The sequence below is a fragment of the Nannobrachium achirus genome (genome assembly GCF_963921795.1).
Source record: "Nannobrachium achirus genome assembly, chromosome: 8".
Taxonomy (NCBI): domain Eukaryota; kingdom Metazoa; phylum Chordata; class Actinopteri; order Myctophiformes; family Myctophidae; genus Nannobrachium; species Nannobrachium achirus.
This window is the reverse complement of record NC_137817.1, coordinates 51408085-51480173: the sequence shown is the minus strand read 5'-3', so window position 1 is coordinate 51480173 and position 72089 is coordinate 51408085. Positions and strand designations below refer to the sequence as shown.

The following is a 72089-nucleotide window of genomic DNA, read 5'->3' as shown; positions in this document are numbered from 1 at the left end:
TCTAATAAGTCCAAAGTTAAAAACATTTATTTACCATTGTTTACTCCAATGATGGCTGAGAACACCCAGGTCTGGGCTTTAAGTGAGCTGTGCTGTCACTTTTTTGTTGTATTTCTTCTATCAAAGGCGGGGCGGTATTTGTACCAATGTATAATATAGTCCTTTATCTTATGTTAATTGTAAATTTGGGTTTCTTCATTTAAAGCCATTTAGACCTGGACGCAAATCTCTGTCACTTTAGATTTGAACCAATTTAACCATTATGTTATGCTTTAACAAAATAAAAAAATAGCAGATATACAAGCTCACTGAGTGCCACGCTGTGAGCTTGTAGATCTGCTATTTTTGTAAAATCGTAAACATTAATGTGCAAGTCCCGATCCTATAAATGTCTCCTAAATCCTTCTTCTAAATCAGTGGTTCTCGAACTTTTTCATGTCAAGGACCCCCATAATGACATGTATATGGCCGCGGACCCCCATCTCAAAATATGTTGTTCCAGGGACCACCCAGAAGCAAATATTTGAGTTATAAATGTTTGCTTTTTAAGATATATTCAAAGACTTGCAAAAATAGTTTTTTTTAGAACTTTTTCTTTTTCTTGACTGATTATTTTGTTTTCTAGATATCTACTGCGAGCTTGTATATCTGCTATTTTTCAATAGTTAAAGCATTAAATAATTCTAGGCCTAAATGGATTGAAGAACATCACACCACCCTGCCAACTAGTGACCACGACCATATATGCAGTCATTTTACGACTTTGCCAAAAAAAGAAACCCAGCACCCCAGCCAGAGCATGCTAATTATGCAGTTTAAGGCAACTCCTACTAGGCTACTTTTACTTTGTGCATTGTGTTGCAGTTAACACCTACCGGTATATAAGCCATGCTGAGATGGTCCACATGCAACCCGGAACCCATTGCAGAGGAGTTTGGAGTTCCATTTGGTGGTGAGTGAGACTTCTATTAGCCATGCATAGCTATTCATTTTTAACATGACTAGTCTGAACATAGTGTTACATAGAAGACATGATCTGAGGTTGCACACACACAGAAGAATGAGAGGAACAGTATAATTTAGATTATATTGTACAGATTTAAATGATTGATTATGTATTATTTTATTTATAGTGATATGGTTTTGGGCCAAATTGGAATTTGCCTTTTGTTCATTTATTTCTATTTAGACATTTCAATTATGTTATGATTATTTACATCATAATTTGCATTGTTTGACTCGTAATCAAGTAATTATTTGATAGAGCACTTTTACGAGTTATTATTATTTTAACCCATTGAAACTCACTTGTTTGTGTTGGCCATTCGAAAATAGCAGACATACAAACTTACAGCTTATCACTTTGTGCAGCGTTGTGAGCTTGTACGTCTGCTATCTTTGAACATTTTTGAAAGATTTTTAAAGTGTGTGAACTACTCATTTGTAGGCCTCAGGTCTTAATGGGTTAAATAAGTAACATTAGAGAGAACAGTTTGGCTAGTCTACCACCACCTGAATGTAAACTTAATTCATGGGATTGAAGTGTAACAGCTCATCCACACTGCCAGTGATATCTAGCACTGCTTTAGTACTGGACAAAAAAAAAAGGACTGGAATTACAAAAAATAACCTGGTGAAATTAAGAATACACACTTAAAGATGTCTCACTTAAAAAGTGTTGTGTGGCAAGAATGAAGGATTCATATAATCCAATGTAATTCATACTTATAAATTGTATTCAATGATTCAACTCCTGTTAATGTCCTCAAATTGATGTGTTTTTTTTTCCTCCCCCACACAGGGGTTCACACACAAGGTTTCACTGCTGTCGGTAGTAAAAAGTGAGTGTTCATATAATTCGTCTAGTATTAAACATACATTAAGCTATAACCGTAAGAATAGTCCTACACTATGATCTGCTCAGATCTCAAGTCAGCAAAGGCATCAACACCATCAATTTGTCCATCTACAGAAAGCTATTTATATAATATATATTAAATACAAATGGATATTATTTCTAAAGCCATCTATTTGTCCGTCTACAGAAAGTCGCCACCATGAGTACGGACGAAGAGATGAAGCAGTACGGCAAGGCCGCCATCTACCTCCGTAAGCCGGAGAAGGAGAGGATGGAGTCTCAGAGCGCGCCCTTCGATGCCAAGTCGGCAGCCTACGTGGCCGACAAGAAAGAGCTGTACCTCAAGGCTAAGATCAAGTCTAAGGATGGTGCCAAAGTCACCGTGGAAATCCTGGACAACGATGGAAAGCCTACTGGGGAGGTAGGTAGAGGTGTTTCAAAATAGTTTTCAACCAGTGGTCCTTGAGGGGGTTCCAGGTGGTCCCCAACTAAATAGTGGAGGGTTGGTAACCATATGGAGCGTAACATGAAACTGAATGGATTCGGTTTCATTTTGCGCTCTCACGAATTGCATTCTTTTTTAAACATCTGCATTACTTAATTGGCAAGAAGTCTTAGCAATTATTGAATGTAGAATTGTTATTTTAATCAACGTTTGCCTGTTATCTCTCCAAATATCACATCAATACAGCATGGAATTCAAAATCTTATCCAACCTTAGCAGAGATTAAGATTCCTACTAATTGTCACATACAATGCTGTATGCGAGATTGGTTCTCTGCATTTGACCCCTCTCTTGGAGCGGTGAGCCGCAGCTGTGCTGCGCTTGGGAAAACAGTAGTTGTGATCTAACCCCCCAATCCAACCCTTGATGCTGAGTGCCATCAGGTGCCTCCCTGCTTCGGTCCCATTTTTAGTCTTTGGTATGACCCGACCAGGGATCGAACCCCGACCTCCTAGTCTCAGGGCAAACACTCCAAACACAAGGCCATTGAACTGGTTAAAGCAGAACTGAGAGACTAAAGGCTCGATTTTCGTCCATGCCTCACCCCTTATCCCTACACTTTTTTGCAATTTTTTTACTTTCTTAAAATCTTTTTAATATATCAAATAGCTGATCGACAACGAGTCGATGTAGATCGGCTATGTTTTTCAAAATAGTGAAAAAGAAGGCAAAGAAGATAGGGATAATTTGTGTAAGGCATGGACAAAAATATAGGTCTAGATGTCGCCATGGGGGTCCGTGGCTCAAAAGCAGAATAAATAATTGATATGAAAAGGGTTGAAAACCACTGAATAGTTGCACCGCTGTAATCATACTACATGCTTAAGTTGTATTTTTCTTTTTGTAATTTTCTTTTAGGAAAGAACTGTGCCTGAGAAAGATGTCACCCCTATGAACCCTCCCAAGTATGACAAGATTGAGGACATGGCCATGATGACCCACCTCACTGAAGCCACCGTCCTGTATAACCTCAAAGAGCGTTATGCAGCATGGATGATCTACGTAAGTTTCCCTACATGCTGAGAACAGTAGCAGTAACAGTAGTAACAGTAGTATTAACAGTGTTGCACCTGTCCATAGCAAAGAAAGAAAAAAAGTACAAGATATGTACATGTCGTCATCAAGTGAAAACTAGAACTAGAACTAGAACTAATTGAAACAAACTCATGGTTCTGAAGTTAACTTGCTCTTATTATCTTATATTGTCCCCAAATCGAAATTGTTTTAGCTGATTAATCTGATTTCATCGCAGTCGATGCCCATCCATCTACATGTGATGCGTTTTATTATTTTCACCACTAAGCACTTTCAACGTGGGCATCCATATTTTGGGAATGTTATTGTATAGGTGAACACTTTAAAACATTTTCTCTTTTCGTCCCCACACAAATAGTGAAAATAGTTGATCTACAAACTCTCAATGTGTCGCTCGCCGACGCGTTAAGAGCTTGTAGATCCACTAGTTTCACTATTTTAGAAATGGAGCTATGCTAACTTATTTTTTTCCCATCCCCCGTATCTTCCTGAAATAACGCCTCCGATTAGTTTATGCCACTTGAAACTCGTTACTGTGTGATCCCAGATAAATATGTGACCATTTAAGTTCAGTGTGTTGTATGATGTTAATTTCATCTTCTCCCCCTCCGACCTTTCAGACCTACTCTGGCCTGTTCTGTGCCACTGTGAACCCCTACAAGTGGCTCCCAGTGTACGACCAGGACGTTGTGAGTGCCTACAGGGGCAAGAAGCGTATTGAAGCCCCACCTCACATCTTCTCCGTCTCTGACAACGCCTATCAGTTCATGTTGATGGGTACGTACTATAGTCAGGAAAATGTAAAACGTATTTGTTTAACTATAATTGGTCTTAATATCAGTTCATTTTGATGGGTAAGTGTACTGCTCAGGATCTTTCATGTTGATGGGTACGTAGTCAGGACAATGTTTCCCAAACAGTGGGTCAGGTCCGGACCCATTTGTATGTCGCGGGTTGATTTCTATCGGTCGCAATGGGTAGCAAAATATTCCCTTTATTTTTTAATGTTTTCAACGTTTTGGGCCCTGGGCAAAAGTCTAATTTCTCTTTTGGGTCTCGAGCTAAAACGTTTGGGAACCACTGATGTAAAACATTACACAACTATAATGGTTTTGTGCTGTAATAATAATAATAGGCTAGTATATTATTATGTATCCATGACTAAAAGTTTGCTTTACATTTTACAGATAAAGAGAACCAGTCTGTCCTGATCACGTAAGTGTCCCATCTACTAGGCATAAAAAAAAATGTAATGATAACAATAGAGCTGGGAAGTCCTGACGTCATGCCGATATTACCTGGGTTCCCGTTGTTATTTTTTCTATTTATATCCCTATATGCGATTGCATCAAGAACTGTGTTCCAGAAATAAACAAATCATCCGGGCGTTTCTGTCAGGGGGGTGGCGCATCGTTTATGATCTTCATTTATATTTGCCAGACCCATGAAATGGGTAGGCCTACATAAGCAAATGTCGGTCTGTCCGGGTTTTCTATATAAAGGGTATATATGATGATGACATGATGATGACATGCCTACAAAAGGCATGATGTCATAAATGATGATGACAGACAGGGGGTCTGGCACAACCAGGTTGACCTGGTCTAGTTATATAGCCTGTTTCTGGAGAAAATGTTGTTAATAATGAGACGATCTAAGAATACCCTATATGGGGATATCAATACAAAATATATCAATGGGAACCCGGGTAGTAGCACTGTCTAGTGATGTCAGACTTCAGTGGTCTATGTGTATACAGATTGAGTAACTGAATTTCTCTGAACGCATGCTTTTCTAACCAGTGGAGAATCCGGTGCTGGAAAGACTGTGAACACCAAGCGTGTCATCCAGTACTTTGCAACAGCAGCGACAGCTACTGGAGAAAAATCGGCAGCCGATAGCAGTAAAATCAAGGTAAGCTACTGTATATGTCATGTTTTTTTTTACTTTAACAAATACATGATTTTGAACATAAAGCATTTATATGCAATACAGCAATTCAGTTTAAAAAAATTCTGACCATATTTTAAATGTGCTATGTCTAAAACATTCTAGGGGTCACTGGAGGATCAGATTATTGCAGCCAATCCCTTGCTGGAGGCCTATGGTAATGCCAAGACCATTAGGAATGACAACTCCTCTCGCTTTGTAAGTGTAAACTAATTACATTTTAAGAGAAAACCTGCAATAATTTCTCAATGTAGAGGGATGCAACAATTTGTGCTATTATATCAAACAGGGTAAATTCATCAGAATCCATTTCGGCTCAACGGGTAAACTGTCCAGTGCTGATATTGAGACATGTAAGTATGAAGTTCACACGTGATAAATGATATATGCCTTCAGTTTTACATTTTGAGTTGTGTAAATTATTGTTATTATTATTACTATGATGATGATTGATGATGAGTTATGTACAACCCATATAGATCTGCTGGAGAAGTCCAGAGTGACCTACCAGCTTAGTGCAGAGAGAGGTTACCACATCTTCTTCCAGATGATGACCGGCCACAAACCTGATATCATTGGTAAGTGGAACCTAAATTAACCAGGAAAGGTGCTCCTTAGAGCAGGGGTCTTCAACGTTTCAGTCCAAGGACACCTTAGCTGACAGCAGGGATCTACGAGCTCTCAATCTACAAGCTCTCAACGCCTCGCGCTGTGAGGCGTTGAGAGCTTGTAGATCTGCTATTTTTGTCTAAAGTTCTCAGAATATGGGTGACGTTTTAAATCAATCACTGACGATGCAGCGAGAACATAAATGAGTGAATAAAAACACAATGTCGCCCTGTTTTCATCCCTTTTCAGAGATGTGTCTTATCACCAACAACCCCTACGACTTCCCTCTGATCAGCATGGGTGTGATCACTGTGGCCAGCATTGACGACAAGGCAGAGCTGGACGCTACTGACGTCAGTGAAAACAACATTATCATTTCATCTTTCTAATGCACTCGATGCAGTCAGTGTTGTTAATTTAATGCAAGGGTCTTCAATGTTTTTCTTAATCTCAATCTTTCGAACTGCATCTCTGCTCATTGACATCAGGAAGCTATTGAGATCCTGGGCTTCAGCCCCGACGAGAGGCAGTCGATCTACAAGTTCACCGGTGCAGTGATGCATCATGGAGTCATGAGGTTCAAGCAGAAGCAGCGCGAGGAACAGGCCGAACCTGACGGCACTGAGGGTGAGCTGATTATTATTAGTAGTGTTATTATTTATCAATCATTATCACAGAGGGTGAGCTGCACCTTTATTTCTTGAACATGCAGAACCTTTATCTTCCTTACTGTAAGTCGCTCTCTGGATTAAGAGTGTCTTCTAAATGCCTAAATTGTAAATTGCAAATTGTATGAACATTTCAGAGGCTGACAAGATTGCCTACCTGATGGGTCTGAACTCAGCAGAGATGCTTAAAGCATACTGCTACCCCAGAGTGAAAGTGGGAAACGAGTATGTCACTAAGGGACAGACTGTGCCACAGGTGAGTAATTTACATGATTTACACGTTCTGATTTCATACACACTTTATATTCCCAACACTGCATACCACAGTAACTCTAATATCTTGAGTTGTGTCTTAAATCATCCCCTGTAATTAAAATTATCCTCCAACATTATTCAAAATTGCATTTATTTATTTATTTAATACTTGAAGAGCATACAAAACATATCACTCTGCAGAAACATGTGCAGTTCCTTGCACCTCGGACATTATTTTAACAGTATTGTTATACCAGTAAAAGAGAACTCCTCCCGCTCACTCAGCTCAGCTAAAACAGGGAAGTTGTCAGAATCTTCCCTAATGGACAGACTCCTCTCCCTTCCGGCTCCCAAACTGTGGAACGAACTCCCCATTGCAGTTAGAACTGAAAACTCACTCACAATCTTCAAATGTAACCTGAACTTCCTGAAGACTCGCCTCTTCAGAATCCACCTGAAGCGTGTAGCACTTGCCCTATAGCCTTTAAGACCTTGCAAGCTTATGCAAAGGCTAATTTAGATAGCTTTGTTATGTAGGCATATGCCAGGTTCATATGTCCTGGCATTCTGTAGTGTGTATAGTTTCACACATGTAGAGATTATCGATGTTTTGAGATTATATTGTTTAGACTGATGTTCTTGGTTGACCTATGATCCTAGATTACTATTGCTATGCATTTGATGTATAACTTGTGTTTTCCTTGCTTATGTTAATTGTTCTGGATGAAGAGTGTCCTAAATCGTTCCTGTTTCCTTAGGTCATGAACTCAGTCAGTGCCTTGGCCAAGTCCATCTATGAGAAGGAGTTCTTGTGGATGGTCATCAGGATCAACGAGCAGCTGGACACCAAGCAGCAGAGAAACTACTACATTGGAGTGCTGGACATCGCTGGTTTTGAAATCTTTGATGTAAGCATGGGCTTGTTTTAAATGGGAGACTAATTATTTTTGTCATAATTACAACAGACTGCAAGCTAATGATTTTTTCCCACTCACAGTTCAACACCCTGGAGCAGCTGTGCATCAACTTCACCAATGAGAAACTGCAACAGTTCTTCAACCACACCATGTTTGTTCTGGAGCAAGAGGAGTACATGAAGGAGGGAATTCCCTGGGATCTTGTTGACTTCGGCATGGACTTGGCTGTCTGCATTGAGCTCATTGAGAAGGTATACAATTATTATTATATTTGTATGTACAGTATTATCTTGGACTTGGCTGTCTGCATTGTGCTCATTATATGGTGGATATGATGTTAATACTATGTTCTTTGTGATTTATTTGTCTCTTTTGTCTCCTTTCCAAAGCCCCTAGGCATATTCTCCATCCTTGAGGAGCAGTGCATGTTCCCCAAGGCTTCTGACAAAACCTTCTCCGAGAAGTTGCTTGACCAGCATCTTGGGAAAAACAAGGCCTTTGAGAAGCCGAAACCCGCGAAGGGCAAGGGCGAGGCCCACTTCTCCCTGGTCCACTACGCTGGAACTGTGGACTACAGCATCACAGGTAGGGACGGGACAATAATCACCACCGTTTATCGTGATAAAAAAAAAAACACTCGCGATAATCGTATCGTGGAGATTTCATTTAACGTGAAATCGTCCTCTGTCATGCACTGGGATCAATTCACCTTTTATTTGACAAGCTGCATTATCCGGTAGCACTTAAACCCTCTATAATTGGTAAAACGGACCTGTAAATAACGTACTTGATACAGTATTTCTTTACACTCTCTAATCACAGGCTGGCTGGAGAAGAACAAGGATCCACTCAATGACTCTGTGTTGCAGCTGTACCAGAAGTCTTCAGTGAAGCTGCTGGCCGTGTTCTATCCCCCACCCGAGCCTGAAGGTATTGTTATATGGATGCCATGAACACTCAGAATCTGACAAGAGGGGGCACTTTCATTGTGTAAAAGGCACGTGCACACATAGATATAAAAGGGGGCTTAAGCCCCTATCCTTTTACCTGTCTGTAAAAAGGTGCCCTCTCCAGACCATGAATGCAGTTTTCACTATGGTGAAAGACATGCCCCCTCTCCCCCATTCCATGCCATACCTGAAGGCAGCATTCAAGAGAATTGCCTTGTCCAAACTCTCCTGAACTCGAATACAGCGTCTTATGTTGAAAGAATTGCCCTCTCGAAGAAACCCATGCCGTTACGCCACATCTCCTATATTCACTTGATTATGCTTAGTTTAGTGTGGTATCAAGCACTGAAAATAGCCGACCTCCAAGCTCACAATGTGTCACGCTGCAACGCGTTGTGAGCTTGGAGGTCTGCTATTTTAAATATTTTCGCCACAAGGCCCTTACAGAAATGTAATTAATTCTCTGCACGTCCCTGGTTGTGTACAACTAATGATAACTCATGATTCTAACACATATAAACAGATACGACAAAGAAAGGAGGCAAGAAGAAGGGTGGTTCCATGCAGACTGTGTCTAGTGCTTTCAGGGTAAGAATCTTTATTTATTCATTATTATCAACATTATGTTCCTGTAAGAATTAAGCAGTATTACTATTATCATTAACATTATCTTCATGTAAGAATGCAGCATTATTATTATCAAAGTTATATCCATGCAAATAATAAGCACGTCTTTTCATGTTGGAATAAAACAATTTCTGTGAGCTTATAGATCTTTGAATGGATGAATGGAAGTTTAAAGGGATAGTTCAACCCCAAAAGGACGTTTCTTTCCTATTGATTACTCACCCCATGAAGATTTGAATTGGAATTTGTGTGTGAATGGATGAATGTAATGCACAATCTCTGTAAAGCACCTTGGATAAAGGCACTATATAAATGCACCATTTACCATTAAGTGGAGGGAAAAGTACAATATTGTATGACTTTTTACTTTTTTACTAATCATGAGCCTACTTGTCTCTTTTATGTCCCAGGCGAACTTAGGGTTGCTGATGACCAACTTGCATCGCACGCATCCTCACTTTGTGCGTTGCTTGATTCCCAACGAGACCAAGACTCCAGGTACACACCTACACACACACACACACACACACACACACACACACACACACACACACACACACACACACACACACACACACACACACACACACTGTTACACACACACTGTTACACACACACAATAATCATTACTATCATGGCCGGACTGGGACATACTGTACACTCGGCCCTGGCATCTAGGCCCAGACCAGCCCACCACAACCGGCGCGAACCGAACACAGCAGATCTACAAGCTCACAACGCATCGAGGCAACGGCGCATTGTGGGCTTGTATGCCGTCGTTAAATGTTTGGGTGGGACTCCTGGGCCACAGTAGCCTGTGATTGGGCTACTAGGCCAGTATTCGGATAATAGACAAGCCAGTGGGCCAATCATGTGAGAGAGAGACTCCACGATTCCACATAAGTGCGTTGTCCGCAGCAGGGGAAATTACGTTCTCCTCTGCATGTAGACATATTCATAGGGCTGATATGTAAATACCGCCCACACCGCAACCTTTTGAGTAGGCGTGACAGCGTCCCCACATTGTGGGTCTTAATGCAATGTGGATGCGGTTAGTAAACACGTACCCCAACCCCGGACAGATTAATCTGTGAACCCGATCTATCGATTCCATACTCTGGAGGAAAATAACCGTGACAAAAGACTGTATTTGTTCTTATATAATGAAGCAACATCTTTACAGGCCTGATGGAGAACTTCCTGGTCATCCACCAGCTGAGGTGTAACGGTGTGCTGGAGGGCATCAGGATCTGCAGAAAGGGCTTCCCCAGCAGAATCCCATACGCTGACTTCAAGCAGAGGTATCAATTCCTTTTGTTCCCAGCAGCTTTTAATACCAAATGCAAAATGACTCACTTTTACAAACTGAACGTCAGCGCAAAATGACCGTGAACTTTTACAAAACAGGTACAAAGTACTGAATGCCAGCGCATGTCCAGAAGGTGCGTTCATGGACAACAAGAAAGCCTCAGAGAAGCTGCTTGGGTCCATTGACGTTCCCGTTGCTGAGTACAAGTTTGGACACACCAAGGTAAACACACTCCCAATCTGCTTTAACATTATCTAGAGAGGACTGAAAGTAGACGGTTGTTTAGTTACAGTGTTCTTAACATTGTGTTCAGGTGTTCTTCAGGTTGTTTAGTTACAGTGTTTGTAACATTGTTTTTAGGTGTTCTTCAAAGCTGGTCTGCTGGGTGTCCTTGAGGAGATGCGAGATGAGAAGCTGTCTGCTCTGGTCGGCATGACTCAGGCTCTCGCACGAGGTTACCTCATGAGGAAGCAGTTTGTCAAGATGATGGCCACCAGGTACTTTGAAAAGATCAATTCAATATCGAGCACAAATTGTAACTTTGTCATTGCTGTTCGTATTACGCCATGGAAACCCTCAGTCATGATCCACTGAATCTGTTTTCCACAGAGATGCCGTTTTCACCATCCAGTTCAACCTCCGCTCGTTTGTGGCTGTGAAACACTGGCCATGGATGAAGGTCTACTACAAGATCAAGCCTCTCCTGCAGAGCGCTGAGACTGAGAAGGAGCTGTCAGCGATGAAGGAGAATTATGAGAAGATGACGACTGACCTGGCCACTGCCCTGGCCTCCAAGAAGAGCCTAGAGGAGAAGCTGGTGGCTCTGACACAGGAGAAGAATGGCCTTGCACTGTCAGCTGCATCAGTAAGTAGATACACTTGTACATGAGATTTTCCTATGTTAAATATTTTATGTAGATTGTAGATGTAGACTTTGGCAGAGAATGCCTGGTGGTCAAATGATCAAACGCTGGCATGTTCCCTGACTTATCTTTTTTATTGACAACCAGGGAGATGAGGCCCTGAACGATGCCGAGGAGAGATGTGAGGGTCTTATTAAAAGTAAGATCCAGTTGGAGGCAAAGCTCAAAGAGACGTCGGAGAGACTGGAGGACGAGGAGGAAATGAACGCTGAGCTGACCGCCAAGAAGAGGAAACTGGAGGATGAATGCTCTGAGCTCAAGAAGGACATCGATGACCTGGAGCTCACCTTGGCCAAAGTGGAGAAAGAGAAGCATGCCACTGAAAACAAGGTACAACATTATACACTCTAGCTGCAAATTTATAGAACAATAATAATCCATTCACCATTATATACTCTGGCTCTCTTATTAAGTTGTAGAACAATAATGATCCATTCATTATTATACACTCCAGCCGCCTTATTGAGTCATTTACTGCCGCAACCCAAGATTCCTGAGATATTCCCGTTGATATTGTCATGGTGTCAAGTTAGTCCTTCATGTTATTTAGGTGCAGAACCTGACGAGGAAGATGTATTAATATTTATTATTATTGTTATTATTTAGGTTAAGAACCTGACAGAGGAGATGGCCTCCCAGGATGAAAGTCTTGCTAAGCTGACCAAGGAGAAGAAGGCGCTCCAAGAGGCCCATCAGCAGACCCTGGATGACCTGCAGTCAGAGGAAGACAAAGTCAACACTCTGACCAAGGCCAAGACCAAGCTGGAGCAGCAAGTTGACGATGTAGGTTCATCAAGTCAACTGGATGTTTTGAAACTTTATACGGTATAAGTTTATTGTTGTACTCAATAATAATAAGACAAATATATTGTTGTGCAGCTGGAGGGTTCTCTGGAACAAGAGAAGAAGCTCCGCATGGACCTGGAGAGAACCAAGAGAAAGTTTGAAGGTGATCTCAAACTGGCCCAGGAGAACCTCATGGATCTGGAGAATGACAAGCAGCAGTCTGAAGAGAAGATAAAGAAGTAAAGTGGACCAACAATATAAATAATTATTAATATTAACAACAATATGAAATGCCATGGAGAAAAAACTAGCATTAAAATATGATGTTGTTTAATCTACAGGAAGGACTTTGAAGTCGGACAGCTTCTGAGTAAGATTGAGGATGAACAGTCTATGGGCGCCCAGCTGCAGAAGAAGATCAAAGAACTCCAGGTACTTTTTTCATCTCATTTAAAATCATTGATGATAAGTAAGAGTACATTTCGATTTTAACACATCCATTCTTTCATAAAGGCTCGTATTGAAGAACTGGAGGAAGAGATCGAGGCTGAGCGGGCCGCTCGTGCCAAGGTGGAGAAGCAGAGAGCCGACCTCTCCAGGGAACTGGAGGAAATCAGCGAGAGGCTGGAGGAGGCCGGAGGAGCCACCGCCGCTCAGATCGAGATGAACAAGAAGCGCGAGGCCGAGTTCCAGAAGCTGCGTCGCGACCTGGAAGAGTCCACGCTGCAGCACGAGGCCACCGCCTCTGCTCTCCGCAAGAAACAGGCGGACAGCGTGGCGGAGCTGGGCGAACAGATCGACAACCTCCAGAGAGTCAAGCAGAAACTTGAGAAGGAGAAGAGTGAATTCAAGATGGAGATCGATGACCTTTCCAGCAACATGGAGGCCGTCGCTAAGGCAAAGGTAGAATAGAATGCTTGTGTGTAATTCTCGACAAAACAGAAGTAACCAATCGGAAAGAAACAAGGGAATACATTGTAGGTCACTTCAGTGATTGAATATGTCCAATGTTAATCAACAGGGAAATCTTGAGAAGATGTGCCGCACCCTCGAGGATCAACTCAGCGAAATCAAGGCCAAGAGTGATGAGAATGTTCGCCAGATAAATGATATCGGAGCTCAGAGAGCAAGACTGCTAACGGAAAATGGTAAATGTTCTTTGTAAAGTCTACTAGCCTACATGGTTTGTCACCCATACATGAACAAATTCCATAATTAGAGATAATACTTTGATGAGCAGTTATCCCAGGAATTTAAGGAATATGTATGGAAGAAAGATTATTCACGTTTGAAACTAATATTCAACTAGGTGAGTTTGGTCGTCAACTGGAGGAGAAGGAAGCACTCGTCTCTCAGCTCACCAGAGGCAAGCAGGCCTTCACCCAGCAGATTGAGGAGTTGAAGAGACTCATTGAAGAGGAGGTTAAGGTAAGGAACAGTCATTTATTTATTTTTTACCCATAGGGCTAATTCCATGTTTTTGTCATTTTATTCAGCAACTGACATTATTTTGTTTTTCTTTTGGACAGGCAAAGAATGCCCTTGCCCACGCTGTGCAATCAGCTCGCCACGACTGTGACCTTCTGAGGGAGCAGTTTGAGGAAGAACAGGAAGCCAAGGCAGAGCTGCAGCGTGGAATGTCCAAGGCCAACGCTGAGGTGTCTCAGTGGAGGGCCAAGTATGAGACTGATGCTGTCCAACGCACTGAGGAGCTGGAGGAGGCCAAGTAAGTGGTGTTTTTTTTTCTCACACCATCAGGTACTGGCACTCACTATACAACATAATTGCTCATTAAGTTTGATTCCATTCAAAACTGATCAACAGGAAGAAGTTGGCCCAGCGCCTTCAGGAGGCAGAGGAGCAAATCGAGGCTGTGAATTCCAAATGCGCCTCTCTGGAGAAGACAAAGCAGAGACTCCAGGGTGAAGTGGAAGACCTCATGATTGATGTAGAGAGGGCCAATGGTATGGCTGCCAACCTCGACAAGAAACAGAGGAACTTCGATAAGGTGCTTTGACATTCATTAGTTTAAAACACAAGTAATTATTGCCTCCTTAAAGTTGGGTAAATGACATGTCATAACAAATGCTGGGCAGGCCCTTAAAGTGGGGAAAATGACACATTTCATTACAAATGCTGCACAGGTCCTGGCAGAATGGAAGCAGAAACACGAGGAGGGCAACGCAGAGCTGGAGGCAGCTCAGAAAGAGGCTCGTACTCTCAGCACTGAGCTGTTTAAGATGAAAAACTCCTATGAGGAGTCTCTGGACCAACTGGAGACCATGAAGCGTGAGAACAAGAACCTGCAACGTAAGTTTTCTCTACATCATTCTTTTAATAAAAGTTAAAAACGTAATTCAAGTGCAAATACAAAATAGTTGCTGATTGGAAAGTTCCTCATTCATTATTTTCAAACAACTACAGAGGAGATCTCAGACCTGACTGAACAGATCGGTGAGACCGGAAAGAACATCCACGAGCTGGAGAAATCCAAGAAACAGGTGGAGACAGAGAAGACGGAGATCCAGACAGCCCTAGAGGAAGCTGAGGTACAACTTTTAGACAACGCAATTGTCTATATTTTAGAGTTCTTTCAAAACCTTTTCATATTCAACTCATGTAACAGTATAATGATGGATGTTACATTGAAAAGGTCCTACAACACTTCTGATCCTGTGTTACATTTCAGGGTACTCTGGAGCACGAGGAGTCCAAGATTCTCCGTGTGCAGCTGGAGCTCAACCAGATCAAGGGTGAGGTGGACAGGAAGCTGGCGGAGAAGGACGAGGAGATGGAGCAGATCAAGAGGAACAGCCAGAGGGTGACCGACTCCATGCAGAGCACTCTGGACTCTGAGGTCAGGAGCAGGAACGACGCCCTGAGGATCAAGAAGAAGATGGAGGGAGACCTGAACGAGATAGAGGTTCAGCTGAGCCACGCCAACCGCCAGGCTGCCGAGGCCCAGAAGCAGCTGAGGAACGTCCAGGGACAGCTCAAGGTGCAAACCGTAGTAGTTAGAGACATATTCAAACGACATATGAACACTCTGAACATCTGAACACATTCAGATGTTTCTGTTAACATGACCTGACCACCTCGAATGTGATTTGTTTTAGGATGCCCAACTGCACCTTGACGATGCTCTCAGAGGACAGGAAGACGTGAAGGAGCAAGGTGCCATGGTGGAGCGCAGGAACGGCCTCATGCTCGCTGAGATCGAGGAGCTGAGAGCGGCTCTGGAACAGACGGAGAGAGGCCGCAAAATGGCCGAACAAGAACTGGTGGATGCCAGTGAACGCGCTGGACTGTTGCACTCCCAGGTAAGTAAATTGGAAAAAACCTCTCAACATTATAACATACAAGTAATGCATACTTGCATTGCTGAACCGAATCTTCGTTACTTTAGAACTCGAGCCTTTTGAACACCAAGAAGAAGCTGGAAGCAGACCTGCTCCAGGTCCAAGGTGAAGTGGACGACAGCGTTCAAGAAGCCAGGAATGCTGAGGAGAAGGCCAAGAAAGCCATCACTGATGTGAGTTGGGATGACCGGAAAATATTTAAAAATACTTATAACCAGATCAGCTATTATTTATTATTTATTTGTAAAAACAAAAAACATCACACCCAATGTGAAGTGAGCGGTGGTCGTGCTTGCATAACGTCTTCAATTGGTAATGTTGTGATTTTTCTTTGCAAGTGTGTTGTTGTGTGAAGCAGGAGACCAATACATGTTTGTTTTTCCTTGCGGGACAACAAAGTATATTTTATCTTACACAACAATGACTCTCCGCCAGGCTGCTATGATGGCTGAGGAGCTGAAGAAAGAACAGGACACCAGTGCTCACCTGGAGAGGATGAAGAAGAACCTGGAGGTCTCCGTCAAAGACCTGCAGCACCGTCTGGACGAGGCTGAGAACCTGGCCATGAAGGGAGGCAAGAAGCAGCTCCAGAAACTGGAGTCTAGGGTAAGGTGTACTTCAACACTGGTTATAGACCCGTGGTTCTCAACCAGTGGTCCTTGAGGGGATTCTAGGTGGTCCCCAGCTAAATGATGGAGAGTTGTTAACCAAATGGACCCTTTATAGATCTTTAACTCTCAAGAGTGTAAAATGAAACCAAATGGTCCATTTGGTTTCATTTGATGGTCTCAAGAGTTAAATTATTGTTAAACGCCTGCATTACTTAATTTACACTACTAGAGAATGCAGAAGAATTGTTATTTTGATCAACGTTGTTATCTCTCCTATGGTACCAACATCAATAGGCTACAACATGGAATAGTGGACAAAATCTGAGAGGCTAAATCTCATCAAATGGTGGTCCGTGGCTCAAATGCCGAATAAATAATGGACCTTGATATGAAAAGTCATGGACCATGAAATAAAAAGAAATAACCTCATATAATGTATATTTCAACTGTGAAGGTGCGTGAGCTGGAGGCAGAGGTTGAGAATGCACAGAGGGGCGGAACGGACGCCATTAAAGGTGTGCGCAAGTACGAGAGGAGAGTGAAGGAGCTGACATACCAGGTACTTACACCATGTTCACTCTAATGACCATCATTATGCCTCTGACAAAATAAGTAGATTGCATGAACATACAACTAATGTTATGAATTCACTCTCACTACAGACTGAAGAGGACAAGAAGAATCTCGCCAGGCTTCAGGATCTGGTGGACAAACTGCAGATGAAGGTGAAGGGCTACAAGAGGCAGGCGGAGGAAGCGGTAAGACAAATATATATTTGTGTGTGTGTTGTTGTCATAGTTTAACTAGAGGAATAATAGGAATCAGTAAACCACGCCCACTGCTATGCCCTATATAGGCAAAACTGAATCCATTCCTTGTGGAATAAATGTGTACATGCCCCTACCCTCTCTATCATGTTACAGGAGGAATCAGCTAACACCCACCTGAGCAAGTGCAGAAAGATTCAGCATGAACTGGAGGAGGCGGAAGAGCGCGCCGACATCGCCGAGTCCCAGGTCAACAAGATGAGAACCAAGAGTCGTGACGCCAAGGTAATACATGTGCAATATGAACTAAAGGTTCATTATCTTCATTATCTCATTATCTCTTATGACGCAAATCTGTGTCACTTTAGATTTGAACCACTTTAACCATTATTTTATGCTTTAACTTTTAAAAAATAGCAGATCTACAAGCTCGCAGCACGGCACTCGGTGCCGCGCTGTGAGCTCGTATATCTGCAATTCTTTCAATAGTTAAAGCATTAAATAATTCTAGGCCTAAATGGGTTAATTAAAGATACATGTTCAATAATATCTTCTTTTTTGTCCTATGTTACAGGGAAAAGATGCTGAATAAGATCTCCGATTCAAGTCACTGTACAAAGTCATAAAATATGACCCATTGTATTCAATAAAGGTTGCAACTACAGTATTTTGCTGTTTCCTGTATTCATTACTCTGTCCTGTCAATTTTGAGGTTTGCATTCTGGGTCTCACATGTCTACTATACTATTTTATAAACCCGTTGCAAAGTAGTCCTATAGCATACTTAAAAAGAGGGTAGGGGCATGTACACATTTATTCCACAAGGAATGGATTCAGTTTTGCCTATATAGGGCATAGCAGTGGGCGTGGTTTACTGGTGCCACAACATTATCGACCATTAATATAGAGATTCATATATATTGAAATTCGGACCCATTCTATATCACAGGGGCTCATTTCCTATTGGGCCGCCTTGAGAAGGGGCGGTACTTTTTGGGAGGCTACAGTATATTCTATTGAGACTAGGTGGAACCATGAGGTAGTGGTGCTAAAATTGGAACGATACAGAGAGGATTGCATTTGACTCTACATGGTTCTCATCGTGGTTCTCTAATATTCTCTGTATCGTTCCAATTTTAGCCCAAAGACAGTGCCCCGTTGCCAACAAATAGTTAGGGGATATTAATAAAACCTTGGGAATAAATTCCTTACCAAACAATTTCTTCACCAATGTGTTCGTAAAGGTGTCTAGTAACGTATCTAACAAAGATTGAAATTCAATATACCGGTACCTAGGAGAATCTTTGACAGCTAAGGTAATTCTGTGTCTCATTCATTTACTATACACTATACTATAAGGGAAAGAATGACTCACAAAACATATGCTTTAAGTAACATGTGAGGGGTCTAACTAGGTGTTTTTAATTCTGAATCCATTGTAAACATTTGTTTTGCACAAAAAAACATTCATTGGGCTAAAAACAGCCCCAAAAAACGATGGTTTAGTGATGAGTCATCACTTTTCACATTTTTGGCCCAAGGAATTTATTCCCAGCTTTGACAAGTATTCTGATAATATTCCCTGACTAAAAGTGCCTTTTGGTATGGCATCTGAAACGGCTTGGAATTAGACAGAACATGACATTTCAATATGCAAGTGGTTGTTTAGTCTAAAACCTGTATAAAACCGTATTATGGGCCAATAAAATATATATTTTGAAAAGCATGGTGTGGCCCCTAATATATACCGGTATATAAAGTCTAGAATCAAGCCATCCAGGATCCTGGTAAATCATGCCCATAAAACCTTTGATTCTGTGAAAATAAATATAAAACCTCTAAACAAGGGGTGTTTATTAAATGTAGTATAGTAGTATATCATATAATTAAATATTCATGTGTCTTCATATGTTTATCTGCCTGTCTTGCCACTATGAGAAGATTTTCTAATATATTCAATGATTTGATGCTGACTTGAACCTAGTCCTTATGATCTCTACTGGCGAGTGGTCATGAGTTCCAACCCTAATCTAATTTTTTTTTTCTAACTGTCACAACGTTTTTGAAAGACATTCCTTGTGTATAAAAGCTTTGAACCAGCAGGGATTTGAACAAAATTATAATAGTCGGGGATCCACATGCCCAAAAGCTCAAGGAATAGGGTTGAACCTGTGATGTTCTGCCGCACTTTTTATTTCTGTTTTATCTATTAGTTTGGTCATTAAGGTCCACAGAATAAGAGGCCTGCTCTGCTGGAAACATCGCGAAAAAAAGTTATGGACATTTGTATATTCACTGTCCTATTGACTCCACTACACTCCCGAAAGACACTAGGAGGTGCTCTTATTGGGCCCCTCATTGATTACGGAGTCCTTGTCTGGTATCGCGACGCCCCAGCTGCCTTAAAGCTAAAGCTCCAAACAGCCCAAAACAAACTAATTAGGGTTGTGCTTGGTCTCCCTCCTCTGACCCACCTTACCGAGCATCACCACGAAAGCGTGGGGTGGCTCAAAGTAGCTGACAGAGTACAGCATCTTGCAATGGGCCTGGTGTACAAGATACACTACACCTCCAAGATTCCCATGTACCTGACAAACTACTTCTTAAAGGTCAAGGATGTTCACGATCATAACACCAGAGGCAGCTCCACTAATCATCATCAGCGTAGATTTAACACTAAACAAGGCGCTAACTCGTTCTCCTGCTATACCATCAACATGTGGAACGCCCTTCCACAAGCCCTAAAGGAGAGCAAAACCCTAGCCTCCTTCAAAATTGGTATGAAAAATCACCTTCAGACAGCAGCTACCCGTGACTTGTAAATAGACTAAGCCCCCATGCTCCCCCCCCCCCTTTTCTTTGTATTCTGCCTTTTGTATTTGATGTTATGCTTTTGAAACTGATATTATCCTAGATAAAGTACTATGTTCTATCCGTCTGTCTTTCAATGTTATATGAGATACTTAAAGTGTGGTTCCTGTGGAAATAAGCCTCGTCTTTCTAGGATCTCCTTTTAGTTGACCTTGTACCAGTGATTTGTACTGTCATGAAACTGTACTTTTTTCTATTGCAAACTTCTAATAAATTCTTCAATCAATCAATCAAAAAACACAGGAAAGGAAATATATTATAAAAAAGAAAAATTCTGCTTTAAGTAGTATGTGAGGGGTCAAAATGGAGAGTTTTCATGATTGTGAATCCATTGCAAGCATGATGAGTCATCACTTTTCACACTTTTGTTGGTTCGTTTTCTAGCCCAAGGAATGTTTTTTGTGCAAAACAAATGCTTGCAATGGATTCAGAATCATGAAAACCCTCCATTTTGACCCCTCACATGCTACTTAAAGCAGATTTTTTCTTGTTTATAATACATTTCCTTTCCTGTGTAGTGGAGTCAATGGGACAGTGAATATACAAATGTCCATAACTTTTTTTCGCGATGTTTCCAGCAGAGCAGGCCTCTTATTCTGTGGACCTTAATGACCAAACTAATAGATAAAACAGAAATAAAAAGTGCGGCAGAACATCACAGGTCCCCTCCCATTTTGAGGGACTGGATCACCGGCTATAAACAGACCGCCTGGAGTCAAACACTTTATGATTAGTCAATGTAAGAATTTGAACTCACCAAATCAAATGGCAGAGCTTCTATGAACTCACCATTGACATCAGAAAGCATTTCCATACATTCAAAGTTCTGACCTTGACGTGATTTGAACACACAACCTTCTGATCTGGAGTCAGACGCGCTACCATTGCGCCACAAGGCCCCATAATAAGGCAATCTCAATATGTTTATCTTCCCGTCTTGCTACTATGAGAAGATTTTCTAATATATTTAATGAATTGATGCTGACTTGAACCCATGTCCTTATGATTGCTACTGTCAAAAGGTCATGAGATCCAACCTTAGTCTAAATGTTTTTTTTTGTTTGCTTTTTTTACTCTCACAGCTGTGTTTGAAAGAAATTCCTTGTCCATAAAAGCTTTGAACCAGCAGGGATTTAAACAAAACTATCCCCAGATCGCCTGGAGTCAAACACTTTATGATTATTCCATATATGGATTGAACCCACCAAATCAGGTGGCATATCTCTATGAATTGGATCAGTGTTACTTTATAGATGAGGCCAAACTGGTCAAAAATCATCAATTTGGTGCACTTGGTGAAGAGTTTCTGATTTTTGGTATGGTGTTAGGTATGGGTCTAAGGTTTTCAAAAACCATCGCAAACAAGTTGGGCTCGCCCCCTAGTGGTCTGTTTGCAATGAATCAAATATTAGATACGTAAGTATATGGTTCAAACCCCAAATGATTGATAAAAGAGATTTCTCAATGGATTCTGTTACTATTGGGTATGATAAACAACATACTAAAAATTCAGGAAAAAATAACTACCGGAAAGGCTTCACTTTCAAGATGGCGTCCACGATGGCTGCCAGGAGCTGAAAATGCCTATAAACTGGGTTTTAATTTGTAAAAATTCATAATAAATCTGCACTTGGTGAAGAGTTTTTGATTTTTGGTATGGTGTTAGGTTTGGGTATAAGGTTTTCAAAAACCATCGCAAAAAGTTGGGCTCGCCCCCTAGTGGTCTGTTTGCAATGAATTCAATAGTAGATTTGTCAGTATATGATTGAAACCCCAAATAATTGATAAAAGAGATTTCTCAACGGATTCTGTTACTATTGGGTATGATAAACATAGGGTTGCCACCCGTTCCGTATAATACGGAATCGTTCCGTATTGGACAATTAAAAGATGCGTTCCGTATTGAACCAATACGGAACGCGGTTTGTTCCGTATTTAACCAAATGCCCCATAAAGGTCTGTCACACAAACCTCAACACAGAATTTAACAATAATGAATGAAATAAAACACAGGAAAAGACAGCAAAAGGAGGGAGAGGGTGAGGCGGCTCGCCTCGCAGTCGCTCTCTCCTCTCCTCTCCTCTCCTCTCGCTAGCCCGGCCGGCCCCTGTCTGCATTATGCACTGCATGTCGCTGTCAATCACCGTTGCCTAGTTACAGTCAGCGCACACCGCGCGCTTTAAAAATGTCGTCTGAAGACAATACTCCACCGCCTCAAAAAAGGACAGACGCCTACAAAGGTACAGACGCGAGTGGGAAGAAACAAACCCGTGGCTTGACAGCGTCAGTGAAGGTTGCTTGCCAAGCAACCTAGCCTACAGTAGCCTTGCGTAGCCAGGCTTACTCATCTCCGAAGAGAAAAGAGCCTGTTATGTTATGAGCCTGTAACTGCATGTTAAAAATAACATGCAGTTGCCAGGTCTGATAATATAAGCCATGTTGGGCTAGGTTGGAAGAAATTCCATGCAGTGTTGCCAAATCTGACTATTATAAGTATTTTGGGCTCTTATTTCTGTAAAGTTGCTCAGGTGAAGCCTATAGTGAAGCCTATTCAGCCTAAAGTAAAACATTTGTAATCTTCGTTGCTAATAAAGCACTTTAAACTTTAAGTATATGACTTAATGGTTTCTTGACTACCTTCTCTTTACTGACCACCAAGTGACCCAATACAAGAGCCAGGTTCAAATCATTCATTGCTTTATTTCATACAAAATTAACTTATTCATATTTTAGAAACAATTGGCCACTTCAAACTGCAAAACAATATAGGTTATACCATGTTGTGTGTTATAGTTATAACTATTCTATGCATTTCATGGGTTTGGGACTGCATTTTTTCGCCGGCCGGCGGCTGTGCCACGCGCACGGAACGCACGCACCGCGTGCCCGGAAGAGGTGTTCCTTATTTCAATTTCTGAAAGGTGGCAACCCTAGATAAACAACATACTAAAAGTTTAGGAAAAAATAACTACCGGAAAGGCACCATTTTCAAGATGGCGTCCACGATGGCTGCCAGGAGCTTAAAATGCCTATGAACTGGGTTTTAATGTGTAAAAATTCATACAAAATATGCACTTGGTGAAGAGTTTTAGAATTTTGGCATGGTGTTAGGTATGGGTATAAGGTTTTCAAAAACTATCACAAACAAGTTGGGCTCGCCCCCTAGTGGTCTGTTTGCAATGAATCAGATATTAGATAGGTCAGTATATTTTAGACCACTAGGGGGTGAGCCCAACTTGTTTGCAATAGTTTTTGAAAACCTTATACCCATACCTAACACCATGCCAAAATGTAAAGGCTAGTTACCAAGTGCATATTTTATATGAGTTTTTACTCATTAAATAGGCATTTTTAGCTCCTGGCAGCCATCGTGGACGCCAGCTTGAAAATGATACCTTTCCGGTAGTTATTTTCTCCTAAACTTTTAGTATGTTGTTTATCATACCCAATAGTAACAGAATCCATTGATAAATCTCTTTTATCAATTATTTGGGGTTTCAACCATATACTGACAGATCTACTATTGAATTCATTGCAAACAGACCACTAGGGGGCGAGCCCAACTTGTTTGCGATGGTTTTTGAAAACCTTTTACCCATACCTAACACCATACCAAAAATCGAAAACTCTTCATCAAGTGCAGATTTATTATGAATGTTTACACATTAAAACCCAGTTTATAGGCATTTTCAGCTCCCAACAGCCATCGTGGACGCCATCTTGAAAATGGTGCCTTTCCGGTAGTTATTTTTTCCACAATTTTTAGTATGTTGTTTATCATACCCAATAGTAACAGAATCCATTGATAAATCTCTTTCATCAATTATTTGGGGTTTGAACCATATGCTGACATATCTAATATTTGATTCATTGCAAACGGACCACTAGGGGGCGAGCCCAACTTGTTTGCGATGGTTTTTGAAAACCTTATACCCATACCTAACACCATACCAAAAATCAGAAACTCTTCACCAAGTGCACCAAATTGATGATTTTTGACCAGTTTGGCCTCAGCTATTACCTTCAACTACTGTAACGACTAACAGCTGAGAGGCTTGTCCATACCATTCAAAGCTTTGACCTTAACATGATTTGAACAGGCAACCTTCTGATCTGGAGTCAGACGCGCTACCATTGCACCACAAGTCCCCATAATAAGTCAACCTCAATATGTTTTTCTTGCTGTCTTGCCACTATGAGAACATTTTCTAATATAGTCAATGAATTGATGCTGACTTGAACCCATGTCCTTATCTCTAGTGGCGAGAGGTCATGAGTTCCCACCCTAATCTAAATGTTTTTTTTCTAACTCTCACAACTGTGTTGGAAAGACATTCCTTGTGTATAAAAGCTTTGAACCAGCAGGGATTTGAACAAAACTAACCCCAGATCACCTGGAGTCAAAGACTTTATGATTAGTCCATATATGGATTGAACACACCAAATCAGGTGGCAGACCCTATACAAATTGGATCAGGGATGCCTTCAACTCACCAGCTCACAGCTGAGAGGCATTTCCATACATTCAAAGCTCTGACCTTGACGTGATTTGAACACGCAACCTTCTGATCTGGAGTCAGATGCGCTACCGTTGCGCCACTAGGCCCCATAACAAGGCAATCTCAATATGTTTATCTCCCCGTCTTGCTACTATGAGAAGATTTTCTAATATATTTAATGAATTGTTGCTGAATTGAACCCATGTCCTTATGATCGCTACTGGCAAGAGGTAATGAGATCCAACCTCAGTCTAAATGGTTTTTTTTTCTTGTTTTTTTACTCTCACAGCTGTGTTTGAAAGAAATTCCTTGTGCATAAAAGCTTTGAACCAGCAGGGATTTGAAAAAAACTATCCCCAGATCGCCTGGAGTCAAACACTTTATGATTAGTCCATATATGGATTGAACCCACCAAATCAAGTGGCATATCTCTATGAATTGGATCAGTGATACTTTACCTTCAACTACTGTAACGACTAACAGCTGAGAGGCATTTCCTTACATTCAAAGCTCTGACCTTGACGTAATTTGAACACGCAACTTTCTGATCTGGAGTCAGACGCGCTACCATTGCGCCACAAGGCCCCATTGTAAGGCAATCTCAATATGTTTATCTTCCTGTCTTGCCACTATGAGAACATTTTCTAATATATTCAATGAATTGATGCTGACTTGAACCCATGTCCTTATGATCTCTAGTGAAGAGAGGTCAAGAGTTCCAACCCTAATCTAAACGTTTTTATTTAACTCTCACGACTGTGTTTGAAAGACATACCTTGTGTATAAAAGCTTTGAACCAGCAGGGATTTGAACAAATGTATCCACAGATTGCCTGGAGTCAAACACTTTTTGATTAGTCCATATAAGAATTTGAACACACCAAATCAGGTGGCAGACTCTCTATGAATTGGATCAGTGATGCCTTCAATTCACCTTTGACAGCTGAGAGTGGTTTCCATACATTCAAAGCTCTGACCTTGACGTGATTTGAACGCGCAACCTTCTGATCTGGAGTCAGACGCACTACCATTGCGCCACGAGACCCAGTGATAAGGCAATTTCAATATGTTTATCTCCCTGTTGTTATTATATTGTTTTTTTTTCTTTGATATACGACTGCATTGACTGAAGGATGCCAAACAAAAACAAATTTTACTCTTATGTACCTGTACAAAAGACGTAACAATAAAGTACAACCTTGAACCTTGAACCTCCCTGTCTTGCCACTATGAGAACATTTTCTAATATATTCAATGAATTTTCTAATATTTTACTGTACCTTCAAACTCACAACTAACAGCTGAGAGGCATTTCCATACATTCAAAGCTCTGACCCTGATGTGATTTGAACACGCAACCTTCTGATATGGAGTCAGACACGCTACCATTGCGCCACAAGGCCCCATAATAAGACAACCTCAATATGTTTATCTCCCTGTCTTGCCACTATGAGAACATTTTCTAATATATTCAATGAATTGAACCCATGTCCTTATGATCTCTAGGGGCGAGAGGTCATGACTTCCAACCCTAATCTAAATGTTTTTTTCTAACTCTCATGACTGTGTTTGTAAGACATTCCTTGTGTATAAAAGCTTTGAACCTGCAGGGATTTGAACAAATTTATCCACAGATCGCCTGGAGTCAAACACTTTATTATTACTCCATATAAAAATTTGAACACACCAATTCAGGTGGCAGACCCTCTATGAATTGGATCAGTGATGCCTTTAACTCACCATTTACAGCTGAGAGACATTTTCATACATTCAAAGCTCTGACCTTGACATGATTTGAACACGCAACCTTCTGATCTGGAATCAGACACGCTACAATTGTGCCACAAGGCCCCATAATACATTAATGCAAACTCAATACTGGACAAGGCTCACATGTCCCAGGAATGGGTGGAACAAGAACTTCCCAGCACCATTATTATTATTTGTTAAAGGACCTACACCATGAATTTTCACTTTTTCTATTTTAAAACCTTTTTTTGGGGTCCCACTGGCACCTTCTATCCTCACAAAGTCCTATTTCTGACCATTGTGTCTTTCTCTGTTTTTGGGAAGGCAGAGTTGAAAAGCTTTCCACGGGTTCTCAGAACAGTGCTGTTCTGAGAGTTGACGCATGTGACGTCACACGCGTCGCCCCCCCCCCCGCCCTTCAGGTAAAAACCAGAGCTACTGTTGTAAACCCAGCCCCTCATTTGTTTCTAATTTGCTTAGCCTCCACCTCCATCTGCAGCTGGCTTACTGTTCTGGGGCTGCTCACTCAGTGCTCTCACTCTGCCTCCCTGTAGACAGAGTCATTTCCTTCTTTTATTCTTTCAACATTTTTGCTATCAACATGTCCAAGGAGAAGTCTTAAAGTTGTACTATGTAACTTTTTTTATAAAACAAATCTTAAAATTCTCCTAACTATTAAATCACAAAAGTTTTAGAAGATCCGCGCCGTGAATTTCAGCCTGTAAAGCCTTCTCTGTATGTAAACTGAGATCCTTGCCGTGGACCGGATCTCGCGCCAAAATTGCGTCATCACACTACCGGCCAATCACAGCGAGGGTTATACAACTGCCGGCCAATCACAGCGCATCTTGAAGTGGGGTCGCTATGGCAGCCATATTTGTTGTCGCCCGTTTGTACCATCCCTTCTCTAGGTAATTTCGCCTACCCGGCAGGGTGAAGGAGTCCGTATCTCTGGAATTACTGAACGCACAGGAACAAGGGACCCCTTAAAAGATAGATCTCAGCGAGGTGGAGGCAGACGCGGGGGTCTGAAGGTACGAAAAACGTCCGAAAGACGCGGACGCGACCGCGGTTTGCTATAGGGCTAATGACCACTAGTTGGGCATCTTACACAGTATGGCTTTAATGTTCCTGGATTGCACTATATATGTGACGTTATAGACTGCGAGGACCCAAGCTTCGTCCCTTCTAACAAGGAAACAAAAGACTATTTTTAATGATCCGAGGCCTTCTGAAGCCTGGGCCTAAATTTTCAATCCAGTGACGGAGCGAGCCGCGGTGGCCGGGTGGGAGCTCGCCGCGGTGGCCGGGTGGGACACGCCGCGGAGCGAGCCGCGGTGGTCGGCCGCGGTGGCCGGGTGGAGCTGGCCAGGTGGGTGCTCGCCGCCGAGCTCGCCGCGGTGGCCGGGTGGGTGCGGAGGTCCGCAGCCAGACGGAGGTCCACCGTGAGCAGTGCGAGCGCCCCGGAGCCCGCGGTCAAAACGTTTCGGAACCCGGCTAGAGTGAGCTAAAACACCCCGGTCCTCCCTTCGCTATCCCCGGTTATAGAGAGCTTAAACACGCCGCCTCTTCTATCACTGTCCCCGGCTATAGAGGGAGCTGGCCGGCAACAGAGGGCACACACACCCCCGGTCTTCCCTTCGCTGTCCCCGGCTAGAGTGGGCTAAAACACCCCGCCTCTCCCCTCACTGTCCCCAAACAGCGATCGCCGATTCTGAACGTACTTTACTATTATATGAAATGGATGCTTCCCTCTGTTTCCCAAACACTGGGTCGGGACCCATTTGTGAGTCGCGGAGACAGTTTTATGGTTTATGGGCTGTTATATTTAATACATTTTTATACATTATACATAAATACAATGCGGGTGGGGTTGATTGTCTAATGTAGATTAACGTTCTCTAATGTCTGGTCTAGCAACGGTCGCCCTGTGTCATTTGACAGTAGGCTTATATCATACAACATAGGCCGACAGTAGGCTATAATCAACAGATTAACATTATGTGTTGTCAACGTTGGAGGAGTGGAGAGGAGGGGAGGGGGGAGGGGGGAGGGGTGGAAAAACCCCACTAGATGCACCCTGAGCAAACAAAGGCCGTTTTGGTATTGCAGCTGGAGACCCTAATTATAGCACAGCTAGTAGAAACAAAAGGAATGGTCAGGGTGTTTGTTGAGGGTTAAGACCTGTCTAAGACTCAATTTTGAGCATATATTTATTCAAAAAATAGAGTTTTAAAAGCATGGTGTAGTCCCTTTAACAATTCCCACATTGTTCATAGATGTAGCTACATGAGGTCATATTATGTTATTACTGGCCACCCGATGATGTTTTAATTTTTTGTGATATTTAATATTGGAACATTAAAGAAGAGTACCTCAATTTGCCATGTATTGTTGTACTTAAAATGTAAAATATACCCAACATTAGTGATGATGTGGTAATATTCATTGTTGGTGTTCTGGGGTTAAAACTACAATCTAAAGCAACTCACAATCTCATTCATGTTTCCATTGCTTGTCTGTCTTTTCCATCCGTAACCAAACGGACTCATTTAGTCATGCTCAACCTTCTCATGCTGGTTCCCTTTGCCTTGTGTCTTCCTTGCTTAACCGTGAGGAGTTTTACTTCTTCCTACACTTCACATCCACCAATTTGTTCATATTTTAGATTGTAATTATAGAGAAAAGAAAAGATGAGTGTTCAAATGTTTTCATTTACTGCTTTCTATCGTTTTAGCCATTTTAGTATTTTGATTTCAGTGGGTGGGGCATGCGTACAAGTGGCTAAATATGTCTTTTTAGAGACAATAAGGCGACTATTTCTTTGTTATTATTTACACCAGCTCCCATAAGCCACATCTGCCCATGAAAGATTGCGGTGCATCTTGGGAATGGGCTTATTGTGTCTAAAAATACATATTTAGCCACTTGCATGCATGCCCCCAACCTGGGGACAAGCATGCAAATCAAAATAGTTAAAATCACTAAAACGATAGAAAGAAGCAAATGAAAACATTTTAACACTCATCTTTTCTTTTCTCTAATGACTATCTAAATATCCCTTGTTTTAAAAAAACAAAGTTGTCCTTTAATAGACAATGTTGCCTTCAAGCATGTTCCGAACACCATATGTTTTGCGGCTCCAGACAGATTGTGTATATACTTTTAAGTCCAAAATGGTTGCAGAGCCCTGCCTGGTCATCTGGGTCTGGCCCAGTAATTGTTCCCAAAGTTGGATGGCAAAGCAGCATATTTCACTACTATCAGTGGTGAAAATGTTACCCACATTTCTTACTTAATTAAAAGAAGCAAAACTGTAATGTAGAAATACTGTCTCTCACAAAGCGTCGCGATGCGGCGCGTTGTGAGCTTGTAGATGGTCCATTTTCAAATAGCCTAGGTATAAATTAAGGCTAAAGTGGTTAATGTATACATGTTTTATAAGATTATAATTTATATCGGCAAAGTAACTAGTAACTAAAGTGTTTCAATAAATGTAGTGAAGTAACGTAGTACAATATTTGAATCCAAGATCTCGTGGAGTAGAAGTAAAAGTATTGGAAATTTGAAATACTCTAATAAAGTACAAATAACTAAAATGTCACTTGTAGTAAATGTACTTAGTTACTTTACACCACTGACTACTATGCACCACAAACCTGGAACAGTATCCTAGGTTACATTATAATAAACTTTATTTATATAGCACCTTTTTAAACAAGGTTACAAAGTGCTTAACAACATGAGGAAAACATCAGAGAGTAAAACATATATCTAAAATGAAGTACACAACAGTATCACAAAAAGGGTCTATTAAGGGGTTAAAAAGGCCAGAAAACCTGAGGTCAACAGGAAGGCTGTTCCATAATGTCGGGGCCCTGACGGAAAATGCCCTGTCCCTTTTGATCACCCTGTTTCAACCTCTAGTGCCAAGTCGGAGGACCTCAGGTGACGGACAGGCACATGGGGTTCCAACAACCCCCAAAGATATTGAGGTGCCAGGCCATTTAGAGCTTTAAAAGCTAATAATACAGTAAAAATCTATTCTAAAAGTAACAGGTAGCCAGTACAGTGCGGCCAGTACTGGGGTTATGTGTTCTGACCTCCTAGTCCCAGTAGCCTACATTATTAGACAATCCCCAACTTTAGCTGTTAATCCCAAATTAAAAACTTTACCATTGCTTACTCAAATGATGGCTGAGAACAGCCAGGTCGGGGCTTTAAAGGACAACTTTAGTTTTTTACAACAAGGGTTCATATTTTAGTAATTAAAGAATATAAAAGACTAGTTTTAAAATTATTTAATTTACTTCTTTATATTGTTTTAGGGATTTTTATTTCAGTGGTTGGGGGATGCGTACAAGTGGCTAAATATGTCATTTTGCACAGAATAAGCCCATTCCCAAGATACAACGCAACCTTTCATGGTTGGATGTGACTTATGGGGGCTAGAAGTGTTACTGTAAATAGCAATAAATAAACTGCTGGCTTATTGTGTCTAAAAAGACTTTCACGCATGCCCACATGCATATGCATGCCCCACATTTTAGAAAGGTATTAACGATAAAATAATAGAACGAAGAAAATGAAAACATTTTTAACACTCACTTTTTCTTTTCTCTAATTACAATCTAAAATATGAACCCTTGTTGTAAAAAAAAAACAAAGTTGTCCTTTAAGTGAGTTGTTCTGTCACTTTTTTGTATTTCTTGCATCAAAGCTAGTCGGGGGTATTTGTACTAATATGTATATAGTCCTTTATCTTATGTTAATTGTAAATTTGGGTTTCTTCATTTAAAAGCCATTTAGACTTGAACGCAAAACTGTGTCACTTTAGATTTGAACCACTTTAATTATGTTATAGTTATAGTTTAACTATATAAAAAATTGCAGATATACACGATCACAGCGCGGCAACGAGTGCCAAACTGTGAGCTTGTAGATCTGCTAAAACATTTTTAATCGTAAACATTAATGTGCAAGTCTTTGAATATTCTTGACCCGATTCTCTAAATGTCTTCTAAATCCTTCTTCTTAATCAGTGGTTCTCAAACTTTTTCATGTCAAGGACCCACAAAATGACATGTATTTGACCAAGCTTTTTACAAGCTTGCAGCGCGGCACTCAGTGCCACACTGTCAGCTTGTATATCTGCTATTTTTCAATAGTTAAAGATTAAATAATTCTCGGCCTAAATGGGTTGAACAACACCACACCACCCTGCCAACTAGTGACCACGACCATATATGCAGTCATTTTACGACTTTGCCAAAAGAAGAAACCCAGCACCCCATCCAGACCCTGCCAATTATACCAGTTTACGGCATTGATTTGAAAGGACACTCCTACTAGGCTACTTTTACTTTGTGCATAGTGTTGCAGTTAACACCTACCGGTATATAAGCCATGCTGAGATGGTCCACATGCAACCCGGAACCCATTGCAGAGGAGTTTGGAGTTCCATTTGGTGGTGAGTGAGAATTCTATTAGCCATATAGCTATTAATTTTTAACATGACTAGTCTGAATATAGTGTTACATAGAAGACATGATCTGAGGTTGCACACACACAGAAGAATGAAAGGAACAGTATAAATTAGATTATATTGTACAGATTTAAATGATTGATTGATTGATTGTGTTCTTTTATTTATAGTGATATGGTTTTGGGCCAAATTGGAATTTGCCTTTTGTTCATTTATTTCTATTTAGACATTTGAATTATGTTATGATTATTTACATCATAATTTGCATTGTTTGACTCGTAATCAAGTAATTATTTGATTTGCACCTTTCCGAGTTATTATTATTTTAACCCATTAAAACTCACTTGTTTGTGTTGGCCATTCAAAAATAGCAGACATACAAACTTACAGCTTATCACTTTGTGCAGCGTTGTGAGCTTGTACGTCTGCTATCTTTGAACATTTTTGAAACATTTTTAAAGTGTGTGAACTACTCATTTGTAGGCCTCAGGTCTTAATGGGTTAAATAAGTAACATTAGAGAGAACAGTTTGGCTAGTCTACCACCACCTGAATGTAAACTTAATTCATGGGATTGAAGTGTAACAGCTCATCCACACTGCCAGTGATATCTAGCACTGCTTTAGTACTGGACAAAAAAAAAGGACTGGAATTACAAAAAATAACCTGGTGAAATTAAGAATACACACTTAAAAATGTCTCACTTAAAAAGTGTTGCGTGGCAAGAATGAAGGATTCATATAATCCAATGTAATTCATACTTATAAATTGTATTCAATGATTCAACTCCTGTTAATGTCCTCAAATTGATGTGTTTTTTTTTCCTCCCCCACACAGGGGTTCACACACAAGGTTTCACTGCTGTCGGTAGTAAAAAGTGAGTGTTCATATAATTCGTCTAGTATTAAACATACATTAAGCTATAACCGTAAGAATAGTCCTACACTATGATCTGCTCAGATCTCAAGTCAGCAAAGGCATCAACACCATCAATTTGTCCATCTACAGAAAGCTATTTATATAATATATATTAAATACAAATGGATATTATTTCTAAAGCCATCTATTTGTCCGTCTACAGAAAGTCGCCACCATGAGTACGGACGAAGAGATGAAGCAGTACGGCAAGGCCGCCATCTACCTCCGTAAGCCGGAGAAGGAGAGGATGGAGTCTCAGAGCGCGCCCTTCGATGCCAAGTCGGCAGCCTACGTGGCCGACAAGAAAGAGCTGTACCTCAAGGCTAAGATCAAGTCTAAGGATGGTGCCAAAGTCACCGTGGAAATCCTGGACAACGATGGAAAGCCTACTGGGGAGGTAGGTAGAGGTGTTTCAAAATAGTTTTCAACCAGTGGTCCTTGAGGGGGTTCCAGGTGGTCCCCAACTAAATAGTGGAGGGTTGGTAACCATATGGAGCGTAACATGAAACTGAATGGATTCGGTTTCATTTTGCGCTCTCACGAGTTGCATTCTTTTTTAAACATCTGCATTACTTAATTGGCAAGAAGTCTTAGCAATTATTGAATGTAGAATTGTTATTTTAATCAACGTTTGCCTGTTATCTCTCCAAATATCACATCAATACAGCATGGAATTCAAAATCTTATCCAACCTTAGCAGAGATTAAGATTCCTACTAATTGTCACATACAATGCTGTATGCGAGATTGGTTCTCTGCATTTGACCCCTCTCTTGGAGCGGTGAGCCGCAGCTGTGCTGCGCTTGGGAAAACAGTAGTTGTGATCTAACCCCCCAATCCAACCCTTGATGCTGAGTGCCATCAGGTGCCTCCCTGCTTCGGTCCCATTTTTAGTCTTTGGTATGACCCGACCGGGGATCGAACCCCGACCTCCTAGTCTCAGGGCAAACACTCCAAACACAAGGCCATTGAACTGGTTAAAGCAGAACTGAGAGACTAAAGGCTCGATTTTCGTCCATGCCTCACCCCTTATCCCTACACTTTTTTGCAATTTTTTTACTTTCTTAAAATCTTTTTAATATATCAAATAGCTGATCGACAACGAGTCGATGTAGATCGGCTATGTTTTTCAAAATAGTGAAAAAGAAGGCAAAGAAGATAGGGATAATTTGTGTAAGGCATGGACAAAAATATAGGTCTAGATGTCGCCATGGGGGTCCGTGGCTCAAAAGCAGAATAAATAATTGATATGAAAAGGGTTGAAAACCACTGAATAGTTGCACCGCTGTAATCATACTACATGCTTAAGTTGTATTTTTCTTTTTGTAATTTTCTTTTAGGAAAGAACTGTGCCTGAGAAAGATGTCACCCCTATGAACCCTCCCAAGTATGACAAGATTGAGGACATGGCCATGATGACCCACCTCACTGAAGCCACCGTCCTGTATAACCTCAAAGAGCGTTATGCAGCATGGATGATCTACGTAAGTTTCCCTACATGCTGAGAACAGTAGCAGTAACAGTAGTAACAGTAGTATTAACAGTGTTGCACCTGTCCATAGCAAAGAAAGAAAAAAAGTACAAGATATGTACATGTCGTCATCAAGTGAAAACTAGAACTAGAACTAGAACTAATTGAAACAAACTCATGGTTCTGAAGTTAACTTGCTCTTATTAAGTGTGCCTGCCATGCAACGCAATGGCAAAACACTTATTGTAATCCGCCATACTTAAGTCATTAATTAAGTGTGCCTGCTATGCAATAGCAAAACACTTATTGTAATCCGCCATACTTAAGTCATTAATTAAGTCTTTCGCCACGAATTTCTGCACGTAATAACTGCCGCACAATTTACGCCACCGCCGCAATATATACATCAAAACGTGCGGCTCGGCCGGGAATAGGTTGCTATTACTTTTCTTTCCGATCCGCGTTACCATTGCGACGTAATTCGCAAAAAACGACGCCAAAAAACCCCATTGACTTAGAATGGGGGAAACTTCGGCACGTAATAACTGCCGCACGATTTACGCCACCCCCGCAATATATACATCAAAATGTGCGGCTCGGCCGGGAATGGTGTGCTATTACTTTTCTTTCCGATCCGCTTTACGATTGCGATGTAATCCGCAAAAAACAACGCCCAAAAACTCCATTGACTTTGAATGGGGGACTCCGAAAAAAACCCAGAAACTTTGGCGCCACATAACTCTGCCATACTTTTGCCTAGCAACGTCATTTAAAATGTAAAATGCTCACACAACTTTGGTCTTTTTCCGACCAATAGGGATGAGCTGTAATTGATTAAGCCCCGCCCCCTCTTTAACAGGAAGTGCCCTTCACCAAACAGGAAGTGCCTCTATAACTCATGAACCGTTTGTCGTACAGACTCGCGGCTGGTGTCATACCTTTTCTTTTTTTCTCAATTTTTTTTTCTCAAATTTTTTTTTTCTCAAATTTTTTTTTTCTCAATTTTTTTTCTCAAAATTTTTTTTCTCAAAAATTTTTTTTTCTCAATTTTTTTTTTCTCAATTTTTTTTTTCTCCAAATTTTTTTTTCTCAAAAAATTTTTTTCTCAAAAAATTTTTTTTCTCACATTTTTTTTTCTCAAAACATTTTTTTTCTCAAATTTTTTTTCTCAAAATTTTTTTTTCTCAAAATTTTTTTTCTCAAAATTTTTTTTTCTCAAATTTTTTTTTCTCAATTTTTTTTTTCTCAAATTTTTTTTTTCCCAGAAACTTTGGCGCCACATAACTCTGCCATACTTTTGCCTAGCAACGTCATTTAAAATGTAAAATGCTCACACAACTTTGGTCTTTTTCCGACCAATAGGGATAAGCTGTAATTGATTAAGCCCCGCCCCCTCTTTAACAGGAAGTGCCCTTCACCAAACAGGAAGTGCCTCTATAACTCATGAACCGTTTGTCGTACAGACTCGCGGCTGGTGTCATACCTTTTCTTTTTTTCTCAATTTTTTTTTCTCAAATTTTTTTTTTTCTCAAATTTTTTTTTCTCAAATTTTTTTTTTCTCAAATTTTTTTTTTCTCAAAATTTTTTTTCTCAAATTTTTTTTTCTCAAAAATTTTTTTTTCTCAAATTTTTTTTTCTCAATTTTTTTTTTCTCCAAATTTTTTTTTTCTCAAAAAATTTTTTTCTCAAAAAATTTTTTTCCTCACATTTTTTTTTCTCAAAATTTTTTTTTCTCAATTTTTTTTTTCTCAAATTTTTTTTCTCAAAATTTTTTTTTCTCAAATTTTTTTTTCTCATTTTTTTTTCTCAAAATTTTTTTTTCTCACATTTTTTTTTTCAAAATTTCTTTTTCTCAAAAAAGTTTTTTTCTCAAATTTTTTTTTTCTCACAAAACAATTTTTTCTCAAAAAACTGTCGTTAAAGTGCGACCCGTCATAACGGCCAAAAATGCTCCAAAACGCCACTAATTAGTCGAAATGGCTGACTTCCTGTTTGGTTTCTGATTGGCTGCTGGCCTTGTGACGTGGGTAGAGCTGCGAGGGCCCGGTCATCGCTGCTTGCAGCTTTAATTCATTAATCGTCCATGACCTTAATTGGGGCCTATTTCGCCAAACAGGAAGTGCCCCTCACCAAACAGGAAGTGACCCTTGATCTCGTGAACCGTTTGTCATACAGACACGCGGGTTGCGTCAAATGAAATAACGCTAATGCTAACACCAACCGCTACACAAGGTTGCACAGACTTAGCGAGCTGCAGGCACACTTAAAATTTCTTAGAAATTTTCTCTTCTAGTTAATTAATTAAGTCTTTCGCCACAAATTTCTGCACGTAATAACTGCCGCACAATTTACGCCACCGCCGCAATATATACATCAAAACGTGCGGCTCGGCCGGGAATAGGTTGCTATTACTTTTCTTTCCGATCCGCGTTACCATTGCGACGTAATTCGCAAAAAACGACGCCAAAAAACCCCATTGACTTAGAATGGGGGAAACTTCGGCACGTAATAACTGCCGCACGATTTACGCCACCCCCGCAATATATACATCAAAATGTGCGGCTCGGCCGGGAATGGTGTGCTATTACTTTTCTTTCCGATCCGCTTTACGATTGCGATGTAATCCGCAAAAAACAACGCCCAAAAACTCCATTGACTTTGAATGGGGGACTCCGAAAAAAACCCAGAAACTTTGGCGCCACATAACTCTGCCATACTTTTGCCTAGCAACGTCATTTAAAATGTAAAATGCTCACACAACTTTGGTCTTTTTCCGACCAATAGGGATGAGCTGTAATTGATTAAGCCCCGCCCCCTCTTTAACAGGAAGTGCCCTTCACCAAACAGGAAGTGCCTCTATAACTCATGAACCGTTTGTCGTACAGACTCGCGGCTGGTGTCATACCTTTTCTTTTTTTCTCAATTTTTTTTTCTCAAATTTTTTTTTTCTCAAATTTTTTTTTTCTCAAAATTTTTTTTCTCAAAATTTTTTTTCTCAAACATTTTTTTTTCTCAATTTTTTTTTTCTCAATTTTTTTTTTCTCCAAATTTTTTTTTCTCAAAAAATTTTTTTCTCAAAAAAATTTTTTTCTCACATTTTTTTTTCTCAAAACATTTTTTTTCTCAAATTTTTTTTCTCAAAATTTTTTTTTTCTCAACATTTTTTTTCTCAAATTTTTTTTTTCTCAAATTTTTTTTTTCTCAATTTTTTTTTTCTCAAATTTTTTTTTTCCCAGAAACTTTGGCGCCACATAACTCTGCCATACTTTTGCCTAGCAACGTCATTTAAAATGTAAAATGCTCACACAACTTTGGTCTTTTTCCGACCAATAGGGATAAGCTGTAATTGATTAAGCCCCGCCCCCTCTTTAACAGGAAGTGCCCTTCACCAAACAGGAAGTGCCTCTATAACTCATGAACCGTTTGTCGTACAGACTCGCGGCTGGTGTCATACCTTTTCTTTTTTTCTCAATTTTTTTTTCTCAATTTTTTTTTTTTCTCAAATTTTTTTTTTCTCAAATTTTTTTTTTCTCAAATTTTTTTTTTCTCAAAATTTTTTTTCTCAAATTTTTTTTTCTCAAATTTTTTTTTCTCAAATTTTTTTTTCTCAATTTTTTTTTTCTCCAAATTTTTTTTTCTCAAAAAATTTTTTTCTCAAAAAAATTTTTTCCTCACATTTTTTTTTCTCAAAAATTTTTTTTTCTCAATTTTTTTTCTCAAATTTTTTTTCTCAAAATTTTTTTTTCTCAAATTTTTTTTTTCTCACTTTTTTTTCTCAAAATTTTTTTTTCTCACATTTTTTTTTTCAAAATTTCTTTTTCTCAAAAAAGTTTTTTTCTCAAATTTTTTTTCTCAAATTTTTTTTTTCTCACAAAACAATTTTTTCTCAAAAAACTGTCGTTAAAGTGCGACCCGTCATAACGGCCAAAAATGCTCCAAAACGCCACTAATTAGTCGAAATGGCTGACTTCCTGTTTGGTTTCTGATTGGCTGCTGGCCTTGTGACGTGGGTAGAGCTGCGAGGGCCCGGTCATCGCTGCTTGCAGCTTTAATTCATTAATCGTCCATGACCTTAATTGGGGCCTATTTCGCCAAACAGGAAGTGCCCCTCACCAAACAGGAAGTGACCCTTGATCTCGTGAACCGTTTGTCATACAGACACGCGGGTTGCGTCAAATGAAATAACGCTAATGCTAACACCAACCGCTACACAAGGTTGCACAGACTTAGCGAGCTGCAGGCACACTTAAAATTTCTTAGAAATTTTCTCTTCTAGTTATCTTATATTGTCCCCAAATCGAAATTGTTTTAGCTGATTAATCTGATTTCATCGCAGTCGATGCCCATCCATCTACATGTGATGCGTTTTATTATTTTCACCACTAAGCACTTTCAACGTGGGCATCCATATTTTGGGAATGTTATTGTATAGGTGAACACTTGAAAATAGTTGATCTACAAACTCTCAATGTGTCGCTCGCCGACGCGTTAAGAGCTTGTAGATCCACTAGTTTCACTATTTTAGAAATGGAGCTATGCTAACTTATTTTTTTCCCATCCCCCGTATCTTTCTGAAATAACGCCTCCGATTAGTTTATGCCACTTGAAACTCGTTACTGTGTGATCCCAGATAAATATGTGACCATTTAAGTTCAGTGTGTTGTATGATGTTAATTTCATCTTCTCCCCCTCCGACCTTTCAGACCTACTCTGGCCTGTTCTGTGCCACTGTGAACCCCTACAAGTGGCTCCCAGTGTACGACCAGGACGTTGTGAGTGCCTACAGGGGCAAGAAGCGTATTGAAGCCCCACCTCACATCTTCTCCGTCTCTGACAACGCCTATCAGTTCATGTTGATGGGTACGTACTATAGTCAGGAAAATGTAAAACGTATTTGTTTAACTATAATTGGTCTTAATATCAGTTCATTTTGATGGGTAAGTGTACTGCTCAGGATCTTTCATGTTGATGGGTACGTAGTCAGGACAATGTTTCCCAAACAGTGGGTCAGGTCCGGACCCATTTGTATGTCGCGGGTTGATTTCTATCGGTCGCAATGGGTAGCAAAATATTCCCTTTATTTTTTAATGTTTTCAACGTTTTATTTTACATTTTTTCCCTGCACAAAAATCTGCAGTTTTCATGAAATATAAACAAATATTTTTTCCCCCTCCTAAATAATAGCATAAATAAATCTAAGAAATTCCCTGAATGCAAAAACAAACGTTTAAGAAGTAGTGACAATAGCTACAAGCTCTCAACGCGTTGAGTCGTGATGCGTTGAGAGCTTCAAGCTTGTAGATCTGCTGTTTTCACTTGTTTGGGCCCTGGGCAAAAGTCTAATTTCTCTTTTGGGTCTCGAGCTAAAACGTTTGGGAACCACTGATGTAAAACATTACACAACTATAATGGTTTTGTGCTGTAATAATAATAATAGGCTAGAATATTATTATGTATCCATGACTAAAAGTTTGCTTTACATTTTACAGATAAAGAGAACCAGTCTGTCCTGATCACGTAAGTGTCCCGTCTACTAGGCATAAAACAATAAATAAAAATGTTATGATAACAATAGAGCTTGTAAGTCCTGACGTCATGCCGATATTACTTGGGTTCCCGTTGTTATTTTCTCTATTTATATCCCTATATGCGAATCTTAGATTGCATCGAGAACTGTGTTCCAGAAATAAACATATCATCCGGGCGTTTCTGTCAGGGGGTTGGCGCATCGTTTATGATCTTCATTTATATTTATATAGCCTGTTTCTGGAGAAAATGTTGTTAATAATGAGACGATCTAAGAATACCCTATATGGGGATATCAATACAAAATATATCAATGGGAACCCGGGTAGTAGCACTGTCTAGTGATGTCAGACTTCAGTGGTCTATGTGTATACAGATTGAGTAACTGAATTTCTCTGAACGCATACTTTTCTAACCAGTGGAGAATCCGGTGCTGGAAAGACTGTGAACACCAAGCGTGTCATCCAGTACTTTGCAACAGCAGCGACAGCTAGTGGAGAAAAATCGGCAGCCGATAGCAGTAAAATCAAGGTAAGCTACTGTATATGTCATGTTTTTTTTTACTTTAACAAATACATGATTTTGAACATAAAGCATTTATATGCAATACAGCAATTCAGTTTAAAAAAATTCTGACCATATTTTAAATGTGCTATGTCTAAAACATTCTAGGGGTCACTGGAGGATCAGATTATTGCAGCCAATCCCTTGCTGGAGGCCTATGGTAATGCCAAGACCATTAGGAATGACAACTCCTCTCGCTTTGTAAGTGTAAACTAATTACATTTTAAGAGAAAACCTGCAATAATTTCTCAATGTAGAGGGATGCAACAATTTGTGCTATTATATCAAACAGGGTAAATTCATCAGAATCCATTTCGGCTCAACGGGTAAACTGTCCAGTGCTGATATTGAGACATGTAAGTATGAAGTTCACACGTGATAAATGATATCAGTTTTACATTTTGAGTTGTGTAAATTATTGTTATTATTATTACTATGATGATGATTGATGATGAGTTATGTACAACCCATATAGATCTGCTGGAGAAGTCCAGAGTGACCTACCAGCTTAGTGCAGAGAGAGGTTACCACATCTTCTTCCAGATGATGACCGGCCACAAACCTGATATCATTGGTAAGTGGAACCTAAATTAACCAGGAAAGGTGCTCCTTAGAGCAGGGGTCTTCAACGTTTCAGTCCAAGGACACCTTAGCTGACAGCAGGGATGTACGAGCTCTCAATCTACAAGCTCTCAACGCCTCGCGCTGTGAGGCGTTGAGAGCTTGTAGATCTGCTATTTTTGTCTAAAGTTCTCAGAATATGGGTGACGTTTTAAATCAATCACTGACGATGCAGCGAGAACATAAATGAGTGAATAAAAACACAATGTCGCCCTGTTTTCATCCCTTTTCAGAGATGTGTCTTATCACCAACAACCCCTACGACTTCCCTCTGATCAGCATGGGTGTGATCACTGTGGCCAGCATTGACGACAAGGCAGAGCTGGACGCTACTGACGTCAGTGAAAACAACATTATCATTTCATCTTTCTAATGCACTCGATGCAGTCAGTGTTGTTAATTTAATGCAAGGGTCTTCAATGTTTTTCTTAATCTCAATCTTTCGAACTGCATCTCTGCTCATTGACATCAGGAAGCTATTGAGATCCTGGGCTTCAGCCCCGACGAGAGGCAGTCGATCTACAAGTTCACCGGTGCAGTGATGCATCATGGAGTCATGAGGTTCAAGCAGAAGCAGCGCGAGGAACAGGCCGAACCTGACGGCACTGAGGGTGAGCTGATTATTATTAGTAGTGTTATTATTTATCAATCATTATCACAGAGGGTGAGCTGCACCTTTATTTCTTGAACATGCAGAACCTTTATCTTCCTTACTGTAAGTCGCTCTCTGGATTAAGCGTCTTATAAATGCCTAAATTGTAAATTGCAAATTGTATGAACATTTCAGAGGCTGACAAGATTGCCTACCTGATGGGTCTGAACTCAGCAGAGATGCTTAAAGCATACTGCTACCCCAGAGTGAAAGTGGGAAACGAGTATGTCACTAAGGGACAGACTGTGCCACAGGTGAGTAATTTACATGATTTACACGTTCTGATTTCATACACACTTTATATTCCCAACACTGCATACCACAGTAACTCTAATATCTTGAGTTGTGTCTTAAATCATCCCCTGTAATTAAAATTATCCTCCAACATTATTCAAAATTGCATTTATTTATTTATTTAATACTTGAAGAGCATACAAAACATATCACTCTGCAGAAACATGTGCAGTTCCTTGCACCTCAGACATTATTTTAACAGTATTGTTATACCAGTAAAAGAGAACTCCTCCCGCTCACTCAGCTCAGCTAAAACAGGGAAGTTGTCAGAATCTTCCCTAATGGACAGACTCCTCTCCCTTCCGGCTCCCAAACTGTGGAACGAACTCCCCATTGCAGTTAGAACTGAAAACTCACTCACAATCTTCAAATGTAACCTGAACTTCCTGAAGACTCGCCTCTTCAGAATCCACCTGAAGCGTGTAGCACTTGCCCTATAGCCTTTAAGACCTTGCAAGCTTATGCAAAGGCTAATTTAGATAGCTTTGTTATGTAGGCATATGCCAGGTTCATATGTCCTGGCATTCTGTAGTGTGTATAGTTTCACACATGTAGAGATTATCGATGTTTTGAGATTATATTGTTTAGACTGATGTTCTTGGTTGACCTATGATCCTAGATTACTATTGCTATGCATTTGATGTATAACTTGTGTTTTCCTTGCTTATGTTAATTGTTCTGGATGAAGAGTGTCCTAAATCGTTCCTGTTTCCTTAGGTCATGAACTCAGTCAGTGCCTTGGCCAAGTCCATCTATGAGAAGGAGTTCTTGTGGATGGTCATCAGGATCAACGAGCAGCTGGACACCAAGCAGCAGAGAAACTACTACATTGGAGTGCTGGACATCGCTGGTTTTGAAATCTTTGATGTAAGCATGGGCTTGTTTTAAATGGGAGACTAATTATTTTTGTCATAATTACAACAGACTGCAAGCTAATGATTTTTTCCCACTCACAGTTCAACACCCTGGAGCAGCTGTGCATCAACTTCACCAATGAGAAACTGCAACAGTTCTTCAACCACACCATGTTTGTTCTGGAGCAAGAGGAGTACATGAAGGAGGGAATTCCCTGGGATCTTGTTGACTTCGGCATGGACTTGGCTGTCTGCATTGAGCTCATTGAGAAGGTATACAATTATTATTATATTTGTATGTACAGTATTATCTTGGACTTGGCTGTCTGCATTGTGCTCATTATATGGTGGATATGATGTTAATACTATGTTCTTTGTGATTTATTTGTCTCTTTTGTCTCCTTTCCAAAGCCCCTAGGCATATTCTCCATCCTTGAGGAGCAGTGCATGTTCCCCAAGGCTTCTGACAAAACCTTCTCCGAGAAGTTGCTTGACCAGCATCTTGGGAAAAACAAGGCCTTTGAGAAGCCGAAACCCGCGAAGGGCAAGGGCGAGGCCCACTTCTCCCTGGTCCACTACGCTGGAACTGTGGACTACAGCATCACAGGTAGGGACGGGACAATAATCACCACCGTTTATCGTGATAAAAAAAAAAACACTCGCGATAATCGTATCGTGGAGATTTCATTTAACGTGAAATCGTCCTCTGTCATGCACTGGGATCAATTCACCTTTTATTTGACAAGCTGCATTATCCGGTAGCACTTAAACCCTCTATAATTGGTAAAACGGACCTGTAAATAACGTACTTGATACAGTATTTCTTTACACTCTCTAATCACAGGCTGGCTGGAGAAGAACAAGGATCCACTCAATGACTCTGTGTTGCAGCTGTACCAGAAGTCTTCAGTGAAGCTGCTGGCCGTGTTCTATCCCCCACCCGAGCCTGAAGGTATTGTTATATGGATGCCATGAACACTCAGAATCTGACAAGAGGGGGCACTTTCATTGTGTAAAAGGCACGTGCACACATAGATATAAAAGGGGGCTTAAGCCCCTATCCTTTTACCTGTCTGTAAAAAGGTGCCCTCTCCAGACCATGAATGCAGTTTTCACTATGGTGAAAGACATGCCCCCTCTCCCCCATTCCATGCCATACCTGAAGGCAGCATTCAAGAGAATTGCCTTGTCCAAACTCTCCTGAACTCGAATACAGCGTCTTATGTTGAAAGAATTGCCCTCTCGAAGAAACCCATGCCGTTACGCCACATCTCCTATATTCACTTGATTATGCTTAGTTTAGTGTGGTATCAAGCACTGAAAATAGCCGACCTCCAAGCTCACAATGTGTCACGCTGCAACGCGTTGTGAGCTTGGAGGTCTGCTATTTTAAATATTTTCGCCACAAGGCCCTTACAGAAATGTAATTAATTCTCTGCACGTCCCTGGTTGTGTACAACTAATGATAACTCATGATTCTAACACATATAAACAGATACGACAAAGAAAGGAGGCAAGAAGAAGGGTGGTTCCATGCAGACTGTGTCTAGTGCTTTCAGGGTAAGAATCTTTATTTATTCATTATTATCAACATTATGTTCCTGTAAGAATTAAGCATTATTACTATTATCATTAACATTATCTTCATGTAAGAATGCAGCATTATTATTATCAAAGTTATATCCATGCAAATAATAAGCACGTCTTTTCATGTTGGAATAAAACAATTTCTGTGAGCTTATAGATCTTTGAATGGATGAATGGAAGTTCCCCTTGGATGCATGACCAACCAATACCTACACTCTTCCATGAGTGGGGTCAAAAATGACCCCAATTAAAATCAATGTGTTTTTGCAATAAACTACTTGCTCTCACACGTAACTCTGCCATACTTTTGCCTAGCAAAGTGATTTCAACTTTAAAACACTCACACGACTTGGGCCTTTTTTCTGCCAATAGGGACAAGCTGTCATTGTTGAAGCCCCGCCCCCTCTGTCTACTAAACGCATGCAGCAGCTGTCACACTTTGCTATCACACTTTTCTCTCACACGTAACTCTGGCATACTTTTGCGTAGCAACGTGATTTCAACTTTAAAACGCTCACCCGACTTTAAAACGCTTTCCGGCCAATAGGGACGAGCTGTAATTGTTGAAGCCCCGCCCCCCTGTCTTCCTATTGGCTGGGCTTTAAACAGCCATAACTCCAGTTCGCAGGATGGTACCGTCTTGAAACTTGGTGTCTGGACTTAGACCACCATAGGGATGAGCTGCAATTGTTGAAGCCCCGCCCCCTCTTCCCTCCTATTGGCTGGGCTTTAAACAGCCATAACTCCATTTTGCAGCATGGTACCGTCTCAAAACGTGGTGTCTGGATTTAGACAGCCAATAGACGGGTTTCTTGTTTACAAACATTGAGACTAAATGCACAGGTAACTGTATCATGTAATCAATTCCCTCCAATCCCCAAACCTGTTGTTTTGGGGAGCGTTGGTTTCATTGGCTAATTTTGGTGCCGACCTGCGCACGCATCTAGTTCTTATCAGTGTAACGTGGACCAGAAACCCGTCCATATGGACGAGCTGTAATTGTTGAAGCCCCGCCCCCTCTTACAAGTCTGTTGTTTCCACCCACCCTGACGGTCGCTTCTTGCCCATAGGGTGTCTTACTGGTAATAGTAGTGGTAATAAAGTAGTAAAAGTAGTAGTAATAGTAGTAGTAGCAGTAGTAATATTAGTAATACTAGTTGCAACCGTAGGTCGCAAGTTTAGTATGTGAACGGTCATGCTTGTATGTATGTATGTATGTATGTATCTCTGTCACGCCTGACACTGTGGTTCTATAGGTTTGTCGCTCAGACATCATGCTCTGATGTCACTGTGATGTCAGGGGAACCACTCTAACAGAATGTGTTTGCCACTCTGGCTTCACTGTGATGTCACACTAATCGTTTTTATGCCCATACATGGATATCCCTGTCTGTAGAACCAGCTACACAGATATGGGATGTCTTGGCCTTCTGTCTTGGCCATATATGGATTCTGTTAGTGTGGTATGTGGCCGATGTGGTCTCCATATATGGGTATTCCCATATTAAGTCCTGTTAGATATGGGCTTAATATTAATGACATCAGGGAACTCCATGTATGGGTATAAAAGGGATTCTGTTAGTGTGACATCATAGTGAAGCCAGAGCGTGAAGCCAGAGCGGTGTCAGGCGTGACAGAGATAGATACATACATACGGACAAGCTGTGACGTTCACATACTAAACTTGCGATCTACGGTCGCAACTATTATTACTACTATTACTACTACTATTACACTATATACTTGTATTACTACTACTACTATTACCAGTAAGACGCCCTAAGGGCGAGAAGCGACCGTCAGGGCGGGTGGAAACAACAGACTTGTGAGAGGGGGCGGGGCTTCAACAATTACAGCTCGTCCGTTTTGGCCGTCTAAGTCCAGACACCAAGTTCCGAGACTCTACAATGCTGCAAACTGGAGTTATGGATGTTTAAAGCCCAGTCAATAGGAGGGAAGAGGGGGCGTGGCTTCAACAATTGCAACTCATCCCTATGGCGGTCTAAGTCCAGACACCAAATTTCGAGACGGTACCATGCTGCGAACTGGAGTTATGGATGTTTAAAGCCTAGCCAATAGGAAGACAGGGGGGGCGGGGCTTCAACAATTACAGCTCGTCCCTATTGGCCGGAAAAAGTGCCAAGTCGTGTGAGCGTTTTAAATTTGAAATCACGTTGCTACGCAAAAGTATGCCAGAGTTACGTGTGAGAGCAAAGTGTGACAGCAAAGTGTGACAGCTGCTGCACGCGTTTAGTAGACAGAGGGGGCGGGGCTTCAACAATTACAGCTCGTCCCTATTGGCGGATAAAAGGCCCAAGCCGTGTGAGCATTTTAAAGTTGAAATCACGTTGCTAGGCAAAAGTATGGCAGAGTAATGTGTGAGAGCAAAGTAGTTTATTGCAAAAATGCATTGATTTTAATTGGGGTCATTTTTGACCCCACTCATGGAAGAGTGGGGTAGTGATACAAAGACTGCAATTTCTTAAAATTAATGAAAGGAATGATAAAAATGCAAATGGCCTCATGTTACAAACATGTTTTATGAGGAATACCTGGAATATGAAAATATTTAAACTTTTAATTTTAAAGATATTGAAGAATAACAACCCCTGGGGTCGTTTTTGACCCCACTCATGCATCCTAGGGTTAAAGGGATAGTTCAACCCCAAAAGGACGTTTCTTTCCTATTGATTACTCACCCCATGAAGATTTGAATTGGAATTTGTGTGTGAATGGATGAATGTAATGCACAATCTCTGTAAAGCACCTTGGATAAAGGCGCTATATAAATGCACCATTTACCATTAAGTGGAGGGAAAAGTACAATATTGCATGACTTTTTACTTTTTTACTAATCATGAGCCTACTTGTCTCTTTTATGTCCCAGGCGAACTTAGGGTTGCTGATGACCAACTTGCATCGCACGCATCCTCACTTTGTGCGTTGCTTGATTCCCAACGAGACCAAGACTCCAGGTACACACACACACACACACACACACACATATGTAAATACCGCCCACACCGCAACTTTTTGAGTTGGGTTGACAGCGTTCCCACATTGTGCGTCTTAATGCAATGTGGATGCGGTTAGTAAACACGTACCCCGGACAGATTAATCTGTGAACCCGATCTATCGATTCCATACTCTGGAGGAAAATAACCGTGACAAAAGAGTGTATTTGTTCTTATCTAATGAAGCAACATCTTTACAGGCCTGATGGAGAACTTCCTGGTCATCCATCAGCTGAGGTGTAACGGTGTGCTTGAGGGCATCAGGATCTGCAGAAAGGGCTTCCCCAGCAGAATCCCATACGCTGACTTCAAGCAGAGGTATCAATTCCTTTTGTTCCCAGCAGCTTTTAATACCAAATGCAAAATGACTCACTTTTACAAACTGAACGTCAGCGCAAAATGACCGTGAACTTTTACAAAACAGGTACAAAGTACTGAATGCCAGCGCATGTCCAGAAGGTGCGTTCATGGACAACAAGAAAGCCTCAGAGAAGCTGCTTGGGTCCATTGACGTTCCCGTTGCTGAGTACAAGTTTGGACACACCAAGGTAAACACACTCCCAATCTGCTTTAACATTATCTAGAGAGGACTGAAAGTAGACGGTTGTTTAGTTACAGTGTTCTTAACATTGTGTTCAGGTGTTCTTCAGGTTGTTTAGTTACAGTGTTTGTAACTTTGTTTTTAGGTGTTCTTCAAAGCTGGTCTGCTGGGTGTCCTTGAGGAGATGCGAGATGAGAAGCTGTCTGCTCTGGTCGGCATGACTCAGGCTCTCGCACGAGGTTACCTCATGAGGAAGCAGTTTGTCAAGATGATGGCCATCAGGTACTTTGAAAAGATCAATTCAATATCGAGCACAAATTGTAAGAACTTTGTCATTGCTGTTCGTATTACGCCATGGAAACCCTCGATCATGATCCACTGAATCTGTTTTCCACAGAGATGCCGTTTTCACCATCCAGTTCAACCTCCGCTCGTTTGTGGCTGTGAAACACTGGCCATGGATGAAGGTCTACTACAAGATCAAGCCTCTCCTGCAGAGCGCTGAGACTGAGAAGGAGCTGGCATCGATGAAGGAGAATTATGAGAAGATGACGACTGACCTGGCCGCTGCCCTGGCCTCCAAGAAGAGCCTAGAGGAGAAGCTGGTGGCTCTGACACAGGAGAAGAATGGCCTTGCACTGTCAGCTGCATCAGTAAGTAGATACACTTGTGCAGGAGATTTTCCTATCTTAAATATTTTATGTAGAATGTAGATGTAGACTTTGGCAGAGAATGCCTGGTGGTCAAATGGTTGCTGGCGTCATTGCACTATACTATACCCAGAACAAACACTGACATGTTCCCTGATCTTTTTCATTGACAACCAGGGAGATGAGGCTCTGAACGATGCCGAGGAGAGATGCGAGGGTCTTATTAAAAGTAAGATCCAGTTGGAGGCAAAGCTCAAAGAGACGTCGGAGAGACTGGAGGACGAGGAGGAAATGAACGCTGAGCTGACCGCCAAGAAGAGGAAACTGGAGGATGAATGCTCTGAGCTCAAGAAGGACATCGATGACCTGGAGCTCACCTTGGCCAAAGTGGAGAAAGAGAAGCACGCCACTGAAAACAAGGTACAACATTATACACTAAAATGTATAGAACAATAATGATCCATTCACCATTATATACTCTGGCTCTATTATTAAGTTGTAGAACAATAATGATCCATTCATTATTATACACTCCAACCGCCTTATTAAGTCATTTACTGCCGCAACCCAAGATTCCTGAGATATTCCCGTTGATATTGTCATGGTGTCAAGTTAGTCCTTCATGTTATTTAGGTACAGAACCTGACCGAGGAGATAGCCTCTGAGGAAGATGTATTAATATTTATTATTATTGTTATTTATTATTATTTAGGTTAAGAACCTGACAGAGGAGATGGCCTCCCAGGATGAAAGTCTTGCTAAGCTGACCAAGGAGAAGAAGGCGCTCCAAGAGGCCCATCAGCAGACCCTGGATGACCTGCAGTCAGAGGAAGACAAAGTCAACACTCTGACCAAGGCCAAGACCAAGCTGGAGCAGCAAGTTGACGATGTAGGTTCATCAAGTCAACTGGATGTTTTGAAACTTTATACGGTATAAGTTTATTGTTGTACTCAATAATAATAAGACAAATATATTGTTGTGCAGCTGGAGGGTTCTCTGGAACAAGAGAAGAAGCTCCGCATGGACCTGGAGAGAACCAAGAGAAAGTTTGAAGGTGATCTCAAACTGGCCCAGGAGAACCTCATGGATCTGGAGAATGACAAGCAGCAGTCTGAAGAGAAGATAAAGAAGTAAAGTGGACCAACAATATACATAATTATTAATAATAACAACAATATGAAATGCCATGGAGAAGAACTAGCATTAAAATATGATGTTGTTTAATCTACAGGAAGGACTTTGAAGTCGGCCAGCTTCTGAGTAAGATTGAGGATGAACAGTCTATGGGCGCCCAGCTGCAGAAGAAGATCAAAGAACTCCAGGTACTTTTTTTCATCTCATTTAAAATCCTTGATCATAAGTAAGAGTACATTTCGATTTTAACACGTCCTTTCATTCATAAAGGCTCGTATTGAAGAACTGGAGGAGGAGATCGAGGCTGAGCGGGCCGCTCGTGCCAAGGTGGAGAAGCAGAGAGCCGACCTCTCCAGGGAACTGGAGGAGATCAGCGAGAGGCTGGAGGAGGCCGGTGGAGCCACTGCCGCTCAGATCGAGATGAACAAGAAGCGCGAGGCTGAGTTCCAGAAGCTGCGTCGCGACCTGGAAGAGTCCACCCTGCAGCACGAGGCCACCGCCTCCGCTCTCCGCAAGAAGCAAGCGGACAGCGTGGCGGAGCTGGGCGAACAGATCGACAACCTCCAGAGAGTCAAGCAGAAACTTGAGAAGGAGAAGAGTGAATTCAAGATGGAGATCGATGACCTTTCCAGCAACATGGAGGCCGTCGCTAAGGCAAAGGTAGAATAGAATGCTTGTGTGTAATTCTCGCCAAAACACTCTTAACCAATCGGAAAGAAACAAGGGAATACATTGTAGGTCACTTCAGTGATTGAATATGTCCTTTGTTAATCAACAGGGAAATCTTGAGAAGATGTGCCGCACCCTCGAGGATCAACTCAGCGAAATCAAGGCCAAGAGTGATGAGAATGTTCGCCAGATAAATGATATTGGAGCTCAGAGAGCAAGACTTCTGACGGAAAATGGTAAATGTTTTTCGTAAAGTCTACAAGCCTACGTGGTTTGTCACTGGTACATGAACAAATTCCATAATTAGAGATAATACTTTGATCAGCGGTTGTCCCAGGAATTTAAGGAATATGTATAGAACATAGATTATTCACGTTTGAAACTAATATTCAACTAGGTGAGTTTGGTCGTCAACTGGAGGAGAAGGAAGCACTCGTTTCTCAGCTCACCAGAGGAAAGCAGGCCTTCACCCAGCAGATTGAGGAGTTGAAGAGACTCATTGAGGAGGAGGTTAAGGTAAGGAACAGTCATTTATTTATTTTGCCCATAGGGCTAATTCCATCTTTTTGTCATTTTATACAGCTGACATTATTTTGTTTTTCTTTTGGACAGGCAAAGAACGCCCTTGCCCACGCTGTGCAATCAGCTCGCCACGACTGTGACCTTCTGAGGGAGCAGTTTGAGGAAGAACAGGAAGCCAAGGCAGAGCTGCAGCGTGGAATGTCCAAGGCCAACGCTGAGGTGTCTCAATGGAGGGCCAAGTATGAGACTGATGCTGTCCAACGCACTGAGGAGCTGGAGGAGGCCAAGTAAGTGGTGTTTTATTTATCACACCATCAGGTACTGGCACTCACTATACAACATAATTGCTCATTAAGTTTGATTCCATTCAAAACTGATCAACAGGAAGAAGTTGGCCCAGCGCCTTCAGGAGGCAGAGGAGCAAATCGAGGCTGTGAATTCCAAGTGCGCCTCTCTGGAGAAGACCAAGCAGAGACTCCAGGGTGAAGTGGAAGACCTCATGATTGATGTAGAGAGGGCCAATGGTATGGCTGCCAACCTCGACAAGAAACAGAGGAACTTCGATAAGGTGCTTTGACATTCATTAGTTTAAAACCCAAGTAATTCTTGCCTCCTTAAAGTTGGGTAAATGACATGTCATAACAAATGCTGGGCAGGTCCTTAAAGTGGGGTAAATGACACATTTCATTATAAATGCTGCACAGGTCCTGGCAGAATGGAAGCAGAAACACGAGGAGGGCAACGCAGAGCTGGAGGCAGCTCAGAAAGAGGCTCGTACTCTCAGCACTGAGCTGTTTAAGATGAAGAACTCCTATGAGGAGTCTCTGGACCAACTGGAGACCATGAAGCGTGAGAACAAGAACCTGCAACGTAAGTTTTCTCTACATCATTCTTTTAATAAAAGTAAAAAACTTAATTCAAGCGCAAATACAAAATAGTTGCTGATTGGAATGTTCCTCATTCATTATTTTCAAACAACTACAGAGGAGATCTCAGACCTGACTGAACAGATAGGTGAGACCGGAAAGAACATCCATGAGCTGGAGAAATCCAAGAAACAGGTGGAGACAGAGAAGACGGAGATCCAGACAGCCCTAGAGGAAGCTGAGGTACAACTTTTAGGTCCTAGAAGAACAACGCAATTGTCTATATTTTAGATTTCTTTCAAAACCTTTCATATTCAACTCATGCAATATTATAATGATGGATGTTACATTGAAAAGGTCCTACAACACTTCTGATCCTGTGTTACATTGTAGGGTACTCTGGAGCACGAGGAGTCCAAGATTCTTCGTGTGCAGCTGGAGCTCAACCAGATCAAGGGCGAGGTGGACAGGAAGCTGGCGGAGAAGGACGAGGAGATGGAGCAGATCAAGAGGAACAGCCAGAGGGTGACCGACTCCATGCAGAGCACTCTGGACTCTGAGGTCAGGAGCAGGAACGATGCCTTGAGGGTCAAGAAGAAGATGGAGGGAGACCTGAACGAGATCGAGGTCCAGCTGAGCCACGCCAACCGCCAGGCTGCTGAGGCCCAGAAGCAGCTGAGGAACGTCCAGGGACAGCTCAAGGTGCAAACCGTAGTAGTTAGAGACATATTCAAACAATATATAAACACTCTGAACATCTGAACACATTCAGATGTTTCTGTTAACGTGACCTGACCACCTCGAATGTGATTTGTTTTAGGATGCCCAACTGCACCTTGACGATGCTCTCAGAGGACAGGAAGATGTGAAGGAGCAAGGCGCCATGGTGGAGCGCAGGAACGGCCTCATGCTCGCTGAGATCGAGGAGCTGAGAGCGGCTCTGGAACAGACGGAGAGAGGCCGCAAAATGGCCGAACAAGAACTGGTGGATGCCAGTGAACGCGCTGGACTGTTGCACTCCCAGGTAAGTAAATTGGAAAAAACCTCTCAACATTATAACATACAAGTAATGCATACTTGCATTGCTGAACCGAATCTTCGTTCTTTAGAACTCGAGCCTTTTGAACACCAAGAAGAAGCTGGAAGCAGACCTGCTCCAGGTCCAAGGTGAAGTGGACGACAGCGTTCAAGAAGCCAGGAATGCTGAGGAGAAGGCCAAGAAAGCCATCACTGATGTGAGTTGGGATGACCAGAAAATATTTTAAAATACTTATAACCAGATCAGCTATTATTTCTTTTTTATAGTAAAAAAAAAAATCACACCCAATGTGAAGTGAGCGGTGGTTGTGCTTGCATAACGTCTTCAATTGGTAATTGGTGATGTAATACAACTTACACACACACACACACACACACACACACACACACACACACACACACACACACACACACACATTGCTATGGCAAAACGCTGAGGAAAAAGACTAGGATATAGGTCTAGGATGTAATTGGTGATGTAATATGTCACCAATTATTAATATTGTTATGGCAAAACGCTGAGGAAAACACATTGCTATGGCAAAACGCTGAGGAAAAGTGGCTACAGATCTAGGATGTAATTGGTGATGTAATATGGCTACACACACACACACACACACACACACACACACACACACACACACACACACACACACACACACACACACACATATTGCTATGGCAAAACGCTGAGGAAAACACATTGCTATGGCAAAAGGCTGAGGAAAAGTGGCTACAGACACACACACAGCCAATCTATGGAGCGGTTTACCACCACTCAAAAGGCTAAGGAGTTTAGGGATAAGGGGTATGGCCGAAAATAGGGCCCTAAATCCTAAACTTGCATGTCTTATTCAAACAGCCAGGAAGATCATAAGGTAAAAAAGGAACACCACCATTTTCAGTCCTTATATGAAAAATATTTGCTCAAGGAGACATTCTGAATTCATCATTCAGAATTGATGGCCAATCAAGATATTTAATAGCAACAACAATTAACGGTACTACCGAATAAGATATATATATTTTTTTTCTGGTCATATGACACTTGTATCCGTTTATAACCTTCATAATTTTAATGAGCCATTGTCTCACAGTCAACATGTGAATTTGAGTATAATCTAGGTACCATGTTTACACGTTGTGATTTTTCTTTGCAAGTGTGTTGTTGTGTGAAGCAGGAGACCAATACATGTTTGTTTTTCCTTGCGGGACAACAAAGCATATTTTATCTTACACAACAATGACTCTCTGCCAGGCTGCTATGATGGCTGAGGAGCTGAAGAAAGAACAGGACACCAGTGCTCACCTGGAGAGGATGAAGAAGAACCTGGAGGTCTCCGTCAAAGACCTGCAGCACCGTCTGGACGAGGCTGAGAACCTGGCCATGAAGGGAGGCAAGAAGCAGCTCCAGAAACTGGAGTCTAGGGTAAGGTGTACTTCAACACTGGTTATAGACCCGTGGTTCTCAAACAGTGGTCCTTGAGGGGATTCTGGGTGGTCCCCAGCTAAATGATGGAGAGTTGTTAACCAAATGGACCCTTTATAGATCTTTAACTCTCGAGAGTGTAAAATGAAACCAAATGGTCCATTTGGTTTCATTTGATGGTCTCAAGAGTTAAATTATTGTTAAAAGCCTGCATTACTTAATTTACACTACTAGAGAATGCAGAAGAATTGTTATTTTGATCAAAGTTGTTATCTCTCCTATGGTACCAACATCAATAGGCTACAACATGGAATAGTGGACACAATCTGAGAGGCTAAATCTCATCAAATGGTGGTCCGTGGCTCAAATGCCGAATAAATAATGGACCTTGATATGAAAAGTCATGGACCATGAAATAAAAAGAAATAACCTCATATAATGTATATTTCAACTGTGAAGGTGCGTGAGCTGGAGGCAGAGGTTGAGAATGCACAGAGGGGCGGAACGGACGCCATTAAAGGTGTGCGCAAGTACGAGAGGAGAGTGAAGGAGCTGACATACCAGGTATGCTGTAACCTATGTTTACTTTAATGACCATCATCATGCCTCTGACAAAATAAGTAGATTGCATGAACATACAACTAATGTTATGAATTCACTCTCACTACAGACTGAAGAGGACAAGAAAAATCTCGCCAGGCTTCAGGATCTGGTGGACAAACTGCAGATGAAGGTGAAGGGCTACAAGAGGCAGGCGGAGGAAGCGGTAAGAAATATATATTTGTCTGTGTGTTGTTGTCATAGTTTAACTAGAGGAATAATAGAAATCAGTTATGTAATTCAGTATGACCAACAGCAGAGCATCAGTGTCCATCTTGCCACAAGCGGCACATGGAATCTCTAGCTTGCAGGCAGTGTGTCTCAGGCATCATTGTAAAACATTTCCAAAATACATTACATTTTGTTTCCTGTAAGCTGCAATTCTTGGACTTGGGGTACCAAAAAAGAACACAGCCATGACTGTATCATTCCAATGAGAAACTGTCAAGGCTAATTCATGTGGTCCCAAGGCACTCAAGGACATTCTGCATGGGCCACTGTATTAGCCACAACTACACATTACACTTTCCTGAAATAGTCTTCCTTGGATTATAATTGCAAGATGATCTTTTCAAATATTGATGTTTTGAACCATCTCTATCGTGTTACAGGAGGAATCAGCTAACACCCACCTGAGCAAGTGCAGAAAGATTCAGCATGAACTGGAGGAGGCGGAAGAGCGCGCCGACATCGCTGAGTCCCAGGTCAACAAGATGAGAACCAAGAGTCGCGACGCCAAGGTAATACATGTGCAATATGAACTGAAGGTTCATTATCTTCATTATCTCATTATCTCTTATGACGCAAATCTGTGTCACTTTAGATTTGAACCACTTTAACCATTATTTTATGCTTTAACTTTTAAGAAATAGCAGATCTACAAGCTCGCAGCACGGCACTCTGTGCCGCGCTGTGAGCTTGTATATCTGCATTAAATAATTCTAGGCCTAAATGGGTTAATTAAAGATTCATGTTTAATAATATCTTCTTTTTTGTCCTATGTTACAGGGAAAAGATGCTGAATAAGATCTCCGATTCAAGTCACTGTACAAAGTCATAAAATATGACCCGTTGTATTCAATAAAGGTTGCAACTACAGTATTTTGCTGTTTCCTGTATTCATTACTTTGTCTTGTAAATTTTGAGGTTTGCATTCTGGGTCTCACATGTCTACTTTTATAAACCCATTGCAAAGATAAGTAGTCCTATAGCATACTTAAAAAGAGGGTAGGAGCATGTACACATTTATTCCACAAAGAATGGATTCAGTTTTGCCTATAGGGCATAGCAGTGGGCGTGGTTTACTGGTGCCACAAAATTATCAACCATTAATATAGAGATTCATATACATTGAAATTCGGACCCATTCTATGTCACAGGGGGCTCATTTCCTATTGGGCCGCCATGAGAAGGGGCGGTACTTTTTGGGAGGCTATATTCTATTGAGACTAGGTGGAACCATGAGGTAAAGTGGTGCTAAAATTGGAACGATACAGAGAGGATTACAGTTGACTCTACATGGTTCTCATCGTGGTTCTCTAATATTCTCTGTATCGTTCCGATTTTAGCCCAAAGACAGTGCCCTGTTGCCAACAAATAGTTAGGGGATATTAATAAAACCTTGGAATATATTCCTTACCAAACAATTTCTTCACCAATGTGTTCGTAAAGGTGTCTAGTAACATATCTAACAAAGATTGAAATTCAACATACCTAGGAGAATCTTTGAATGCTAGGGTAATTCTGGGTCTCATTCATTTACTATACACTATACTATAAGGGAAAGAATGACTCCCAAAACATATGCTTTAAGTAGTATGTGAGGGGTCTAACTAGGTGTGTTTAATTATTCTGAATCCATTGCAAACATTTGTTTTGCACAAAAAACATTCATTGGGCTATTCATTCATTTTTGGCCCAAGGAATTTATTCCCAGATTTGACAGGTATTCTGATAATATTCCCTGACTAAAAGTGCCTTTTGGTATGGCATCTGAAACGGCTTGGAATTAGAGACAGAACATGACATTTCAATATCCAAGTGGTTGTTTAGACTAAAACCTGTATAAAACCGTATTATGGGCCAATATTTATTAAAATATAAATTTTGAAAAGCATGGTGTGGCCCCTAATATATACCGGTATATAAAGTCTAGAATCAAGCCATCCAGGATCCTGGTAAATCATGCCCATAAAACCTTGTGAAAATAAATATAAAACTTCTAAACAAGGGGTGTTTATTAAATGTAGTATAGTAGTCTATCATATAATGAAATATTCATGTGTCTTCATATGTTTATCTGCCTGTCTTGCCACTATGAGAAGATTTTCTAATATATTCAATGATTTGATGCTGACTTGAACCCAGTCCTTATGATCTCTACTGGCGAGTGGTCATGTAATGAGTGTAATGAGTTCCAACCCTAATCTAAAGGTCACGACTGTGTTAGAAAGACATTCCTTTTGTATAAAAGCTTTGAACCAGCAGGGATTTGAACAAATGTATCCACAGTTCGCCTGGAGTCAAACACTTTATGATTAGTCCATATAAGGATTTGAACACAGCATATCAGGTGGCAGATCCTCTATGAATTGGATCAGGGATGCCTTCAACTCAACATTGACAGCTGAGAGGCATTTCCATACATTCAAAGCTCTGACCTTGACGTGATTTGAACACGCAACCTTCTGATCTGGAGTCAGACGCGCTACCATTGGGCCACAAGGCCCCATAATGAGACAACCTCAATATGTTTATCTCCCTGTCTTGCCACTATGGGAACATTTTCTAATATATTCAATGAATTGATGCTGACTTGAACCCATGTCCTTATGATCTCTAGGGGCGAGAGGTCATGAGTTCCCACCCTAATCTAAATGTTTTTTTTTTCTAACTCTCATGACTGTGTTCGTAAGACATTCCTTCTGTATAACAGCTTTGAACCTCCACGGATTTGAACAAATTTATCCACAGATCGCCTGGAGTCAAACACTTTATTATTAGTCCATATAAGAATTTGAACTCACCAAATCAGGTGGCAGACCGTCTATGAATTGGATCAGTGATGCCTTTAACTCACCATTGACAGCAGAGAGGCATTTCCATACATTCAAAGCTCTGACCTTGACGTGATTTGAACACGCAACCTTCTGATCTGGAGTCAGACGCGCTACCATTGCGCCACAAGGCCCCATAATAAGACAATCTCAATATGTTTATCTCCCTGTCTTGCCACTATGAGAACATTTTCCAATGAATTGATGCTGACTTGAACCCATGTCCTTATGATCTCTAGTGGAGAGAGGTCATGAGTTCCCACCCTAATCTAAATGTTTTTTTCTAACTCTCACAACTGTTTGAAAGACATTCCTTGTGTATAAATGCTTTGAACCAGCAGGGATTTGAACAAATGTATCCACAGTTCGCCTGGAGTCAAACACTTTATGATTAGTCCATACAGTATAAGGATTTGAACACAGCAAATCAGGTGGCAGGCCCTCTATGAATTGGATCAGGAATGCCTTCAACTCACCATTGACAGCTGAGAGGCATTTCCATACATTCAAAGCTCTGACCTTGACGTGATTTGAACACACAACCTTCTGATCTGGAGTCAGACGCGCTACCATTGCGCCACAAGGCCCCATAATAAGTCAATCTCAATATGTTTATCTCCCTGTCTTGCCACTATGAGAACATTTCCCAATGAATTGATGCTGACTTGAACCCATGTCCTTATGATCTCTAGTGGAGAGAGGTCATGAGTTCCCACCCTAATCTAAATGTTTTTTTCTAACTCTGACAACTGTTTGAAAGACATTCCTTGTGTATAAATGCTTTGAACCAGCAGGGATTTGAACAAATGTGACTGAGTGTGACACAGGGGCAGTCATTTCGGAAGCCACTACTTTAGGCTGCTATTAAACGGAGACGCTGCCGATCTCATTTTGGATTCGTTATCAAAATGAGATCGCTTTTACACCTCGCATTGGCTCCTCATTGATTCGTATTGTCTGCGTTTACACGAAACGCACCATGTCATGCAAAATGCTGTAGTACATATGCCCGTACATATAGGCTACTGTGTATTTACCCTTCAACTATAAAATATAGCCTATGTTGTTTTTAATGAGATATGCATTGTAATTAGGCTATGCTCCCAAATCCATATTATTATCGTCTGTTGAACTCTGTTCGCATATTCAATGAGTCCCGCGGTGCAGCCAGTTGGCTGAAGTTAAATCGTAGAAGTTTTTTAAAAAGCCAATAAAAGCCACCTGGAAGATGAAGGTTGGAACTATATGGAGCAAATTTCTGGACATTATCTATGGGGATGGGCGATATAGAGTCGGAAAAAATGCATAACCCGAGCGAGGCAGCGAGTGGAGTAGACTACAGAGGCGCACATGGGTATGGTATAACGTAGAGAAAGATATCTGCAATAAAGCAGACAGCCCGCAACACTCCAAGTTAGAAGAAGGCTTTTAGGTGCACGGCTCAGAGAAGCATAATGAGAAAGAAGTGGTAGCCAGCACTCAAGGAATATCCTTTTTAGATGATTTTATTTACCTCAATGCATGGACAGTCTACGGACGCGTTTCGGCCCTTCGGCCTTCCTCAGCGTTGCAACATGGTATAACGTACCTTGATTACAGGAGAAAATAATAAAATGTACTTCTTAAAATGAATTCATCATGCTTGTTGCTAAAAAGTATTGGCAACATGACTGGTGTATTGCATGCATGCCTTCACACGTGCAAGACAACAGCCATGTTACCATACCTTAGCATTTGCAGAACTGACGCTGCTGGCAGGATCGCGCAGCCGGAGGAGGAGGATTTTCTTTTCTTTTTTTTTTGACATTATGAGCGAGTGTGCAGGCCTATTCGTGGACTCTTTTTATTCTGTCTGCCTGTCAGCATATTCATTACATTACTCGTGTGAGTAGCCTAATGGCAAAGCATCTGGATAAGTCACTGTCTGTCTGTCTGTCAGCAAGACTCAGCATATTACAATAACGCACTCATTACCTGAAGTCCGCTGCTTCTGTGATGTGATGCGGTGCAAGAATTAATCCAGTATTTGTTGGTGAGAAGTTGAAAAGGGGAACGCAAAATAGTCATTAATCATTAGTTTGCTTAGAATGGAATGGTTACCAATCCATAGCCTAATGGTTTAATTTAACTTTGCGGAGAGGAGAGCTGTTGCAACTCCGGCCAGCTAGGCTACCAGGTGCGACTCATGCGTAATTAATCCTAATTATTGATCTGACCTACTTCTGCTGGCAGTTGTAATTGATTATTAAGTGTGCCTGCCATGCAATGGCAAAACACTTATTGTAATCCGCCATACTTAAGTCATTAAGTGTGCCTGCCATGCAATGGCAAAACACTTATTGTAATCCGCCATACTTATATAATAATAATCACTTCACAAAATTTCGGCACGTAATAACTGCCGCACGATTTACGCCACCGCCGCAATATATACATCAAAACGTGCGGCTCGGCCGGGAATGGGGTGCTATTACTTTTCTAAGAGAAAAGTTGTATCGTTTAATTGATATTAATTTATTAGTGAATTAATTTTACCCATTGGACTTATATGGGAATCGCAAAAACTCACATTCAATATTTTTTTTCTCGCAAACCATAGGGGCTACAGTTTCAAAACTTGGAGAGGAGATTTATAATGATATCAAGGATTAAATAAAAAAAAAAATTCATCAGTTGGCCTCATGGTGGCGCTATAACAGTCCACTTTACCTTTCGGCCTGTAACTCTTGAACCGTGGGTCGGAAAATTAAAATTCCTTTTTCCCTGGATTCCTTGGGTCATGACGCATCTCCTCATATAGGCCACGCCCATTTGCGTCAGGATAGATTTTCCGCCATTTTGAATTTTCTTCAAAACACACTTTTTGCTCCTTTTCCTACATATTTTCTCCAAATGTCACAAAAATCTATACACACGATCTATGGACTCATGCGATAAACATATTTAAACGATATTTTGATAGTCCATACCGTTCTTCCGTAACAGGGTTCCAAAGTTAGCGGGAGGAGCCCGTTTTGTAAGAAGTAGCCATAAATCGCAAACGAAACATCCAGTCAACACCAAATTTTAACCACAAGTGGGGGGCGCTATACTGAACATATACCCAAAAGCATTTCCACTTCGACCCATAGGGGGCACCAAAAACGCGCAAAATGTAACCGTTTCATGCCAAAACGTGTTTTTCAGGGGGAACGACTCTCTCAAAACGAAATACTAACATCAACCGCTACACAAGGTTGCACAGACTTAGCGAGCTGCAGGCACACTTAAAATTTCTTAGAAATTTTCTTTTCTAGTTAATTAATTAGTTAGTTTCGCCACAAAGTTCGGCACGTAATAAGTGCCGCACGATTTACGCCACCGCCGCAATATATACATCAAAACGTGCGGCTCGGCCGGGAATGGGGTGCTATTACTTTTCTAAGAGAAAAGTTGTATCGTTTAATTGATATTAATTTATTAGTGAATTAATTTTACCCATTGACTTATAATGGGAATCGCAAAAACTCACATTCAATATTTTTTTTCTCGCAAACCATAGGGGCTACAGTTTCAAAACTTGGAGAGGAGATTTATAATGATATCAAGGATTAAATAAAAAATTATTTCGTCAGTTGGCCTCATGGTGGCGCTATAACAGTCCACTTTACCTTTCGGCCTGTAACTCTTGAACCGTGGGTCGGAAAATTAAAATTCCTTTTTCCCTGGATTCCTTGGGTCATGACGCATCTCCTCATATAGGCCACGCCCATTTGCGTCAGGATAGATTTTCCGCCATTTTGAATTTTCTTCAAAACACACTTTTTGCTCCTTTTCCTACATATTTTCTCCAAATGTCACAAAAATCAATACACACGATCTATGGACTCATGCGATAAACATATTTAAACGATATTTTGATAGTCCATACCGTTTTTCCGTAACAGGGTTCCAAAGTTAGCGGGAGGAGCCCGTTTTGTAAGAAGTAGCCATAAATCACAAACGAAACATCCAGTCAACACCAAATTTTAACCACAAGTGGGGGGCGCTATACTGAACATATACCCAAAAGCATTTCCACTTCGACCCATAGGGGGCACCACAAACGCGCAAAACGTAACCGTTTCATGCCAAAACGTGTTTTTCAGGGGGAACTACCCTCTCAAAACGAAACACTAACACCAACCGCTACACAAGGTTGCACAGACTTAGCGAGCTGCAGGCACACTTAAAATTTCTTAGAAATTTTCTTTTCTAGTTTTGTCTATAAACCAATAAATGTTTCATAGCCAATAGGCTATAGACATTTTTAAAAGGCTTTCATATACTCCTGACATTTTTCAAATGAGGTTTGGGCTAATAGATCGCTATGTGTTCAGTTTGGGCTATTTTCTGGGTTTTAATTAGGCCTACAACAACACAAATAATAATAATACATTTTCGGTTAGTCTGACAGACTGACACTGTTATGCAGCAGGGGAGGGGGAGCAGGGGAGGGGGTGTTATTACATCATCGCACTCTCCCTCGCTGCCGATTTCCTTTATTACACAGCTGCGTATTTGATGCGAAAACGCACTTTTCCACTTTCAGACCCGAATTCAAAAAAGTGTCGGATTAGGTCATAAAAACGCGTCTCCGTGTGTCAAAATGTCCGTTTTACTAGTAAAAACTACCTGGTAATTACAAATTCGTCTCCGTATAATAGGCCCCTAACCACAGCTGAAATTATTAAAGGACAGCTTTTAGGTTGTTTTCTTGCTAAATGAACAATTTAGGCATAACCGGAAGTTATTTTCATGAAGATAGAAAAAAAAATTATCAAAATTGACCCCGTTTTCACGATTTTATCGGATATTTTCGCATTTCCTCACTGGCTCACTGTCAGGACCTTATTCTGGCACGCCATTTCCTGTCTATGTGAAGATGACGTCATACTAGGTTCCTGTGCAGCAGGTGGCGCTGCTCTATGGCACCACTGCTCAGTCTGCTCAGGCTCAGCTCTGTTGCACAACACTGACTCTTCTTGTTCCGGGTTAGGGGTTACAGTCTGTTTACCATGCATGCTGGAGGGGCGGAAGCCTTGACGTGGGCAAAACAATTATTTCAGACGGCAAACGGCAATGATCAGTGTGAAAAGAATTGCTGATATGCACAAGAGGATGACATGTCTGGATCTAGTCGGTCGACGATCCTTCTGCAGCCGTTCACAAACGTGGATCTGTCTTGTAAGGTCAGTAGGCTTTGGCTTGTTTACGCTAGCATCTGTTAGCATAATTTAGCAGAGGACGTGAACACAACCACCCTAAGCGCTACAAACCTAGCCTAGCTGCAGCTAGACATCATCCACACATTATGTTAAAACAAGGAGGGGATATACTGCAGTTACTAGTTAGCTGCATTAGTAGCCTACATGTATATAGTCTGGCCCCAGGCTACTACAAACCATGGATTGACAATGACATCCAGACCGGCTACTGCACATACAATATGAAACAGAGCTGCTACTTATAAATGCATTTTACATCCGAGACTTTATTTGTATACTATCTCAATTGTATTGGGGGTAACAATGCTATTTGTTCCAAAAGCTTTATACCCTATATAAAATGGCAACATGCGACATACTGTAGCTCTTTTACACAATGCTGTACCCCCTCCAACTATTATGTCCCCCCTTTTCAACCGTTTTTATTTTTGACACTTGCTTTGGCAATGTAAATGTGTTTTCTCATGCCAGTAAAGCTCCTTTGAATTGAATGCTATAGTAATTTGGATGAAGACAAGGATACTTGTAGGCAGTGATAATTTAATACATTACTGATTTTGTGACAGCTTACTGGACTGATGAGGTAGGCTACTGCATTGTAGAATTACTTAGACGTCCAGAATTCAAGATCTACTTGAGTAAAAGTACGAAAGTGTTGGCATCAAAATGTACTTAGTCCAAAGGTAAAAGTTCAACATTTTTGAAAATGGCAGATCTACATGCTTATCGGTTATTTTGGGGACCATATATTTATTATATTAGATTTAGTACACCTACAAATCTATAATATTACAGTGGGAGATATAATGCTGGAACTATTGTGGTAGATTAATAATTACATTCTCTCATTGAGTAAACATATAGCGGGACAAACAAGTAGCCTACTACCCCAACCATAGTGGTGAAACTCCATTCATCGAATGTTTGACATGCTATTTTTTTACAACAGATACTGATAGTTTGAATATATTCCATATATTCACAGAAACATGCCTGCTGCTGAGTGGAGAATTGCAGACCTTCAGAATGCTGCCGGAGGATTGTCTTCATGCCATTTGCAAAAGATGATGAGGACAACAGAAGCACATATTGACCTCCTTCATTCCACGAGAACCCAATAAAATGTTTTACATTTGGCAGATTATACTTGTGTTGTTTAATCTTTAGATAAGAAACTTAGATAAGAAACTTTGTTAATGCATTTTGACAACCTGATCACAAATACTGTAGGTGAAGGGGATTCAATTTAGATAGATCAACACATGCATATCTATGTGCAAGCAATAGATGACAAATTAAAATGGTGTTGGGTTGCATGCTTAATCTCCAATTGTTTTGCCATTGTATTATCAATCCATATGGCCATATTCAGTGTTAAATATATAGATGTCATATAGTATTGTGTATCCTTATAGTAACAATGTTTTTCTTAGCATCTAAGCAAGGAAACATGAATAGAGTAAATTAAATTACATAATTTTATTTGCCACTTCATCAAAGGAGTTATCATTTGTAGGTTTTGACTGATTAAGAGTTTATTAGAAGGTTGCATGGAGAAGGTTCCTCCTGGAAGCAGAATCCATGGTGGTCCAGGAAACGGGATGCCGGTCTCAAAGTTCCAGAAGGGCTCTCTCCCCGTGCATTACTATGGTCCAAGGTTGACAGCACCTTGAAACAAACAATTGTATATTATGTAGATGTAGATGAATTAACACTCATGTCCTATTTATGAAAAAAGTTTGATATGCAGCACAATTCTATATGTGTATGTAGTGGGGGTCCCTTCTCTGTCATGGGGAACTGTTAGGCTAACAACAAACACTTATCTCCATGGTTTACACATTGATGCTGCTACTGAATGTCATATTATGAACTAATCATGAAGTTATTGATACAACATATTGTCAGTGGTGGAAAAAGTACACAAATGTTTTACTTAGTAAAAGTATCAATACTGCAATAATAGAAATAAGTAGAAAACAAGTAAGGGTGCTCTCACACCAAAATACCTAGAGTGGAATCCTCCAATACATTTCAAAGAGAATGGAGCGTTTTTTTTTTTTTTTTTGCAGAAATCCTCTACTGGCAAAAAACGCTCCATTCTCATTGAAATGCATTGGCGGATTCCACTCTAGGTATTTTGGTGTGAGGGCACCCTTATAGAAAGTACTCATTAATCATTATGCAGAATGTCCCAAGTTGTCAAATGTGAGCTTGTAGATCGGCTATTTTCAAATGGCTGAAGTGGGCAATGTATGTTTTGTAATGATTATCAATCTACAAATGCATTAGTAGGTAGAACATGTAGTGGAGTAAAAGTACCAATCTTTGAGATGTAGGTGTATAGTGGAGTAGAAGTAAAAGTATTGGAAATGAGAAGTGTACTTTACACCACTGCATTGTTTACATGAACAAACCAAACGTGATATATATTAGCCTAGCACAGCTAAACTATCTGGCTGAAATTGCCAACACAAAAGAGCAGTATTATTAGTATTAGGCTAAGCCAGGCTATTGACATGTAACCCATCACTTTAGTAGGCTACTGACAGTACTAGACTGTAAAAAAGTAGCTAGCATGTCATACCTAGGGTTGCCACCCGTACCGTATAATACGGAATCGTTCCGTATTGGACAATTAAAAGATGCGTTCCGTATTGGTTGTTCCGTATTTAACCAAATGCCCCATAAAGGCCTGTCACACAAACCTCAACACAGCATTTAACAATAATGAATGAAATAAAACACAGGAAAAGACAGCAAAAGGAGAGAGAGGCTCGCAGTCGCTGCGCTCTGCGCTCTGCCTCGTCCTCTCCTCTCCTCTCTGCCCGAGCTGCCCGGCCCCTGTCTGCATAATGCGCTGCATGTCGCTGTCAATCACCGTTACCTAGTTACAGTCAGTGATCACTGAACTTCCTCCTTCCACCAGGCAGATGCACACCGCACGCTTTAAAAGCAGAAAAGAATTAGTGCTCCATGGTTAATCGTTTTCAAACCGAAATCGCGATGTGAAATCCCGCGATTAGCGAATCGCAAAGGCCACGGTTTCTCTGCGAAGTAGTCTTCCCAAGCAACATGGAGACGTTTTAATTTTTAAAATCCCTTCATAATTGACTAAAGCAATGATCAAATCAAACTGTGATGACTTTCTTTGCTTCCACGCATCTCCACAGCACACTGCTGAAAGACAAAGTGAATGTGATTTTTTGGCACAGTGGTCACTGTGCAGGAGCATGGGAACAGCATGGGAACTAGGGATGCTGCAGGTGTTACAGCACCCCTATGGGGAAGTTCTCATTTTTTATTTAAATAAGAAAAGAACAAATCAAACATAGCAAAAATACAATATAGGTTATATCATGTTGTGTGTTATAGTTATAACTATTCTATGCATTTCATGGGTTTGGGACTGCATTTCTTCGCCGGCCGGCGGCTGTGCCACGCGCACGGAACGCACAGAACGCACGCACCGCGTGCCCGGAAGAGGTGTTCCTTATTTCAATTTCTGAAAGGTGGCAACCCTAGTCATACCTTAGCTTAGCATACGTCTCCCTTCCTGCGGTGTGGGTCTCTTGAGTGAGCTTGTGGCAGACCGGTTGATGGCCAGTCTCTGCTTCAAGTTGTCCTGCTCTACGGCCCCATCTTGTGGACGTGCAGTGCTGCTAGCCTTTTTTATTTGATTCTGAGTGTTTCAAGCAATGTACTCTGTGGATACTATAGCGTCCATTAAACAAAGAAACATTTCTCTGTGCTGGTCGAAACTCCTCTGTTGTCTATGAAAGGTGGGTCCTTCCCTGACGTCACGGAGCTGATAACGTTTGATAGCACTTTGATAAGCGTGCATACACGTACGTGTGCGTGAGACGTTTTAACCCTTTCTTAGCGGTATTTCCGACGTCATTTGGACAAAAAATAAATAATGAATTGAAATACCAACGGTGTGCACTGTATACTATTGAAGAGTAGTGTTTAAACTGCAAGTGTGCCTGCCATGCAACGCAATGGCAAAACACTTATTGTAATCCGCCATACTTAAGTATGTAAGTTTCGCCACAAATTTCGGCACGTAATAACTGCCGCACGATTTACGCCACTGCCGCAATATATACATCAAAACGTGCGGCTCGGCCGGGAATGGGGTGCTATTACTTTTCTTTCCGATCCGCGTTACCATTGCGACGTAATTCGCAAAAAACTAAACCCAAAAACCCCATTGACTTAGAATGGGGGAAATTTCGGCACGTAATAACTGCCGCACGATTTACGCCACCCCCGCAATATATACATCAAAATGTGCGGCTCGACCGGGAATGGTGTGCTATTACTTTTCTTTCCGATCCACGTTACCATGGCAACGTAATTCGTAAAAAACTACGCGAAAAAACCCTCATTGACTTTGAATGGGGGACTCGGAAAAAAAACCTGAAACTTTGGCGCCACATAACTCTGCCATACTTTTGCCTAGCAACGTGATTTAAACTTTAAAATGCACACACAACTTTGGTATTTTTCCGGCCAATAGGGATGAGCTGTAATTGATTAAGCCCCGCCCCCTCTGTATTCCTATTGGCTGGGCTTTAAACAGCCACTATTCCAATTCACAGCATGGTACCGTCTTGAAACTTGGTGTCTGGACTTAAACGGCTAATAGGGACTTATTACTTAAGCCCCGCCCCTCTTAAGCCCCGCCCCTATCTTCCTATTGGCTTAGCTTTAAACAGCTATATCTCCAGTTTGCAGCATGGTAACGTCTCGAAACTCGCTGTGTGTACTTACATGGCAAATAGGAAGTATCTGTAATTGCTTAAGTCCCACCCCCTCTGCCTTCCTATTGGCTGGGCTTTAAACAGCCAAGTCTCCACTTCCCAACATGGTACTGGTCTCAAACTCAGTGGGTGGTCCCACAGTCCCAACGGCTAACGTTTAAAATGATAAAGGGAAAAATTCAATGATAATGCTAAAAATGCTAAAGCTAATGCTAATAAAAATGTTTCTAATGATAAAAATGCTAATGTAAAAAATTCTAATAATGATGTTAATGTTAATGCAAAAATGCTAATGCTAACACCAACTGCTATACAAGGTTGCACACACTTAGCGAGCTGCAGGCACACTTAAAATTTCTTAGAAATTTTCTTTTCTAGTTATTATTTTTTTTTCCACTAAAATGTGATAAAGCCATAAAAGCATTTCATAAATATCAGGCTACATTTCACTTAAACGCCAGAGCTTAACTCTGCATGTAAATAAGACTTTTTTTAAATTAATGTGAGTGATCATACAGGTCATTGCAGGTTAGAAATGTATTTAGAACTTGAATATCTCAAAAGTAGTATTTCAGCATGGCATCATTCTATAGCTATGATCCCCAGCTTTCAAATGAAATGAAAAAATGAAAATGAAAAAAAAAAAAAATCAATGACTAGCCGTCAGCTGTGCTGGGACACAAATGTATCCACAGTTCGCCTGGAGTCAAACACTTTATTATTAGTCCATATAAGAATTTGAACTCAGCAAATCCGGTGGCAGACAGTCTATGAATTGGATCAGTGATGCCTTTAACTCACCATTGACAGCAGAGAGGCATTGCCATACATTCAAAGCTCTGACCTTGACGTGATTTGAACACGCAACCTTCTGATCTGGAGTCAGACGCGCTACCATTGCGCCACAAGGCCCCATAATAAGACAATCTCAATATGTTTATCTCCCTGTCTTGCCACTATGAGAACATTTTCCAATGAATTGATGCTGACTTGAACCCATGTCCTTATGATCTCTAGTGGCGAGAGGTCAGGAGTTCCCACCCTAATCTAAATGTTTTTTTCTAACTCTGACAACTGTTTGAAAGACATTCCTTGTGTATAAATTAGGGATGGTCCGATCAGGTTTTTTGGAACCGATCACCGAGCACCGATCACAAAAGTTTGATCACCCGATACCGATCAATCACCGATCCGATCAAGTTATTATTTATATATCATTTATATTTTCTAAATGTTAATGTTTTAACTTTAAATAATTAATTCACTCATGAATTAATGTATATATTTGCCTTATAGTTATTTACCAGCATTACTATGTATTTATTATCATAGCAGTAACTAATTATTCCTTCAGCACTGTGGAAATCAATACCCCAAAATGGCCTCAAGTGGGCATACTGAACGGCTGGTTGATCGGATGCACCGATCGGATCGGTGAATTTACCTTTTGATCTAAACCACCGATTATCGCCGATCACGCTTTGATCGGCCCGATCCGATCCATTGCCGATTGATCGGTAACATCTCTAGTAAAAATGCTTTGAACCAGCAGGGATTTGAACAAATGTATCCACAGTTCGCCTGGAGTCAAACACTTTATGATTAGTCCATATAAGGATTTGAACACAGCATATCAGGTGGCAGACCCTCTATGAATTGGATCAGGGATGCCTTCAACTCACCATTGACAGCTGAGAGGCATTTCCATACATTCAAAGCTCTGACCTTGACGTGATTTGAACACGCAACCTTCTGATCTGGAGTCAGACGCGGTACCATTGCGCCACAAGGCCCCATAATAAGACAATCTCAATATGTTTATCTCCCTGTCTTGCCACTATGAGAACATTTTCCAATTAATTGATGCTGACTTGAACCCATGTCCTTATGATCGCTACCGGCAAGAGGTCATGAGATTCAACCTCAGTCTAAATGTTTTTTTTCTTCTTTTTTTTTTACTCTCACAGCTGTGTTTGAAAGAAATTCCTTGTGCATAAAAGCTTTGAACCAGCAGGGATTTGAACAAAACTTACCCAGATCGCCTGGAGTCAAACACTTTATGATTAGTCCATATATGGGTTTGAACCCACCAAATCAGGTGGCATATCTCTATGAATTGGATCAGTGATACTTTACCTTCAACTACTGTAACAACTAACAGCTGAGAGGCATTTCCATACATTCAGAGCTCTGACCTTGACATGATTTGAACACGCAACCTTCTGATCTGGAGTCAGACGCGCTACCATTGCGCCTCAAGGCCCCATAATGAGATAACCTCAATATGTTTATCTCCCTGTCTTGCCACTATGGGAACATTTTCTAATATATTCAATGAATTGATGCTGACTTGAACCCATGTCCTTATGATCTCTAGTGGCGAGAGGTCATGAGTTCCCACCCTAATCTAAATGTTTTTTTCTAACTCTGACAACTGTTTGAAAGACATTCCTTGTGTATAAATGCTTTGAACCAGCAGGGATTTGAACAAATGTATCCACAGTTCGCCTGGAGTCAAACACTTTATGATTAGTCCATATAAGGATTTGAACACAGCAAATCAGGTGGCAGACCGTCTATGAATTGGATCAAGGATGCCTTCAACTCACCATTGACAGCTGAGAGGCATTTCCATACATTCAAAGCTCTGACCTTGACGTGATTTGAACACGCAACCTTCTGATCTGGAGTCAGACGCGCTACCATTGCGCCACAAGGCCCCATAATAAGACGATCTCAATATGTTTATCTCCCTGTCTTGCCACTATGAGAACATTTTCCAATGAATTGATGCTGACTTGAACCCATGTCCTTATGATATCTAGTGGAGAGAGGTCATGAGTTCCCACCCTAATCTAAATGTTTTTTTCTAACTCTGACAACTGTTTGAAAGACATTCCTTGTATAAATGCTTTGAACCAGCAGGGATTTGAACAAATGTATCCACAGTTCGCCTGGAGTCAAACACTTTATGATTAGTCCATATAAGGATTTGAACACAGCATATCAGGTGGCAGACCCTCTATGAATTGGATCAGGGATGCCTTCAACTCACCATTGACAGCTGAGAGGCATTTCCATACATTCAAAGCTCTGACCTTGACGTGATTTGAACACGCAACCTTCTGATCTGGAGTCAGACGCGGTACCATTGCGCCACAATGCCCCATAATAAGACAATCTCAATATCTTTATCTCCCTGTCTTGCCACTATGAGAACATTTTCCAATGAATTGATGCTGACTTGAACCCATGTCCTTATGATCGCTACTGGCAAGAGGTCATGAGATCCAACCTCAGTCTAAATGTTTTTTTTCTTCTTTTTTTTTACTCTCACAGCTGTGTTTGAAAGAAATGCCTTGTGCATAAAAGCTTTGAACCAGCAGGGATTTGAACAAAACTTACCCAGATCGCCTGGAGTCAAACACTTTATGATTAGTCCATATATGGGTTTGAATCCACCAAATCAGGTGGCATATCTCTATGAATTGGATCAGTGATACTTTACCTTCAACTACTGTAACAACTAACAGCTGAGAGGCATTTCCATACATTCAGAGCTCTGACCTTGACATGATTTGAACACGCAACCTTCTGATCTGGAGTCAGACGCGCTACCATTGCGCCACAAGGCCCCATAGTGAGATAACCTCAATATGTTTATCTCCCTGTCTTGCCACTATGGGAACATTTTCTAATATATTCAATGAATTGATGCTGACTTGAACCCATGTCCTTATGATCTCTAGGGGCGAGAGGTCATGAGTTCCCACCCTAATCTAAATGTTTTTTTTTTCTAACTCTCATGACTGTGTTCGTAAGACATTCCTTCTGTATAACAGCTTTGAACCTGCACGGATTTGAACACATATATCCACAGATCGCCTGGAGTCAAACACTTTATTATTAGTCCATATAAGAATTATAACTCACCAAATCAGGTGGCAGACCGTCTATGATTTGGATCAGTGATGCCTTTAACTCACCATTGACAACGGAGAGGCATTTCCATACATTCAAAGCTCTCACCTTGACATGATTTGAACACGCAACCTTCTGATCTGGAGTCAGACGCACTACCATTGCGCCACAAGGCCCCATAATGAGATAACCTCAATATGTTTATCTCCCTGTCTTGCCACTATGGGAACATTTTCTAATATATTCAATGAATTGATGCTGACTTGAACCCATGTCCTTATGATCTCTAGGGGCGAGAGGTCATGAGTTCCCACCCTAATCTAAATGTTTTTTTTTTCTAACTCTCATGACTGTGTTCGTAACACATTCCTTCTGTATAACAGCTTTGAACCTGCACGGATTTGAACAAATGTATCCAC

At 41.0% G+C, this 72089-nt stretch overlaps 1 long non-coding RNA gene and 2 pseudogenes across 3 annotated transcripts; all 3 read left to right on the top strand.

Moving 5' to 3' along the window:
* Positions 1 to 2057: 2057 nt before the first annotated feature.
* On the top strand, positions 2058 to 15274 carry LOC308289672 (myosin heavy chain, fast skeletal muscle-like; annotated as a pseudogene). Its single transcript has 33 exons — positions 2058 to 2279; positions 3222 to 3365; positions 4019 to 4175; positions 4586 to 4613; positions 5201 to 5312; positions 5454 to 5546; positions 5638 to 5701; positions 5828 to 5926; positions 6207 to 6310; positions 6446 to 6584; positions 6763 to 6881; positions 7639 to 7788; positions 7878 to 8048; positions 8187 to 8382; positions 8620 to 8727; positions 9271 to 9335; positions 9785 to 9872; positions 10558 to 10675; positions 10782 to 10905; positions 11044 to 11180; positions 11293 to 11548; positions 11694 to 11936; positions 12213 to 12389; positions 12486 to 12631; positions 12734 to 12824; positions 12906 to 13295; positions 13414 to 13540; positions 13702 to 13820; positions 13922 to 14118; positions 14217 to 14400; positions 14537 to 14702; positions 14817 to 14941; positions 15082 to 15274. The product of its transcript is annotated as a myosin heavy chain, fast skeletal muscle-like (transcript).
* Positions 15275 to 32824: 17550 nt separating this feature from the next.
* LOC308289673 (myosin heavy chain, fast skeletal muscle-like) lies at positions 32825 to 52200 on the top strand (annotated as a pseudogene). Its single transcript has 33 exons — positions 32825 to 33046; positions 33989 to 34132; positions 38823 to 38979; positions 39609 to 39636; positions 40065 to 40176; positions 40318 to 40410; positions 40502 to 40565; positions 40685 to 40783; positions 41064 to 41167; positions 41303 to 41441; positions 41618 to 41736; positions 42494 to 42643; positions 42733 to 42903; positions 43042 to 43237; positions 43475 to 43582; positions 44126 to 44190; positions 47105 to 47192; positions 47432 to 47549; positions 47656 to 47779; positions 47918 to 48054; positions 48170 to 48425; positions 48600 to 48842; positions 49135 to 49311; positions 49408 to 49553; positions 49655 to 49745; positions 49828 to 50217; positions 50336 to 50462; positions 50624 to 50742; positions 50839 to 51035; positions 51133 to 51316; positions 51453 to 51618; positions 51733 to 51857; positions 52008 to 52200. The product of its transcript is annotated as a myosin heavy chain, fast skeletal muscle-like (transcript).
* A 10568-nt stretch (positions 52201 to 62768) lies between these two features.
* On the top strand, positions 62769 to 64127 carry LOC308289674. Its single transcript, XR_013962252.1, has 2 exons — positions 62769 to 62947; positions 63969 to 64127. It is a non-coding gene; the product is annotated as an uncharacterized lncRNA (long non-coding RNA).
* Positions 64128 to 72089: the final 7962 nt, after the last annotated feature.